Raw genomic sequence first — 71,257 nt, 5'->3', positions numbered from 1 at the left:
GCAGAGCAAGGGCTGGGTCCATTGCTAGGTCCAAGTCCGCTATAGCGCTCAATTCAGCGAAGACGCTGGCCCAATACCCCTGGACTCCCGGGCAGCCCCAGGCCATGTGCAGGAAGTCCGCAACCCGGGCCCGGCACCTCTCGCAGTGTGGGGTGTCACGGAGACCGTACCTGTGGAGCCTCTCCGGTGTGTGGTATACCCTCTGTAAGAACTTAAAGTGGACCAACCGGTGCCTCCCGTTCAGGGAAATGCGCCTGGTGGCCGCACAGCAGTAGGCCCACATGCCGTCGTCGACGTGTGTACCCAGGTCAGTCTGCCAGGCCAGTCGCGCCCTCGTGTAGAGCAGGGCCGTGTGCTCGTGCCCTATCCTGTATAATCTAGTAATCAGCTTCTTCGGAGATACGGTGTCAATGACATACACCAGTTCCGGGACCGCAGGGGGTTCCTCCATGTCGGGGCCCAGCAGCTCCAGCAGGGCGCTACGGACCCGATGGTACTGAAAGCGTTGGAGCAGTGTGGGGCTCTCCCTCCGATGTGAGATCTGTGCCCACGTCTTCACCTGTCCATGCTCGAATAGGTCCCCCAAAGTAAGAGCACCCAATTCGTGAAGGGCCCTGTGGACACCCGGTTCCGCTAAGGTTGGTAGCCAGAGCGCCCATTGTAGAGGCATGTTGGGAGCGTACATCAGCTCTTTGTTTTGCCTCTGCAGAATGGAGTGCCTGCATGGTTGGTAGACAGGAGGGAGTCTAGTACGCCAACTCTGCGGTCTTGTGGGCCACAAACGGTAGCCGGAAGCGGAGTAGGGTCCGCGAACAGCCGCTCCAGTATCACGTGTGGAACATCTCGGCTGCCATGTATCCAGGTGTGGAGGTGGGAGGCCTGCGCTATCCTGTAGTAGCGTTCCAGGTCCGGGGCAGCTAAGCCCCCCTGCTCATACGGTAATTGCAGGACCTTCCACTGCACCCTAGGTTGTTTCCCGGCCCACGCTAGTCGCACCAAGAGTTTGTTCAGGGTTGCAAAGAAGGCTTTCGAGAGGACAATCGGTAGATTATTGAACAGGAACAGAAACCTCGGGAGAATGACCATTTTCATTAAGGCGATCCTCCCCATCAGAGATATCGGGAGTTTAATCCAGAGCTCTACATCATCCGCAAGTTTGCTGTAAGCGACCCCGTAGTTTTCCCTCAGCATAACGTCAGGGTCCGTGTGGAGCATGATGCCCAGATACCTTATCGGTTCAGTGGACCATTGGAGCGGGTAGTCCATCTCGAAGGGGACAGTGATTGGGGTTAGTGGGAAGGCAACTGATTTCGCCCAGTTAACCTTCAGTCCGGAGAGCGCGCCGAACCTCACAACTTCCCTCAGCACCGACGCCAGGTTATTGGCCGGGTCCCTGACATAAAGCAGGGTGTCGTCCGCATATGTGGAAATGCCCAATTTGTAGGTGGGGTAGTTGACGGCTTCATACGAGTGGTATTCCCGAATCGCACACGCCAGTGGCTCTGCCACAAGGGCGTAGAGTAGCGGGGAAAGGGGGCATCCCTGTCTCGTGCCCCTGGTGATGGAGATCGGCTCCGAGACTGCATCCCCCAATCTGACTCTGGCCGTGGGCTCGTGATAGAGGGCGCCCAGCAGTTGGAGGAAAAGTTCTCCTAGCCCCAACTTTTGCAGCACCTTGCGCATGAAGGGCCACTCCACAGAGTCAAAGGCCTTCTCCATGTCTAGAAAGACCGCAATGGCTTTAGTGTCATGCCTGGTATGCTGCATGGCCCCCATGACCGTGCGGATATTGTAAGTGAGGTTCCTGGCCGGGATAAACCCAGCCTGCTCCGGGGCTACCAGCCCCGGCGCCACTAGTGCCAGCCTGGTAGCCAGCACTTTTGCGTAGAGCTTAGCGTCCACATTAAGAAGGGACAGTGGGCGGTACGAGCCTGGCAGGTCGCTGGGCTTACCAGGTTTGAGTATGGTGACAATCAGCGCCTCTCGCATGGAGAGTGGCATAGCGCCGTTCTCGCAGATTTCGTCAAAGAGGGTGGAGAGGTGGGGTAGCAACTTATCCTTATACGCCTTGTAAAAGGCCACCGTTAGACCATCTATCCCGGGGGCACTGTCCGCCCTCATGGTGGCCAGCGCATCGGATATCTCCTCACGGTGTATGGGGGACATCAGGAATTCCCTCTGCCAATTCTCAAGGAATGGCATCCTGATATAGGCGAGATAGTTGTCAATTTGGTCCTCAACCCCCGAGATTTTAGTGGTGTAGAGCTCCTCGTAGAATCTCCTGAATTCCGCCAGAATGTGTGTCTCCTCCGTGAGCGTCTCCCCCCCTGAGTCACGCATTTCCGCGATGGTCTGTTTGCGCCTGGTGCCTTTCATGATCCTGGCAAGCAGTGCACCCGGGCGGTCCCCCTCGCCATACGCGCGCGCTGTCGCGTATTTACCTAAATGTCGCACTTCCCTGTCAGCTTCCTCGTGGAACTCACTCAGAAGGTCTTGCAGGGTCCCATCCCCAGGCAGGTTCGGGTCAAGCAGCTGGCGGCGCTCGTAGTCCGCTATCTGCCCCTCCAGATATTTCAGCCTGCTTCTAATTGCCTTTAGTATCCCTGAGTGTTTCGCCATGACCACCCCCGCACGTACACCTTAAATGTCTCCCAAACCGTCCCAAAGCTGTCCACTGATCCCAGATTGGTGTCGAAGAAGGTATCTATGTCCTCCCCCAGGTCAGCCCTGAAAGCCTCATCCAGCAGCGAGTAGGGTGGAAAGCGCCACGTGAATGGCGGGATTCTCTGCTGGGGAGTACGCAGCGCCAACAGCACCGGGGAGTGGTCCGACAGAGTGCGGGGAAGCACACTGCAGCCCCTGACCATGGAGAGCAGGAAGTGTGAAGCCAACCAGTAGTCAATCCTGGTATGGATGTTGTGGTACGCTGAGTAATGCGTGTACCCCCCCTTGGCGCTATTTCTTTCCCTCCACACATCTACCAGACCCAGTTTCAACATTTCTGCCTGCATGCACTGCGCCGCCGCCGCCGGGCGCCTGGCAGGGCCCGCAGACCTATCTAGCTCAGGGCTAAAGGTGAAATTGAAGTCCCCACCCCAGATCATATTACCAGCGGCCCATCCAGTACAATGTTCCGCAACCGTTGTATAAAAATCAGGGGAGTCATAGTTCGGGCCATAGACATTCATGACCAGCAGACTGTGGCCCTTGCCCGTGCACTTGCTTAACAAAAACCTCCCCTCCGGGTCCGCCTTTACCAGGGCGAGGGATAACTTGGATTTCGGATTGACCCAGGTGAGGACCCCTCTGGCATGGGTGGTGAAGCCTGCGTAAGTGGAGTGACCCTGGATCCCCCTGTGCATTAGCATCTTACTGTTGTTGGGCAGATGCGTTTCCTGCAGCAGCGCCAAGTCTATGCGGTGTCTCTGTAGATAGTGTAGCACCTTACGGAGTTTCCGATAATCATTCAAACCCCTCACATTCCAGGTAAGAGCCCTGAGGGACTCTGTATCGCTCGGTGAGTCTGCCTGTGGTGTGTTAGCCATTAACAGTGAAGGAGGACAACAATTGTAGTGCAGCGTCGAGGACCCCCTCCCGCCAGTGGCAGCAGCCGCCCACCCATCCTATAGAACATAACATTTTAGAGCACATGTCGGACCTTTCCCCAAACATCCCAAACTTCCCCGAACTCAGAACCCCCATTGCCCCCCACCGCCCACAGTCAACCAACCCCAACCTGGTGTGACCGAAATCCCTACATTCACCCCCCCCACCCATCTTCAAACTCCCCCAAGCAGTCTCAAGAAGAGCCGCAAGCACTATGAGCGCCAGGGCAGAGGTAGCACGCTCAATGTCTCAATCGACCAACGTCCGGTCGTCGCTTCTGCGCAATGTCTTTTGGCCGCCCCCACGCCAGCGCCCCCATTTGCCAGTGCGGCTTTAAAGTAACAAGAACAATATCGTACCCGCCGTACCACCCCCCCCCCCCCCCCCCCAGACCCCATCGACCTCTCCCTGTCGTAGGACGTTATCAACACCACCCCCGGGCAGGCTAGTAGAGTCATGGAGAGTGCCGCCCACCACCCCAACCCGTGTGGCCCGTACAGATCTCACCCGTGATACCATGTCCAGAAGTCCGCTCACTGCAGTGGAGAGCCCAGACTGGGCATCCTCCGAGCCAAGAGGCTTGGATCATGGCACGGCCTCAAGTGGCCAGGTCCTCGGGAGAGACCACTGCGCCCCTCCGTCACACTAGTCTTGCTCATCTAGATCCTCGTTGCCAGCGCCCTCTTCCGCAGGCGCCGTCCGGCTCCCTTTATGCTCCTTGATCCACTGCTTCAGGGATTTTTGCAGCTCCTTCGGGTCGGTGAAAAAGTGTGAGTGGCCCTGCCTATTGATGCGCAGCCGTGCCGGATACAACATGGCATAGTCCAAGCCCAGGTCTCTGAGCTGCTGCTTATAGGGGACGAATCGCCGTCCCTCCTCCTGTACCTTGGAGGTGAAGTCAGGGTATAGCGAAATGTTCATTCCCTCGTACTGCAACTCCCCCTTCTCTCGAGCAGCACGGAGGGCAGCATCCCTGTCCCTGTAGTTGAGGAGTTTCGCTATTATCGGCCTAGGGTTTGCCCCTGGAGCGGGCCTCGGGCCCAGGGTGCGGTGGGCTCGCTCCACTATGAACATGGGAGAGAAGGTGTCGTCTCCCAATAGAGTTTTAAGGAGTTTCTCAACAAATAGCTCCATTTTCCCTGTCTGGGTCGACTCCGTGACGCGTATGTTGGACCGCCTGGAGCGAGCCTCTAAGTCCTCCGATTTTTCTTGTATCACCTGTAGCAGCCTCCCAAACTGCTTGCGGTCAGCGTCCCACGTTGTCTGCGCCTCCTCCGCCTCCGTCAGCCTGCGCTCTGCCATGTCCAGCCTCTCCGCATGCTTATCCACCCTCTCCGTCATGCGATCCATTCGATACGCCAGGGCGTCAATCTTGGTGCCGATGGCCGTCATGCCCTCCTGTAGGCCTTTCTCCATCGTGTTGAGCATGCCTCTAATTTCTGTGCACAGCGCGGTGTTCGGGTCCGCAGTTGCTCCCGGGGACTGGGCCGCCGGCGGCTCCGGTGCCTTCTGTCTCCTCTGGTCAAACGAAAGTTTCGTTTGCGTCCTATCGGGCTTGCCCATCGCCGCTGCTGATAGGGAGGCCAGTGTCCACAGACCTTATAATGTCAATGGTGCCCCAATGGGACGATGCGGGAGCTGACCCCGTGCACAGGCCGGCACCGGAGGCCGCGCGTTCAGGCCGCTGTCGCGTTTAGGCCTGCGTGCCCAGTGACGCCTCAGGTCAGGGTAGGCACTCGCCTTTTACTTTCCCCCTCCGGGTGCCTCAGTGTCAGGACACCCCCAGTCAGCTCGGGGGTGCAGTGCTCGAGGGTGCAAGGCTCGTGTTGGGTGGCCTCCGTCCCAGAGCTGCCCGTTGCTCCGTAAGGCTCCTTCCGAGTGGTCAGGCCGTCAGGCGGGTTCCCTCCGCAGCATGCAATGGCGCCCGTGAGAGCGCCACGTGTGTGTTCCCAGCGGGGCCGTTTCGCCGCCGGCTCTCACTCGAGTCCTCCGCGCCCCTCCAGGGGTGTAGGCGTCACAGCAGGGGTCCGCAGTGCAGTCGCGGGACGCTGGATGGGTAGCAGCTCCCGCCGGCCACGCCGCTCGCACCACAGCGGGGCTTCCTCTCGCCGGGGCCGCACGTCGGGTGACGCAGCGCGGCCTCGGCGTCCAGGGCAGAGCGGGGATCCCGGCCTGGTCCGCGGCTCTTCGGTCGGCGACGGCGCCGGGGGAACTCGTGCACGCAGCCCCTCAAAAGTCGCGCCGGAGGTCCGCAGGGGGTAGGGGAGGCAGCCCCCGCCGGAATTTCACAGGTTTTGCCGCTTTTGAAGGATATTGGACGGATATTCGGCAGCGCTAGCGCAGAGCTCCGCTCCTAAGCGTCCACCATGAACGCCGGCTAGCTCCGCCCCCCCATTTGTTGTATGTCTATTTGTACTCTGTAACATGTAAATACCAATACAAATATTTTTTTTAAAACAAAATAAAACAGAATCAGTACCAAAGCCCACAACAGCAAAGAACTCTTCACCATTGTCAAGGAGTTGCCAGGCCCAGCCGCAAGACCACAGACATCCCACCCTCCCAAGTCCTCTACAACAAACTCGGCACCTTCTTCCACCACAAGAACAGGCAGATATATGACAGCTTCAACACCCAAGACCCTGCCACAACACCCCCCACCACAGCACTCAACCACGCCGCACCCCAACAGATTGTGCTCAACTGTACTATGCTCACCACAGACAACACTCTCAAGACCATGAAGAGCCCTATCGCCTCCCAGCCAAGGTCATCGAGTAGACCATCAAGGCCCAACTCTCCGAGTTCATCAAAGAGGACCACGACCGAGGCACCTCCCAATCTGGCTTCTGAAGCAACCACAGCACAGAGTCGCACTTCTTGCTGCCACTGACAACATCCATTTCCACCGCGACCGGGGCGAAAATGCAGCTCGCATCCCACTGGACCTCTTGGCCACCTTCAACACCGTCTCCCACCACACCCTAATCACGAGACTCCACAACGCCGGCCTACGCGACAAGGCACTAGACAGGATACACTCCTTCCTTATCGGCCAAACACAGCGAGTCTCACTAACCCCGTCCCTCTCAGAGCCTACGGAGATCAGCTGCAGGGTGCCCCAATGCTCCTCCCTGAGCCCCACCCTCTTAAGCATCTACATGGCCCCCCCTCACTGCCATCATCAGAAGCCACGGACTCAACACCATCTCCTATGCCGATGACACCCAGCTGATCCGCTCCCTCACCAACAAACCCAGAGCCGCCAGAATCTACTTTCACAGCGGAGTGAAGGCCATTGCTACCTGGATGAAAGACAGGTGCCTCAAGTTCAACTCGGACAAGACCAAAGCACTCATCCTGGGACCCAACCCCTCAGCCTGGCATGACTCCTGGTGGCCCGCCACACAAGGAACCCCTACGGATCACGCATGCAACCTCAGCAACATACTGGACTCCTCACTCACAACGAACCACCAAATCAACGCAGTATCCTCATCCTGCTTCCACACGCTCCGCCTGCTTCAAAAGACATTCAGATGGATCCCCACAGAATCCAGAAAGGCAGTCACCCTCACACTCATATCCAGCAGACTTGACTACGGCAAAGCACTCTATGCCGGAGTCACCCAGAAACAACTCAAGAAACTACAGAACGTACAAAATGCCACTGTCAGACTGGTCCTCGACATCTCCCGCCGCAGCCACATAACACAACAACTTCACTGGCTCCCAATCGACAAGAGAATCACCTTCAAGCTCCTCACACATGTCTACAAAGCTCTCCATGACGCAGGACCAGAATATCTGAACCACTGCCTCGCATTCCGCACACCCATCAGACAACGCCCTCCGCCCAACCTGCCCTGGGCTCTGTTCCATGGATACACAAGACCAGAACCGAAGGAAGATCCTTCTCCTTCCTTGCCACCAGGGCCTGGAAGACCCTGCCCTTCTGCATCAGGCAATCCACGTTTGTTGACCCAATTCAGTCAGGAAGGACCTCAAGGCCTAGCTCTTCGACTGAACCTCCACACCCAGATGAATCAGCAGCCCCCCTCTCAGAACCTCGAGACCCTCACAGGTGAACAGTCACGCTATATAAACCCCTCATTGATTGATTGATGGATGACAGAACCATAATTAGTAAACTAAAACAGAAAATTAAATAGAATCCTTACCTAATGTCCTGTTTTTCTTTTTTATTCATAGCTGGTCACACCTGCCCCCCCATCCTCAGTAGTCGCTGGGCAGGGCCCGCGCAGGTGTGTACCTGGGTCACGCCGACCTGGCTGCCAGGTGTATTTACTGGAGCTCTATTTTAAGTCCTGCCCCAGGCACTTTGCTGTTGCCTGCAAAGAAGCACAGCTCTTATCAGATTAAATAAATTATGTGGCATTGACCTGCCTCTGCAGGATTTTTACTTAGACAAGCCTGTACGGTGCAGGCGGAGAGGGGGCTGCTCAGGTGTCAGCTCAGTCCATAACAAATGGGATGTTAAGGGTCCATCACGCCACCTTTGGTTGGAGTATCCTGGCTGGGAGTCATGGGGGTGGGAGGCGGAGGGAGAGACACACACTTTGACTTTGTTCAGACCCTGTGTATAAGAGATATGCATGCACTGTAGGAACATTGTTTACACAAACAGCAATTTAAATTCCACTATTTTTTTTATTTCTTTTATAGCGCTATAGTGCTACTCCTCCCAATGCATGGTGCCAGAGCGCTTTACATCAGGCGTACACATTATAAATTGACAATAAATCATATGTGTGTAATGAATCTGCAGGATGAGTCACATAAGACAGTGAGGGTTACAAGGTGTAGGAGTCAATTTATGAACTGCACGTAACAGAAGGATTTCCTTGATTAAAGTAGTAACCCATTTACCCACCTATATTTAATCTATCTGAACCTATAACAACCAAGGGTGAATTGTTTATTCAAAAAAATTTGATAAAATACTAGCTGCAGCGTCTTTTTTTGCTTGTGACAATAATAAATGTGGATGAATACAGATAAAATGACCAAACGATATATATGGATAAATACAATGGAAATATTAAGAAAAAATACCATAAAACTGGAAGCCCTATTTATAACATAAATAAATAAACACAATAAGAGCACCTTAAATCATCCTGAATCGAATGGCATTTTGGAGAGACTCATTTGAACATTAAAGGAGGACATACAATTGGCAAGAGTAAATGTGTTAAAATAGAAGGAGGAATTGAAAGAACACTTGGGTACATTTAGGTGGTCTCCACATCAAGTCATGGGTAAGACCCCATTTGAATTTCCAAGAGGAAGGAAACCTGACTCTAGACATGTGCCCGGGTGGCTGAGATGGCAGAAAGGTTGGGTGAGAGTGGATGTGGAAGATGGTTGGAGGGCAAAGGAATTGCCACTGCAAAACTATCAAAAGTTGTAGCATGATGGAAGGTATAACATTAAGAATGTGGGGATTGGCGCCAGTCAAGCTCGCGACCGTGATGGCCGCAATGTAGCTCGGCTCCGCCAGCCTTCCTGCCCAACACACATATCCTGACACGCATCCTGCCCCGAGATGACATACTCGGGAAGATTCGGAAAGACGAAGGAAGGCTTGCACTCACCATTTGTCACGGGGGCTCCTGCGAGCGGCGGATCCGAAGTTACACCCCTGATTGATCTGGGGCCTCCGCGGCGTAGAGACTGGGGACTTGCCTGTGGAGGTCAGCCGGCGAGATGGTGTCGACGGCGGCCCCTGGTGGAGAGGAGAGGTCGGCTGGGTGAGGCCGTGGTGCGGTTATGCCGATGGCAACGGATCGGGCCCGGTCCAGCGGCTGGAGGGCCCCGTGGTGAGGTGCGGTGCGCCGTGGATGGGGGAAGACCGTGTAGTAGGCTCCCCCCTTTGTTGCCTTGTCCGGCCATCTTGAAGCCCTGCGCCCGGGGTTGGCGTGCCACGCCCGCGGGGCGGTGGCGCTGGCGGTCCCCCCTTTGGTGGCTCTCCTTTCTGCACCCAGATTGCCATTCCTGGGGCTCGAGGGGCTCCCGCGGTGGCCTTGCTTGCGAGCCCGCTCCAGAAGTTGAGGCGCACGGGGACGCGGCTGGATCCGCAAGATGGCGGCCGGTGCCCTGAGTCACGGACTGAACCAGGGCGGCGAATTCGTGTCGCTGAAGTGTACGGGGGTCTGGTCGTGTGAGCGGGAGCCCACGCTTGGAGATGTTCTTGACGCCTTAAAGACTTTGCGCGCGACCCTGGCCTTCGACGCCCTTGTGCTGGAGAGAAGGACGGCCGCCATTGCTGTCGGGCCGTCCCTCATGGACGCGGCTCGACTCCGAGTGTGTGCTGTTTCGTCCCCCTCTGTCGCCGTGAGGAGTGTTGTCACTGTGAATCGGCAAGACTTTACATTAGCGGCCCCGAATCCCGGAGTCGCCTTGATCGGGGCGGGCGCGGGCGCCGCGTCAGAGCCCGTTCCTGCTCGACTGATCGGGGTACAACGTAGATTGCTGATTCGAACTGCCCCGGCGAGACCTCAGTGCTGTCCTGCGGGGACGACTCTATTTTCCTGGGCGGTGAGACTGTACCCACACTGTTTGTTGTTCCCGTTGTCGTTGCTGAAATGTCTAGACTGACGCAAAAAGTTCTTGCTTGGCCGCAGGTTGCTGGAGTCCTCTGGTTCGCTCCCATGGTCTGTCCTGCTTCGACCATATGGCCTCTCCACTTTGATTTGTTTGCTGCCCACTACTCTACCACGCGCGGTAGCGATGGCTAGGAAAGGACAGGGGTGAGCCCGTTCTGGACCCGGAGGACTGATGGTTGGTGGATGAAAATGAGGAGTGCCCTCGACTATGACACTATGGACGATTCCTTCGAAGGTTTATGATACCCGAGACTATGTCGATTTCGTTTTTATGTTGCATTAACGTGTGTGATGGCGGGGGGTAGGGGCCAAATTGTTTGATTGATGGCTCTCCTCTCCCCTGGTTCTTTTTCCTTTTTGTCTCTTTGGTTTCCGTTTCCCTCTCTCTAACTTTTCCTATATTTCGGGTTTCCTATTTAGGGCGACAGGCACGCTGCTGGGGGGGTAGGCCGTAGCCTTCTGCAGGGGTGCAGGGTGGGGTGGGTGGGTTGGAGTCTTTTTCTGACCGTTTTTAGTTTCTACGGCTCTTTTGTGTCCTTTCCTTAGGACGCCGTGGCTGTGCGTGTTTCCCGCGGTGTGATTGCTTGTGGGGGGGTGGGGGGGTGATGTATTCTACTTTATACGATATTGATTGTACGGATGTCCTGACTTGAACGCCCCACCCCCAATAACATGGTCCCCAGTCACTTTGCTCGCCCTTATCGCTGTGGGGGCGCGTACAGGAGCACGGCGTTCCTTCTTTTCTTTCTTTTTTAGCGTTCCCCCTTTTTCTTATCTTCTGGGTCAGTATAGAGAATGACTGTAACTCCTTTTGCCGTTCTGGTTACTCAGTTATGTATAAGTACAATAATTTTGTGGTCTGGGTGCACGTGGCGGGCTACGATGGGTACTGATTGGAAATAAGGCATCTATATTCTGATTGCTGTAGACTATTGCTGATAACCGTTTTTATTGATGCCTTAATGTTTTGCTGCTTGATTCGTGGCCCGCTATGGGCACTCAGATGATTAAACTGTAACTGCTCCTGCTATAATTTCTATTATAAAATTAACCTTCTTTGATCCTGTATCCGGCGGTCCCACTCAGCTCCTCTACGATTGAACTACTTGTTCGCAATACACTGGGTGACTGCTGTGAAACCTCTTTATTGATTTACGTGCTTTTCAGATTGTTTTGTGGCCAGCCTAATTGGTTGTAGGCCCGTATTTGTATGCTACTATCTGCACAATAAAGGTTTTCAAAAATGTAAAAAAAACAAAAAAAGAATGTGGGGATTAAAGTGGGTAACTGGGTGGAAGCTAAAGATCCTATGGATACAGGGATTTGGTTCAAATTAATTGGACCAATGATGGTGGTTGAACGTTTCTATAATGCAGAAAAGACCGATGAAAGGTGTATTTGGAACATGGGTGTCTTTCTGGAAGTCGGTGGGCAGGAAAGGTCAAGGGGTTTGGAAGGATCATCCTTAGGGTTAGGTTAAGCTAAGTGGGAATAAAAGAGACATCGCTTTGGGAAGAGTTAGTAACCAGGTTCCTTGTACAGCAGCATATTTGAAAGATTATGTTATTTCTTAATTGTAACGTCTGGGCACAACCAGTAGTAATAGTGGCTGGGCAATCTTGTCGGAGCGAGACGTGAATACCAGAAGCTGATTCCCTACACCACCTAGAGCCCTGTAACCAACTGATATGTGGATAGAATTCCAGTCAATAACAGCACCCACGGGAAAGGGAAAGTGGAGAAAAAAACAAAAGATGGCATCCTAGGGCCCCTTCAAAGTGACTACATCAATTCTCAGCACTGCCGGTCCCTTCAGTGTTCTAGTATCGTCGTGCATCTACAAGAATATTGTGAGGATTAGGGTGTGTTATATGGTATGCCTGTGCGACCTTACTGTGTAATACTCTTGCAAACACTGCCTTAGGTCCAGTCAGGCTCAAGAAAGCTGTCTGGTGGCCAGCAACCGTGTGAAGCCACTGGACAAGCTGGGCTACAGAGTGGCAATTTTCTAGAAGTGGCATTTCCATAAAAGTGACATTAAATTCAACTTGGGCATTAAGTCAGGTTTAATGCCATGAATATTTTGATAACTTGAAGTACCTATTTTAGAAGTCCCATTCAGTTAGCCAGGATGAGTGGTCGGCCCGTTAACTCTTTTAGCCAATGGGGTTACTAACTTTTCCACTGCAAAAACGACAATTTAGAAGTTTTGCTGTTAGGACATGTAAAAAGTAAAAGTCGTAATTAATAATGCATAGTTCCCTGCCGTGGGGGTCCTTAGGCCTTCTTAGGGGATACTTACATATATTGTTTAGGAAAGTGGGGGCTTTGCCATTGGTTTAAATGGCACAGTTGAACTAGCAGTTTAAACTGCTCTTCCAGTCTGCAAAGGCAGACAGGGAGCCATTTTGTACATTGGTCCCACATAGGGTGGCACAACCAGTGCTGCATCCCTGGTGGGAAGGGGCAGGGTCACTCCATCTTACCTGCCCTTGGTATCCTTAATACCATATACTAAGGCCTTAAAAGTAAGTCAGCTTGTGGCAATTAGCGATCGCCAATTCAACATGACTTCGGAACCCAGAAAGGATTATTGTTGAATTAGTATTGTTGAATTAGTAGAGTGAAAATATGAAAGTAATTTGAGTGGTGGACATTATGGCGACCACTTTGCAAAATCCTCAGGTTTTTGCTGTGAGCAGATGCATGGAAGGTGTAAGTATGAATCCGAGCTCGCCTTCCTGAAAAAGTGGTATTACATCCTGAAGGAAGGGGAGCTCAGATTCATACTTACACATTCTCATTCACTAATCAAATTACTTTCATATGTTCACTCTACTAATTCACCACTAATCCACACAAGACAAACACCGGGCATCGTCGTCAGTACAAGGACATAGCCAAATGCAGAGGAGCACTATAAAAGGAGACCCAAAACAAGGCCAACTGGCCTTTGAAATGAAAAAAAACACTCATGCCCATAAACTGTGATATGTTTTTAAAGAACAAGGGAACCCAATAGGTAATTAAGGACCCTGGGTATCAATTTTAAATTATCACAATGGTCCTTAAAGAAGCATTTATAACAAATAAATAAATATAGACCAAGATAAGTGCTATATTCGACGGTATCCAGCCGGACACACAATTTAATCAATTAAATAAATGTTTCATCATTTCAAAGAGCAACCAACAATAGAGTGGGACGCAGTCCTGCATCCAGTACATGGAAACAAGAAGACAAATATAAATAAACAAAAAGATTTTTCAGGCAAAAGACAAGGGAGGCTTTGAGTCAATTGGAATACATGACAAACTATCCATAATAGTTTTCACACTAATGTAACACAATGGTTTTACGTGAATATAACAGAGCTGTTTAGAGCGGATTATGGCTCTAATGCTCCGGTTCCGGTTTGGTGATTTAAAATTCATCAAGGACACAAGTGATTCCTTTGCTCTCAAGGAGCCTGTTAGAAGGGGCGATCCCAGGGGGGTCAGAATGTATTCTCCCGACCTTCCCGTGATCCACCTCGCCCTGAAATACTGCTGAATCTTAACGTGAGGTCCTCGCCGGGGAGGACGCCGGTTCTAAGATCGTACACACTGAGCTCACACCACACTTATGAACGGACACCATACCATGGATTTCAGAAAACAGGTTCTTTATCAACAGTAGAATTTTAGGCCAAATGAATACGTATTTACAAGCGATCGAGGGATCGTAAAGTCTCGGTTATGGGGAGCAAGGAAACGGGACAGTCTCAGTATCAGGCCAGTACGAAGCGTACCCTGCGCACAGCTCTCAATCCTCGAGCCGGGGGATACGGGCGATGGTGGTCGTACCAGCTGCTGTACTCACTCCTCTCGCTTCAGGTCGTGTTGGTAGCGTCTATGGTCCAGTCAGACCAGGGTTCTCCTTGAGCCGCAACGAGGTCAGCAGGGCTCGATCCGGAGTGAACAGAGTGTCTGTCAGTTCTTGAGGAGCCGCAACCACGTCAGCAGGGCTCAGGATGTTCAGCGAATGTCCTTCGAGTTGCAAGGATGAGCCGCAATGAGGTCAGCAGGGCTCCGAGGTTCCAGTTCCGTCTTCACGAGAATGAGCCGCGACAGCGTCAGCAGGGCTCTCTTGTCCAGGATACAGCTGCCCGCTAGTTCTTGGGCGACCCTTGATATAGCGCAGTGGCCCTTTTATGTCCGGACCCTCGCAGGCGGAGATCTCATGCCCTGGGGCTGGTCGTCGGGCAGTTCCGTCGGCTGGCCCTTTGATCCTCTTGAACATGCGCCCGGGGATTCCCAGAAGCCCAGCAGGGTCTGGAGCCAGCTCTCGGGGAGGCCAGAGGTGCGATCGAAACCAGCCCACAGGGGAAGGCCTGAGGTGTGAGCAAAACCAGTCCAACAGGGAGGCCGGAGGTGCAATCGAAACTCTTTGGTCTTATCTCACTCAGGAAGTCCTCTACCCCCCAGCCGTGCATGGCGCGTCTGCTGCCTAAGTTTTGCTGGGACCGGGGTCAGGCAAGGCTATGGGGTCAGGGACCTCGGGAAGGGTAATGGCGGCCGGTGGCCCTGTGGGGGGATGCAGGTTCAGGGTGCCCGGTACCGGGAGGAGCATGCAGGGATGGTCGTCCATTGGTAGGGTCGGGTAGGGAGCGGGGCTAGCGGGACACTGAAGAACAGGGGGGAACCACGCCACGAGGCCAGGTCCAACAGAGCTACTAGCAAGGCGTGTAAGCAGCGTGGTCGATACCACAATGCGGTTACCCGCGGGGCAAATCCTAAAATAGCGCCGGTTTGTTGGTCCATGTAGCTGTACCAGAAGTGCAGGCGTCGGTGGCCAAATTACGGGTTCTCAGTGCGCGATGGCAGAAATTCTAACCAATTTGCCCCGCAGGTAACCGCATTGTGGTATCGCCCACGCTGCTTACACGCCTTGGTAGCGGCTCCTTGAGAGCAAAGGAATCACTTGTGTCCTTGACACATTGGAGCCTTAATCCGCTCTAAGGCAGCTCTGTTATATTCAGGCATGTAAATCACAGCATCCTGATGATGATCCCATTATCCTTTTAAAAGGGATAGATACGTCGTCCACCTATGGAATAGTTTCACACGTAAAACCATTGTGTTACATTAGTGTGAAAACTATTATTGATAGTTTGTCATGTATTCTTATTGACTCAAAGCCTCCCTTGTCTTTTGCCTGAAAAATCTTTTTGTTTATTTATATTTGTCTTCTTGTTTCCATGTACTGGATGCAGGACTGCGTCCCACTCTATTGTTGGTTGCTCTTTGAAATGATGAAACAGTTTTTTAATTGATTAAATTGTGTGTCCGGCTGGATACCGTTGAATATAGCACTTATCTTGGTCTATATTTATTTATTTGTTATAAATGCATCTTTAAGGACCATTGTCATAATTTTTAAAAAATAAATAAATAAATAACATAAACTTTGATATGGCATCTGATCTACCCAGGGGCGCAACCAGACCCGAACTTCAGGGTAGGGACTAACACTCCCAACCAGGACTGGCCCTAGCACTGGTTGCATACGGTGCAACAGTCTTTTTTGGCGCCCCTCCCCCGCTTACTCCTTCTCCATAAATTCCCTTACTACCAGGGCACAAGTCCTAAAAAAAGAAGTGGGGGGACTAACCTAGATAATCAGTATGCAAGTGGCATTGCGGCGCGTGACATCGTGGCACGTGACATCACAGCACGTGACATCACAGCATGTGACATCACAGGAACTGGCATCACAAGAAGTGGCATCAGCTCATAAGCCCTCACGTGTATGTTTAGCAGGTGTATCATGAGTACATTTGAGCACATTTCGAGTATACTTGCAGACCCTCCTGATTTAGGCAGAAGATTCACACTTTTGTAGCTACACTTAAAACAATGTTACCTTTTGTCAGCATTAAGCTCTCTATAGCCATAGCGCTTTCAAAGAAATAGTGATATTTAAATTATTTCAACGCCTCCTCAGGGGTAGTAAGTGTATTTAAATGCTATTTATTTTGTGCAAATACAGGGAAAGACCAATGCATCTCACATTCTTATGTGTATCTCCTAAACAGGGCCTCAACAAAGTGAAAAGCTGCCTCTCTTAAGTATGTGTGAAGTGCAATCGAGGTGCGAGCCTTTGTTCCCTCTCTGCTACATTTGCTTCTGGGTGTGAGGCTCCTGACTGCTCCCAGCCAGGAGACTCCAACAAAAGGAGGCCTGGTGACCCCTCAGACTCGGCCTTTGTTAAGGGCCCAGCAGGAGTCAGACATAGGAGAGCCCCGTCCCCGCCTGCACGTTGTTGGGATCGAAAGCAGACAACAACGTGCAGGCGCTGCTGAAAGTGTCCCGGTGTTTGGAAATTACACCGGGACGATTTAGCATCTTTTTTAGTGGGGCCCACTTTCTTGGCAGGGTGGACAGCGTTCACCCTGTGAAAGAAGTGGGTGGACGCCGTCCACCCGCATGTACCCGACTCGTGCCCTGCACACTACCACTCGCCAACAATGCACGTCATCTTTCTATAGCCCCTTTCTGACAAACATTTCATATTTGTTTCTAGGGCTACTCATAGTTTTACTCACACTCAGTTCTGTGATCTGCATGGTACGCTTCTTTTTAACAGGCACATTAACCCTCTGTGCAGTGTGCGTGGCAGGAGTGCCCATGTGCGTGCACGGTGAACGATACAACAATGTGAAAGTAGGGTGAGAGGAGTGACTGCAGGGTGAGTGAGGTGACCATATGAATTTGGGTGCGGATGTAAGTGCAGAGTGGGGCGAATGAATGTATGGTTAGTGATGGGCTTGTTGTAGCCTCATAGGCGTTGCGCGCCTGCATCTACCCACGGACTCCGTGTTGACGAAAAAACTAAACACAGCTTTTGACAATGCCAGGCAGCTCCACAGAAATGGATAACAAGATAGAGCCTTAATAAAAAATACTGAGCTCCATTCATGAGAAGCTGGAAAAGGGTGAACATTGGCAGCTGCTGACATCAGGAGATACTTGGAAAGCGGGGACCAGCACAGAACAATGTGAAGCCTGAACTTGAAGGGGGTAAAGAGAAAGGTGGAGACAGGAAGCGAGGTCCCTTCGATGCGGCAAGAGACTGACCGCTCTCTTCGAATCGACGGCCGTGGGGTCGGTGAGGACGTCTCCGATATATGCGCCTTGACATGTTTGGAAGAGAAACACTGTCTGCCCCCAATGTTGTGGTCACGGGGCTCATCGCACGTGAGGCCCGGATGGTGCCTGGCCCCTGTCTGCGCCAAACTTCTCAATTATCGATACACGATTATGATTTTGGAGTCGGCAGGAAATCCTCTAGGAAAGGGTTAAAATAGCTCTGTTTGGAGTGGAGCTCACACAATAGCAGCACCGGAAGCTCGATGTATGTTTCTTCCAGCAAAAAGAAACTTCAAGAACTGAGCGTTCAATATGCAAAGCTCTCCCCGCGAGCCTGCGGGTCCGGCTGGAGGGAACCCCCACTTCTTCATGGCCCATGAGGAGGCTCCAGCAACAGGAAGACAAAAGTAACAGGAATAGAAATGACAGTGGCGACGAGCCTCGACGCAGCAGCGATGACGTCACAGAACACTGGCTCACTCCCTCCGGACACGAGGGTTCGTGACTCTGCTCCGAGTGAAACCACTAACGGCAACGATTGCATAGGACTAAGAAAACTTAAGTGAAGACTGTGATATGAGTCCACACAGGGCTCGCCCACTAAGTAAACATTTTTTCCTGCAGGTCGTGCTGTAAGCCATATTTAACGATCCAAGTTTCCAATTCCAGTGTATACATTAATGTGCCAATGACGTAAGCCGAGCAGACATACCAGCATCATGGCTGGCTTTTCTAGGCCGCCCAGGTGGATAAGCCGGGGAGCATGTTATAGGTAGAAGTTGAGGTTTGGGTTGGGAGGGGGAGGGGTAAGTGTTCTGTTGAAAGTTCATGGGCCCTTATTTATGAGGCCTTGCATCAGTTTTGCGCCGCCGGTTCGTCACTTTTTGTGACGCACCAGCGGCGTAAAATATGAGCCTTGTTGCGCCATATTTAAAAAGTGACGCATCTAGGTAGATGCGTCCCTTTTTAAACCCCTGCGCCACATTATACCTGCGTCAGGTATAATGTATGCAGAGGGGGCGTTCCCCCGCAAAAAGCCTCGTAATAGTGACGCAGTGAAATCTATGAGATTTCACTGCGTCACTTTTAGGATGCTGTTGCGTCAAAATCTTGCGCCTGCCTCACAGCAGGCGTAAGACTGACACAGTCCCTTTCACATGGGGCTTTCCCCATGTGAAAGGACGCATTGCTGGAGTTGCGTCACTTTTGTGACACACTCCAGCAATGCGTCACTTTTGCGCTTACAGATACGTCAGAAATACTGACGTATCTGTAAGTCCTTGCGACATGATGCGTCATACATTAAATATGACGCATCATTGGTGTCGCAAGGAATGCGCAGTGAAAAGTGACGCATCGCTGTTTTCACTCAACGATGCGTCACTTTTCATAAATGAGGCCCATGGTTCGGCGTTGGGTGATGAGGGGCAAAGAAGCTAAAAGATTCTGATTGACAGTCACTTCGATAACAGAAGTAACACCCAGCAGGATGCACACGACATGCGGGTGACTGGCTACGAGTAATGATAATAAACCCCTACTGGTCAAGTTCATGGAATGGAATGTGAGAGGTCTGAATGACCCACGACATGCTATAGACATACTACTGCTGCAGGAGACACACCTCGCTGGCGCAGTCAGTGGCGGCAGGGCTTGCAATGTCGCTAAAACTGGGGACCACGCAGAGTTTTTGATAACTACTCCAATTATTGTCACAACACTTCTTCGAAGAGCTCTACATATAGAGACAGACCCAGAAGGAAGATATGGAATCTTTCAGGACCCCTCACAACCTCGTCACCATAGTAAACGCGTATGGTCCCAACTATGACGAGACTCAGGGGCAGATTTACAATAAGTGGCGCATCCCTGCATATCAGCAGGGATGCGCCACTTATTGTGCGCCGTGCCTCCGCCACCATTGATGCGCGCATTGCCATGGGGCAAAGACAGCACAGATGTGTCACGCATCTCTGCCGTAAAGGCGGCGCATTGCTGGAGTTGTGTCACAAGCGCGACGCAGCTCCAGCAATGCTCTGGGGGGGCCTATCTTGTCAATGCTGCGTCAATCCTTACGCCTGCTTCAAGCAGGTGCAGGGTTTTGACGCAGTATGGGCCCCAAAGTGACTGAGTGAAATCTTGTAGATTTCACTCAGCCACTTTTAGGAGGCGTTCCTGCGCCGGAATGCCCCCCCTGCGCCGGAACGCCTCCTTCTGGCGCAGGCCTTTCGTCACGTTGTAAATACCCCGCACCATGGCGCATCTTTTGCACCACTGCTGCGTCACAAAAGTGACGCAATGGCGGCGTAAAAGAGGCGCAAGGGGCTTGTAAATCTGCCCCTCAATATTTCCAACACGTCGTAGCAGAATGCAACAAATTACAGCCGAGTGCACTGATCTGATGGGAGGGAAAATAAAACAGCGTTACACTGTACCCGAGATAGTACCGCTGCCAGAGAATAACAACATGGTAGGGCACAGCCGCCCTATCACATGTACTTCAACAGCAGGACTTGGTGGTCTTCTGCAGGGCATGAGAAGGCTCGAAGCGAGAAGACGCTACATTCGGTGGTGCATGGGTCAGCGTCTAGATTGGGCTTTCAGCTGGGAACTAGAGATATAACTGAAACATTGGGCATCTGTTTACACCCTATCAGACCACTCACCGGTGGTACGGGTGGTCAATCAAGTCATACTTGCATAGCGCAGCTAATCACCCCAGAGGGTATCCGGGTGCTGGGTGGGCGGAGGGTGGGTTGCCAGGACCTGAAGGCGCACATCAACTGTGTAGATTTCAGTCCACCGTGTTGTTAGATACAGTGTTCCATGAGGAAATGAAGCAAACCATCACAACTTATTTTGAGATGCATAAAGGTTCAGAATCCGAGCACAGTACAGTATAGGAGGTCTTTAAAGCAGTAATCGGGGGCATGGAACACGGAAATCTTTCAGCGGTAGACTTAATGCGTTAGAGCGACAATTAAAAGAGCTTGAAGTACAGCACACTAGACCACAAAAACATACAAATCCAACATAAATGATGTGACTTTGTGATGAAGCACAAAGGGAGGTGAATTTTTAGGGGAAGTTTGCCAAAGCTAGAACATATGGGGAAGGAGAGAGACTGGGCCACACTCTAGCTGGAATGATAAAACCCAAATGGGCAACTGATCAAGTCATTCATCGCAATAATAAAGACAGAAATTCTGACAACAGTATGAGAAAGTTTATGACTCCAAATATGAAGCGAGTGAGGACGAGATACACCAATAGACGTTAGCTTGGTTAGAAACGTCAGGAAGAGAGAAAACCTGCCCTTCCATCACAAGAGAAGACATAAGGTGGGCGGTGACGGACCGGGCAGTGACGGCCACCTGGCCAGTTTCTATAAAGAATTTATAGACCTTTTAGCAACACATCTACTGGAGATGTGTGGAGAAGCGATACAAAGAGGAGCCCTGCCGCGTTGGTGTTAGCTGGGATGGGTTCAGAGCTGTGATGTGAGAGGTCTTTAGAATGTATAAATGTTATGAGAATGTTCAGCGTCATCACTGGCGGAGCCCTGGGAGTCGTCCAGCGTGCCTGCCTGTTGTGAAGATCAATATTGCATAAAAAGAAGAATATTTTACTTCCCTGGGGTGTACGAAGGAGCTTTTCAATAGGGTGGGCGGTAACAGACGGGCAGTGATGGCTACCAGGCGAGTTTTATAAAGAATTCATAGACATTTTATCAACACATCTATTGCATACAAAAGGGCGAACTGCCCCGGCGGTCTGAGAGGCATCAGTGATTGCCTTAAATAAACCTGGGAAGGACCCGCAGACCTGTGCCTCACACAGACCACTATCTATACTACTATTATAAAGGAATAACTTTCAGGCTTTGAGGCGGGTAAACTCGGGAACCACAGCGCCAATCTACACACCCGATACACCGTTGAAATCGTCAGGGTGTGTAGATGGTTATAGGCTATATAAATTTTAAAAATAAACGTTATTTAAAAAGTTATATTTAAAGAAAAAGTAGTCCCTCTAAAGTAGCGCCGGCCGCGACGTGCGTCCTGACATCAGGAGGAGCGGCGTACAGCGCGGGGAGGAGCGGACATGAGCGGCGATCGGAGGGCAGGCAGTGAGGAGCGGCGGCGGGGAGGAGCGCTAGGGTGAAAGCGGAGGCAGAGAGGAGCAGTGAGAGAGCCACAGGAAAAAGAAATGTGTGCAGGTAAGTGGAGCGGGTAGCAAACGACCCATTACAGGAGGAAAAAGCGGCGGCGGGGACGTGGGCAGTGAGGAGCATGCAGGTTAAGAAACGTGTGCAGGGCGCCAGCGGCCGCGGAAAAAGAAACGTGGAGCGGGTAGCTCCATTACAGGAGGAAAAAGTCACAGAAACGTCTGCAGGTGATAAAAAGTGACATGGGCAGTGAGGAGCGTGCAGGTTAACAAACGTGTGCAGGTTACAAAAGCCTCCAAAAGTAAACATACAGCCATAATACTGCACTACGTCAGGGCGGGCGGGGGCCCTAAGCCATGGTTGCTCCCGGACAAGGTCAGGACGGGCTGCTAGTCATTAATAAACACAGACAATAACATGTTGGCAGCAAGGCGTGCAGCCAGATAACAGCCCCTGTCAGAGGAGCTGGTCTTACCAGAACTATCGGCTCTACACCGGGGCGCTGGTAGTGGACCACCGCAGCACCTGATCTGCAGCAATTGATGCTGAGATCAAAGCAGTGGCAGCTTTGTGGCTGTAAATAAAGTCTTCAACTTTATCAAATGGCCCTGTCTGAAGGTCGCCTGGGTAGAGAGGGAATGGGAAGGCCCATGCTAAAATGGGTCAGGGTGCTTTACCCTAAACCAGTGGCGGAGTGAGAGTCAAGAGCCAGATATCAAACACTATTGACATTAAAGGGGAACAAGACAGGGCTGCCCCAAGACAGCGATTGGTGCCAACAGGCGGAGAGAGTTGTGTACCCGAGCAGGGGATACCCCAAAAATGGGAAAAGATATGGGGTGGCTGGAGTGCCTGTCATGAAGTTGGAGGCCCCTGGGGGTAGGTGGGATGGAGATGTCACAATGAGGTTGTGTGGTGTGACGGGGACGAGCGTCTAGGGTGAGCCCTGGTTTATGAAACCTCGGCTCCCTATGCGCTAATAAGCTATATCGATGTATGCTGCGTCAATGGGCCTCACTCTTAAATCTGTCGACTGCACTGTGTTTTGCTACTGTGCTCTAAAAAAAGAATTAAAAGATGTTTTTAAAAAAAAGATAGGCCTGCCCCCTGCCGCCTATAATATTTTTATTGTCTGAGGCGCCACCTGTCAATCTAGTGACAGAAATACATTTGGAGCACATACAATAAGCTGATGATATCTCACTAATAGTTAAGACTCCAGAGAAGAGATTGCTTTGGTAGATGATTTGGACTGACCATCAACTGCTCCAAATGGTTAGTAATGCCACTAACTGACGCCGGCAAGACACTGACGGTGAGGGACCCTTTGTCGTGGCCAGTGGACTGCGGCGGGAGCTCTGGTTTTACGGGACATTAGAGGTGGTTATGAAAGAAAACTATGGCAACCTGTAGAAACACTAACCACAAATCCCGAATAATGGATTAAACGTACCAGAAATGGTGGCAGGTGGAATTTCATTAATCAAAAGAGTAATACTCCCTCAACTACTTTACGTATTCTATTTTTCTCTCCCCCACTCTTCTCCCCGCGTTCCTCCCGGCCCATTTCTAGCCTTCAGCCGTTCAAGGAGCTGGGGCCATATTATCAAGAACGGCGTTACAATTATCGCTGAAACTGCCGCTAAAGCAATCGAAGCCCCTGTTCACACCAGAACCTGGGCTTCTATGGGAATTCTCAAGGGCATATTATCAAGCCCATTATCGCCGCTTTATCGCCAGTTGCCTGCCCTTAAAGCGGCGATAATTTTAACGCCGTTCTTGATAATATTCCCCATAGTATGTTACTAACTTGACATGCCTTGCTGTTTTAAACCTGCCTTTTCCTCTTTAGGCATATTGAGAGACGCATATTTATTTTGGGTGAGCTTACCTACATTTTAACATCTGTACGTGGAAATTTCCGAATGGCCGACGGTAGATTCAAGCTGTTTGTCACTTCTTTCATTTGGTAAGAATTGTATTAATATACCCCTCTTTCTTTACCGAAGTAGGCTGCTCAAACCGGCCACTGGCCTAATTCAGGCTGACGTTTGTCGTTTTTATAGACCTTCCTAGTGCATGTCAATGTCTGCTGAACTGGGGGGACTGACTTATGTATACTTTCTGTTACCAACTGACATTTAAGTACCTTACGTGATGGACATTGTCCTATTCGTATTCGTGGCAACCCATTTTGTTCATGACAATGTGGGTTTGCTCTTTTCATGATTATCTGTAGTGTCCCTCTTATATGTAAGTAATGTGTCTAATTTCGTTGAAATTGTCGGAGTCTTGAGTTGTGTCAATAATAATATTTATATTAATGTTATGTCGATTCTTGCATTTATATGTATATCCTTGTTTAGTCCTGTGTCTAGGCATGTGATTGTAATATTTATGTTATTTGTTACTCTTGCAGCCCTGATGAAGGTCCCAGTGTGGGAATGAAACGCGTTGGCTGGAGTATCTATGTTTGATGTTTTTTAACACGAATCAAAATAAAGAACCTTTATTTTTTCATCGACACTGACTATTGGACTTTGTGAGTTGCGCAACCCCATGACATAAATACTTTACGTATTCCATAACATTCCGATAGCATTGCCACGAGGCTTCGTGGACCACCTTCACTTATTGGGAATTAGAGTGACATGGGCGGCAAACCTTTCCGCCCGAGGTGGAAGACATTGCAAAGACCCTATGATCAAGGAGGCTTCGCATCACCACACTTTGGAGTACACCCCTTGAGAGCACAAGAACTATTAGCTACACTCTGTGTTCACAGTCACGGATGTGTGATCCTCTGAACCTTCCAGAGAGACCATTGATCAGCCTTGGTGACCTACCTAGAAATGGAAGGTTTATCTTGTTAGCTGACCACCTGCACCCCTAGATGCGCGTTATGTGCAATAGCCCAAGGGAGTCTGTTAGGGGGGTTACCCCACTCACCCTCTAGAGGCGGCTGAATGGAGGGTCTGAGTCTGATGGCTGCAGGGCCAGCTCCTAGGAGGATAATCAGATTATTATATAGAAGGATTATGACGGAGCGGCCAGAGGTGCAATGACAGTCACAGGATACACGGTCACGAGATCCGAGAACTGACGACGAACAAGGGGCGGATTGTTGTATCCATAGCAAAGAGGTCTCAATGGACAGGAAACATAGACGTATGCACTAGGAATGTCTGCAGAAGCTACAGTATACATCACAGTTACCATGCACACATGTGGGGGAAGGAAGTGCTAGCTGTGCCAGATGTTCAACCCCTGTATTCAGACTTCCTCCCCCAGCCTGGAGCTGCTGAGCACTGGACCCAGCTGTACCAAACTGTAAACAAGACAACAGGGCCGACGCTACAGGTAGATGCATCAGTGGCTTTGGTGGGATATGTGGGCCAAAGACCACCAGGAAATGTGTGGGCGTTGCATGAATGCATTCATGTTGATTAAAAGGAGAGTGGCCAAGGCCTGGAGAAGGAGGGCAGTGCCCGAAGGGCTTAGCCATTAGTTAAACAAACTCTGAACTAAAGAGTGAACTATTGCCTGTGAAATCTAAGAGCAGAGATATATGGAACCCCCTGCGGAAATACCCCACCGACCGGACGGACGAAAGAAAGAGGTAGCAAAGAGAACTGAACCTAGTTCTGTAGAGAGTTAAAAATACAGAATATGATGTTAGACCGTATGCAGACAAATACACAGACAGACAATGGAGACACAGCTATGAAAGGGTAAAGATGCATGATTTACATATACCTTTTCAGAAACTACTCTGGCAAGAAGCCGGTTGCAAATATTGGAGTGGTTGTAATGCTGATAATCTGTGAGAACAAATAAAGGATTTAATTTAAAAAAGACCCTGATCTGGCTCAGACTCTCTGGTGATACTATGCTATGATGAAATAAATAAATAGCTGCACCTGTGAATCCCTTTTAAATCTCCCAGCCCGAAAAAAAACATGTAACTTAGTCTACGTCATCTATAATGCACTCGTATGCCCTGGGGGTGAGCTCGTGCTACAGAACGCTGCCAAAAACAAATTGCAGACTCTGCCTGTCACCCACACTCTAATCTCACCCTCCAAGAATTTAAGACTGGGGGTTTCATTTACAAGAAAGTGGCGCAGAGCGTGACTGCAAGCCCTTGAACTGCTCCACGCTGCGGCACTTTCAAAGCACAGGGATGCCTCATATTTACAACAATATGACGCATCCCTGTGAGTTCCTCCGCACCGGTGCACAAACTGCTGCGCAGGCACCCTTGCGCCGTGGTGCAAGGGTGCCTGCGTTGCGGGGAGATTGTTTCAGTGCAGGAAGGGGCACCTTCCGGCACAAAAACAATACAAAAATAAAAAAGGAGGTGTTTTCCTTTGCAGAATTCAGCCCTCCTAGAAAGATGAAAGAAAGAGGAGATTTGTAAACATTTCTCCTTGTTGCGCCTCGCGACGCCATCCCGGGAGAGGCGAAGCATTCGGACTCATTTCCAGGTTCACGAATTCTCGTAAATCTGGAAATGCGGCAGAATACATGGATGTTGCATGGGACCATCCACAGCTACACCCATGTCACGGCCCTTTCACGCAAAGTGTTGCATGAGAAGGGGCCATAATTACAAGGACAGGAAAAGCCACACAGGGTGGCTTTACATGTCCTTGTAAATATGGGGCAGGAGGTTGTGCCAGCGGTGCATCATAATAAGTGACGCACAGGTGGCTCAAGGGACTTATAAATAAGCCCCAAAGCATTTACCTTTGATGTGAGAAAGAGATTCCCATCGAGTGGCTGAATAGCAAAGAGTGAAACTAGAAAATATAGGACAAATGCAGCTTCTCTGCTGCACAAAATAAAGCGATCCTAGACAAATATTTTGCAAGCTACATTTCTGTTCACCCTCCTGAGGCGGAAGCCGGGAGGTCCTCCCTTACTTCTCTCGAATCCTTTTTAATATCGCTACTAGTGTATCGCTTGAATAAAAAAGCGTTTTTATTATTTTTACCGTGTACCGACATTGCGCTTGATTAATAAGCGTTTCTCGTGCCAGATTATTGTAGCACCACCTCACTGCTCCCTGGGCCCACTCTCAGCTGAGTACTGACGCTGAGGGTGTGGTCCCGGGAATCGAAGCCTCCACAGCGGCCATCTCGGGGGTGACGAAGCGCTCTGGTGCGCTCTAGTTTCAGATAAAAAGGACGGTCCACTTCCGCGTAGCGGACGCGTTTGCAAACACGCCTGACTCACGCCGGAGTCATGCCAGAGTCCTGCCCGTCTGCACCCGTCGCACCAGGACGTGCCCAGGGCCCAGTCCCCCTGTCCAATGTTCGCCTGGTTCAGCTACATATCCCCGCCTCCACCTTCTGCAATTGAATCATGCTACTACCCCCCCTCCCTGTGCAATCAGTCGTTAGACCCCTCGCTCAATCAACATCGCTGCCGATACTGCTCTTATCAACTGCTCAAATTGCCGGAGATCAGGCAGAAACAATCCCATAAGATCAATATGGCCCTTTTGAACTGTCGCTCCCTGCCTAAACATGCCTCTGAGATCTCATTTCTACTGCAGGACGCAGCACTGGATATATTGTTTCTCACTGAAACATGGCTAGGGCCCAGTTCTGGCCCAGATATTGTCCAGGCCTTGCCCCCGGGCTATTTAATCCAACACCTTGATCGAACAGGGAATATAGGTGGTGGGATTGCTATCCTCTATAAGGACCATTTAGTTTGCCGCCTTCTAGGCAGCCCTTTACTGGACTGTGAAAACGTCCACTTCTCGATTACTCTTTCATCCTCAGCCTCCTTTACGGGGCTTTTAATTTACCGTCCTCCGAGATCCCTAGGACAATTTCACAGGACATTGCTAGAAACGGTCGTAAACCTTGCCAGCTCAGCCTCCAACTTTACCATATTGGGAGATCTGAATCTCCATTTCGATGACCCTCATGACATGATAGCTGCGGATCTGGCTCAAGATCTAGAGACTTGCGAAATGGTTCTAAAAATCCAAAAGCCTGCACATATAAAGGGACATCTGCTTGACCCCATTTTTTCTAATATCACCGATCTCACCACTTTGCACCCGAATCCTATACCATGGTCAGATCACTTCATCATACCTTTTGCATGGAACATCCCTCCCCCAGCCCCGGCCAAAACTTTCAGCACTAAAAAGACAAGACACTGGTCCAAGCTTAAGACTAACGAATGGGCAGAAGCACTAAAGACCACTCTACCGTCCGCTAACCCAGACATCAACATAGCGAACTCAGAGTTTAACCAGTGGATTGAGAACTCACTGGACGCTACCCTACCAAGAAAATCCGTAATCCAAAAAAGGGGATCTATCAACCACCCTTGGTTTAGTCCAGAGCTCCGAAAACTTAAACAGAGCTGCAAAAAAGAGGAGAGACTATGGAGGAAAGACTTCGATACAGAGACAAAAATTAAATATAGAGCCTCCATCAAAGCCTATAAAGCTGCGCTAAAGGCTACTAAAATAGCCTTTTACACCGAGAAAATCATTGCATCCCCCAACTCAGCGAAAGAGATCTTTACAATTGTTAAAAGCCTGTTGAAACCCCCTGATCCCCCCCTGGCCCAACAAGCATCTGGACCTCGCTGCGAAGAATTGGTACTCTTCTTCCACACCAAAATTCAAAACATTCTTCTGGACCTCGCACCTGTCTCTATCCCTGATTCTCCCGCGCCACTCATATACCCCCTTCCAAGTTCCACCCCGAACTCTCTTCTTTCGTTCCGCTCACCAAGGAACTGCTATCCCCCCTCCTTAACTCAATTAAAAGTGGCTCCCCTCTTGACCCTGTCCCTATTAACACCCTGAAGCTAGTCATGCCTATCATGGAGTCTCCAGTTATCAACCTGATTAACATCTCGATTGAAACAGGCACAGTCCCTCTGGACTGGAAAATAGCCATGGTCAAACCACTGTTAAAAAAACCCAACCTTGACCCTGGAGATCTATCCAACTACCGTCCCATTTCTCTCCTCCCGGCCATTAGCAAACTGGCAGAAAAATGTATTAACCAGCAACTGTCCTCATTCCTGGAGACCTCCAACTCACTCCATCCCTCCCAAACAGGCTTCCGCCCTGGTCAAGGGACGGAGATGGCACTCCTCAAGGCGGTGGAAGAGTCTAGGAGGATACTGGACACAGGTGGCAATGTGGCCATCATCCTCCTAGACCTCAGCGCCGCTTTCGATACGGTGAGTCACTGTATCCTTTTAGCCCGCCTTAATGAAATTGGAGTCTCGGGAAAGGCTCTTTCCTGGCTCGAATCCTTCCTCTGTGATAGATATTTCAAAGTATTTGAAGGAGACTGCCACTCTTCACCATTCCCCCTGCAGTGTGGGGTTCCACAGGGCTCCTCCCTTAGCCCCACACTTTTTAATGTGTACATGTCCCCCCTGGCTAAGATAGTGGCCCCTTATGGAATCGAACTGATCAGCTACGCTGATGGTACTCAGCTTGTGGTCTCTCTTAATCAGGCTGATTTGTCTCACCCAAGTCTGAGCAACTGTCTCGAAGAGGTATCAAAGTGGATGGGCCTGTCCCAGTTAAAACTAAATAATCAAAAAACTGAAGTGATGTACTGGTCAGGAAGGCTTCTTTCAATTCCCCTGCGCTATGGCCCCCGTCTATGAGTGCTAGCCCGACCCCCAAAAAAGTGATCAAAAGCCTGGGCTTCTGACTTGATGATAACCTCACATTCAAAGTACAAGCCAGAAAAACCGCGGCCACTTGTTTTGGCCTGCTTAAATCCATTCGTAAAATCCTCCCTCAACTTCCCGATAGAGCCAAAAAAATCCTGGTTAAAGCCATGATCCTGTCGAGGCTGGATTATGGTAACGCGCTCTACCTGGGAGTCCCGATCTCCGTAATCCCAAAACTCCAGGTGGTGCAGAACTCTGCCGCTAGACTGCTGACAAACACTAACCTCCGCTCTTCAGCCAAACCAGCGCTGAGATCACTCCACTGGTTACCCATAAAAAAACGGGTACACTTCAAAGCCCTCTGCATTGCCCATAAAAATCTTCAGGGCAATGGCCCCACCCATCCTGGCCAACTTGATCAAAACACATAAAGCCTCTAGAAACCTTCGTTCTAATGACCAGAACCTGGCACAAGTCAGTAGAATCAATAAGGCCCGCTCGGGTGGTCGCCTCTTCTCTTATAACACCTCAAGGTTGTGGAACTCTCTGCCCCCCTCTCTTCGACAGGAGCCCAATCATCTTACTTTCCGCAAAAAAATAAAAACTTGGCTTTTCCCTACAAATTAACGTCCACTTCTGACTTTACCTGCTGTAGCTGCAAGCGCTGGGATGCCTACGGGTAGCCATGTGCTATAAAAGAGTTATTTTCATTTGATTTCATTTCACCAATCCCCCTTTTTAGTACTTGCCTGAGACAGCACATGTCCTGTTGCTTGCAAGACATTTTGTTAATTAAAAAGGTGTTGGAGCCCACCCATGGCTTACCATTGATTGCTTTCAGTGTCACTCTTATTTGCTGGCTCCTGATTGGTCGTACCAGCCTGTTTCACTTTATTTTCTTCATTTTTCCCTTCCATGAAGCATGGACCAAGTACTTCTTTTTTATTAGAGCCCTTCCGCTGCTCATGCTGAAATTGTGGTACGTTTTTTCCTTCCTCCCCCATTGTCGTCTATTGTTTTTAATATGAACTTAAAAGGAACTTACCTCCCGTCTCCTCTCTTTCCTGGCTTCTTAATGGTTCCTGGGCATGCCACTGACCTTTTCGCCATTTCTATCTGCTGTAGCATATTTTCTTGCATTTACCAATGATTGTTCTTTGCCCCCTTCTCTTATCAGTTTCCTCCAGCTGAAATACTGTTAACATCCACTTGGTTTTTCTTTGTCGAGATGCACCGCTTCATATAATTACACAATAATACTGGATTTCGGCCACTTTTCCTTTTAACGCACAGCTGTTGTCTTTCCAATTCACGTACGTGTTAGAATAGGCGAGTGCACCATTCGGTGTTATGCTTAAAAACCCTGTGGTGAGGGGTTTTGTGGTGTGAGGATCGAGTTGTTGATAATCGAGGGGTTTGATCCCTTGCCCAAAAGTTGGCATGGAAGATATACAGCAACATTTGTTCTTTATGGGTCATTACGTTAGTCTACAGAATAAACACATTGCATTAAATGTATGGTATGTTGACTTGTGGAATGGCATAATAGCAAAATATATAGTTGACACTTATATAGTATATTATTTTGTAGGCTTCTTTTCGTTTACCCATGTCCTGATGAGGCCCGAACCATTGGGCCGAAACGGGTCGACCTTACAGAATGGAGGAGTCTGACTGACCATTATTGCACATATTAGAACTGGATACACACGTTTGGACTTTGTCGATGGCTGAAGTGTTCCTTCCAGTGTGTATTGGAATACCTCTAATGCGGATTGCTTATAAACTGTGACCTCTGCTTGCTTTTGAATATGCATGTCTAAGAGAAATAACTTTTGATACCCTGGCTTGGAGTTGGTTTGTGAACTCACAATTGTACGATTAAAAATAGGTGGGGACTAAGTTACCCAAAGGTAGGGATTCATTATTTTTTTCTCTACAGAAATCCTGTATGATTTGTTCCCCTACATCCATCTGTTGTTTTTGCATGTGTAATTGCCCATGTGCGGTGGTATTATTAGGGCAAACCCTGATATTTTGTGACTAGTGAGCCTGAGGGCACGCTAAGGTTAGTTAGTGTGACCTATACCAGAGACCAACTATTACAATTAGGTTAGACATTTGGCATCCCTATATTGACACTAATGCACCCTAAAACTGAATCTACCTCCCCTTATATCACAAATACAATGGAACCTGGTACATTGAGATGTGGCCCATTAAACGCACAGTCCCTAGTAAAGCATTGTACAGAAATGAATGTACCTTTCCAGGCTAAAGAAAACGGGACTCCTTACTCGTAACAGAAACAAGGACCTCTCCTGCCTGACTCAGCCATTGGTTTAGACTTTTGTGTCCTCGAGATTTAAAACCCTTTACAAACCATGCATCAATACAAGAAGGGGGGTTAGGAATAATCTTTCATGAAAGCTGGAACTTTGTGTCTCTCTTCCTAGATGAATTAGCCAACCTCGAGTTGCCTCTCCAAAAGCTGAAAGAGGCTGTCGTTGTTCTGAAATGTGATGCCATCAACCCCTGGCCCCTTCCAGTTTTTATCTGCTACCACTAATAGAGGTATTTTCTAATACGGCTCTTCCCACTCACTTTTCTTTGTTCAGGGAGATCTTGATATGTGAGCGGACCTCTCTCCCCCACTCAAGGAATTCCAAGGCACCTGCAAAGTTCTAGATCTGAGACAGTTAGTGCATGGTCCCCCCATGAAGGTGGATCATATTTTTGCCTCAGAGGGTCTATTCACTGTGGAATGTTAATGTTAATGTTATCTGGATTGATAGAGCGCTCGTTTACCCGGAGGTGTCTTGGCGCTGTGGACAGTGGGGAAGTGCGCTTGCCTCTAGTTCTGAAACAGCCAGGTTTTCAGGCCCTTCCTGAAGGAAATGAGGGTCGGGCGCTCCTAAGTTCAAGGGCAGGGAGTTCCAGAGCTTAGCAGTGTGATAGTGGAAGCTGCGTCCGCCCCATTGTAAGGTGCGGATTTTTGGAACCTGAAGGAGTTTGGTGCCTGAGGATCGTACATGTCAGATGGGCTCGTACCAGGTGAGCAGATTCTGTAGAAAAACCAGGCCACTTTGGTTCAAGGCGTTATAGGTGAGAGATAGAACCTTAAACTTGATCCGCTGCTCCACCGGTTAGCCAGTGCAGTTTGCGAATTTCTGGAGAAATCGAGTCGTGCCTGGGTCAAGTCAAGTCAAGTCAAGTCAAGAAATTTGTATAGCGCACTACATACCCAGAGGGTTTCAAGGCGCTTCGGAAGGGGAGGAAGATTATTTGTCAAATATCCATGTTTTAAGCTGCTTTCTGAACGCTAGGTGGTTTTGGGTGAGGCGAAGGTAAGCGGGGAGTGAGTTCCATGTTTTAGCAGCCAGGTAAGAAAAGGATCTGCCTCCCATGGTGGTCTTGCTGATGCGGGGTACAGTGGCGAGGGCTTGGCTGGAAGAGCGTAGTTGGCGGGAGGGGGTGTAGAAGGATAGTCGAGAGTTGAGGCAATCTGGTCCGATGTCATAGAGTGATTTGTGTGCGTGGGTAAGCAGTCGGAAAGTGATCCTTTTATTGACGGGTAGCCAGTGGAGGTCTTTAAGGTGACCAGAAATGTGTTCGTTGCGTGGGATGTCTAATATGAGCCTGGCTGAAGCGTTTTGGATTCGTTGGAGTTTCTTCTGGAGTTTGGCGGTGGTACCTGCGTAGAGGGTGTTACCGTAGTCCAGTCGGCTCGTGACCAGGGCGTGGGTGACTGTTTTCCTTGTTTCGGAGGGGATCCAGCGAAATGTTTTTCTGAGCATGCGAAGAATGTTGAAGCAGGAAGAGGATACGGCGCTGACTTGTCTGTTCATTGAGAGTGAAGAGTCCAGGATGACGCCAAGGTTCCGTGCGTGGTCTGTCGGGATGGGTGCTTTTCCGAGGGCTTCCGGCCACCAGGAGTCGTCCCAAGCAGAGGGGGATGTACCTAAGATGAGGACTTCTGTTTTGTCTGAGTTCAGTTTTAGACGGCTTTGTTTCATCCATTCGGCAACTTCTTTTATTCCTTCGTGTAGGTTAGTTTTGGCGGTGCTGGGGTCGTTGGTGAGGGATAGGATCAGTTGAGTGTCGTCCGCGTAGGAGATGATGTTGAGGTTGTGTTGGCGAGCGATGGCCGCGAGGGGGCTCATGTATACGTTGAAGAGGGTGGGGCTGAGTGAGGATCCTTGAGGTACTCCGCATATGAGTTCAGAGGCTTCTGACTTGAATGGAGGAAGGCGGACTCTCTGGGTTCTTCCGGTGAGGAATGAGGTGATCCATTCAAGTGCTTTTCCTTGGATTCCGATGTTATTGAGGCGTTGTAGAAGGGTGCTGTGGCAGACTGTGTCGAATGCTGCAGAGAGGTCGAGGAGGATGAGGGCGACTGTGTCTCCATTGTCCAGTAGAGTTCGAATGTCGTCTGTTGCTGCGATGAGGGCGGTCTCAGTGCTGTGTTTTGCTCGGAAGCCAGATTGTGAGGGGTCGAGGGATTTGTTGGCTTCGAGGAAGGCGGCGAGCTGGTTGTTGACGGCTTTCTCGATGACTTTGGCCGGGAATGGAAGAAGCGAGATGGGGCGGTAATTTTTGAGTTCGGTGGGGTCGGCTGTTGGTTTTTTCAGAAGGGCGGTGAGTTCAGCGTGTTTCCAGCCTTCTGGGAAGGTAGCGGAGTTGAAGGAGGAGTTGATGACGTCTCTGAGGTGCGGTGCTATGACTGAGTCTGCTTTGTTGAAGATGTGGTGGGGGCATGGGTCTGTGGGGGATCCTGAATGGATGGAGTTCATCAGGCGGATGGTGTCCTCAGTGGAGATTGGGTTCCAGGCGTTAAGGGTGTTCGCGGGGGGAAGATGGTCAGCAGATGGTGGGGTGGGTTGGTTTCCGAGTTGGTTGTCAAAGCTGTTGTGGATGTCTGCAATCTTGTTGTGGAAGAATGAGGCTAGGGAGTCGCAGAGGGTTTGAGAAGGGGTGATGTCGTTGGAGTTGGCCGAGGGATTGGAAAATTCCTTGACGATGTTGAAAAGTTCCTTGCTGCTGTGGGCGTTGTTGTCAAGTCGATCCTTGAATGCTGTTTTCTTGGCTTTTCGGATCAGTTGGTGGTGAGTGCGGGTGGCGCTTTTGAAGGCGTCCTTGGTGCAGGTGGTTGGGTCTTTTTTCCAGGCCTTTTCAAGGGAGCGGCAGAGTTTCTTGGACTTCTTGAGATCATCGTTGAACCAAGAGGCTTTCTTGCTGCCAGGTTTGCTTTGACGTTTTTTCAGTGGGGCTAATGTGTCGGCGGTGTTGGATAACCATAGGGAGAAGTTGGCGGCGGCTTCGTTGGCGTTAGAAGAGAAGGCTGGGGAGTTTCGAAGGAGCGATGTGGAGATTTGGTCCGTGGTGATTTTGTTCCAGTTTCTTTGAAGGGTAGGTTGGGAGTGGTTGATGGGTTTCGGCTTGTTGTAGGTGAATTGAACGCAGCTGTGGTCGGTCCAAAGGAGATCCGTAGTGTGGCTGAAAGAGACATGATTGCTGGATGTGAAGATGGGGTCGAGTGTGTGACCTGCGATGTGGGTGGGGGAAGTGACTAGTTGTTTAAGTCCGAGGTTGGCGAGGTTGTCTAAGAGGGTGGCGGTGTTGCGGTCGTTGATCTTTTCGAGGTGGAAGTTGAGGTCCCCCAGGAGGATGTAGTCTTTGGAGGGGAGCGCGTGTGGGGTGATGAAGTCTGTGATGTCTTCACTGAATTTTGCGCGGGGTCCTGGTGGTCTGTAGAGGAGAGTGCTGTTTTGGGGTCGATGTGGATTTGGAAGTGGAGGTGTTCGGAGTTGGCGAGGTTGGCGTCAGAGCTGGTTGAGATGCGGATAGATTTCTTATGAACGATAGCGATTCCTCCTCCTGTGTGGGTGGTACGGTCTTTGCGGGTGATCTTGTAGTCTTCAGGGATGGCAATGGTGATGTCTGGTGCGGAGGAAGCGTTCATCCATGTTTCTGTTAGGAAGGCGACGTCTGGAGAGAAGGAGTCTAGTAAGTTCCAGAGGTCAATGGCGTGCCTGTGCACCGATCGGGTGTTGAGAAGGATGCATTGAAGGTGGTTGGGGTCGGGAATCTGTGGAGTGGTCGTAGCGGAGGTGTTGTTGGTGCCGATGAATTTGCAGGAGTAGCAGGAGAATGGTCCATGGGTGTGTCCGGGAGCGGCTTGGACGCAGTTGGGGGCGCGGCCGGGGTTAAGGGCTAGGAGGGAGGCGGCATCATAGGTAATGCGGGAGGGCTGGGTAGCGCGAGGGGCAGGGGGTCTGGCGCTGGGCGCGGTCCAGGCGCGGACGGGCGTAGACGGGCTGTTAGCTAGTAATCGTGCTGCTGAGTTTTGTACACTTTGTAGTTTTTTAGGTCTCGCCTGTCGATGCGCATGCGCATCGAGCAAGCGAGACTATTGCGAGTTATCCACTCTTTATCCACACTGCAAGGAATCGTGGCGATTCCTTGCAGTGCCCGTGACTTTTAAGGTCAATGCGCATGCGCATTGAGCTTATGCGCATGCGCATTGACCTTAAAAGCGCGTGCGCGTGCACGTCCGTCTCCTAACAACACACACACACACCCTCTCCCCCGCTCCGCCCCCTCCCGCCGTGTCGCATTTCTCTTTCTCCTCCCCCTCCCCTCTCTTCCTTCCGTCTAACGCCGTGTCGCACCTCTCCCCTCTCCGCCCCCTCCCCGCTCCGCCCCCTCCCCTTCCCTCCGTGTCGCATTTCTCCTCTCCCCTCTCCGCCCCCTCCCCTGCCCGCCGTGTTACGGTGAAAGGCTTGTTTATATCACCCAGCTTTTTCCTCCGCTGTTCCTTCTCGTGTCATCGTTCTATGTCACACATTTTTTTCTGCTTTTCACACTCCACCGTGCCTTTTCCCCTCTCCCTCTTCTCTTCCCCCTCCCCTTTGCTGTGGCTTCTGTCCTCTACCTGTTCTGTCTCCGTTCTGTGTTCTTTCCTCCGTGACTGCCCCCTCCCCCTTTCTCTCATCTCTCGTCTACTTTCTTCTTCCCAGTATGTTAGAGCGCTCCTAGCTCCCGTCGGATTCCCCTGTGGCACTGTGTATTGTACAGTTCTGCACGTCTCCTACAAGAGCTGCCAAAGCGTGAGGCCGGGAACTTGGAATGTGTGGAAATCCCCACCGGGTCTGCAATAAGTTACTGCACCATTTACTCCTGTGCTCCATAATGCTATTTTCCAACATGTGCCCAAGGGTACATGTTAGACGGACCGGGAGGGTCGGCCGAGATTACGGGGAGAGGTCTCCAGGGAGAGCCGTCTCCAACGACTGTACAGGTAAGTAACTTCCCCCCCACAGACGGACACCACACAAGATTGAAGGTTAACGAGACTTTATATGCAATTCTTAGGTTACGTCGCTATGATACAAGGAGGTCTGGACTCAGGGGTCCCCTCGGTTCTGATCTCTGGTTGAGGAGAAAGGGTAGCGGGACAGTCTTAGTTACCAATGAGTTAAATAGCTCTCAATCCTCGAGCTCGGCGTGGTTGCTGATCGGGCCGTGGAGGAGCCAAGCAGGTCCCGAGATGGATGAAGGATGGTCGACGGGCCGTGGAGAAGCCAAGCAGGTCCCGATGAAGATGATGGTTACAACGGTCCGCGGCCTCGCCAGCAGATCCGGACGACGGTGAAGAATGAAGGTTACGACGGCTGTGGCAGCGCCAACAGGCAGGACGATGGTGCACAGGACAGAGCTACGGCAGCGCCAGTAGTCCGTCCAGGATGAGTTCCTCTTACGTCTCTCGACTCCAAGATACAACTGACTTCCTGCTCTGGAGCTGCCCCAGTTATAGGGCTGGCGTGCTTTGATGTCCGGACCCTCGCACTTGGAGGTCGGGAGGTCCGGGATGAGGGAGTCCAGACACCCAGCAGGGGGGTGGAGCCAGCGCCCGGGGAGGCGATGGGCGAGCGGCACTGGGCGGGGGGAGAGCCATCGGCACCTCTTTCTCCCATTGACTTGCCAAGTAGCCCGCTCACCTCCTGGGTGGAGGGTGGTGCCGGATTGTCTGAGGCTGGGCTAGGCCCAGGGTTGAGGTCGATCGGGGGCCAGGCGGCCTCGTGGCGAGGTGTCCAAGATGGCGGCCCGGGCTGGGTGCATGGGCCGGCAGTGGATCGGACCCACGAGGTTATCATGTTCGAGGGCAGGGGTCCCTGAGGGGACGTAGGGCGTGCAATGGTGGTGTGTGGTGCTTGCGTGACTGGGCTCGGGCCTGGTCGAGCCGGGGGAGAGCGGCCCGTCATGTGGCCTGTCCAACATGCGTCCCCCCCAGCTGAAGGCGGGGAGAGTTACCCATCCTCTTGGGGACTCTCTTCGTCGAGGCGGAAAAACCGGGACAGGCCATCGGCGTTGGCGTGGTCGGACCCAGGCCGGTGTTCGACTGTGAAGTCCATACCTTGTAAGGAGATGGACCAGCGTAGCAATTTTGGGTTTTCCCCCCGCATATGCATCAACCACTGCAGGGGTCGGTGGTCAGTCTGCACCCGAAAGTGGGTGCCAAAAAGGTAGGGCCGGAGCTTCTTGAGGGCCCATACCACAGCGAAGGCTTCCCTCTCTATGGTGCTCCAGCGTTGTTCCCGGGGTAGGAGTCTCCGGCTGATGAAGGCCACCGGTTGATCGAGGCCTTCGGTGTTCACTTGGGACAGGACCGCCCCAATGCCCTGGTCGGAGGCGTCCGTCTGGACGACGAACTCCCGGCTGTAGTCTGGGGCCTGGAGCACAGGAGCGGAACACATGGCGGCCTTTAACTGTTCGAATGCCGCTTGACACTCTGGGGTCCAGTTCACCTTCTTGGGCTGATTTTTTGACGTGAGTTCGGTGAGAGGCCCCACGATGGTACCATAGTCTTTCACGAACCTTCGGTAGTAGCCCGTGAGGCCCAGGAAGGCTCGCACCTCAGTTTGAGTGATAGGGGGTTGCCAGTTCTGGATGGCGGCAATTTTCAGCTGTAGGGGGGCCACTAGGCCGCTTCCCACCTGGTGTCCGAGGTAGGTCACCGACCCTTGTCCAATTTGGCATTTGCTGGCCTTGATCGTGAGGCCAGCTCGCTGAAGGGCTTGCAGCACTGCTTGGAGGTGGTGGAGGTGCTCGGTCCAATGGTGGCTGTACACAGCGATGTCGTCCAGGTAGGCGGCGCTGAACTCTTCGAGCCCCGCCAGGACCTGATTGACGAGCCGTTGGAACGTCGCTGGGGCATTCTTCATGCCGAAGGGCATGACCGTAAAGTGATAGTGGCCATCGGGGGTGGAGAAGGCAGAGCGTTCTTGTGCTCGGGGTGTGAGGCCGATCTGCCAATAACCTGCCGTCAGGTCGAAGATGCTGAGGTAGCGGGCAGCGCCCATTCGGTCGACCAGTTCATCTGCCCGGGGGATGGGGTGTGCGTCCGTTCTGGTGACTTTATTCAGGCCCCGGTAGTCGACACAGAACCGGAGTTCTGGTGTGGTCCCGGGGGCGGCTGCTTTGGGGACCAGTACGACCGGGCTGGCCCATGGACTGTCTGAGGGCTCGATGACCCCGAGCGTGAGCATCTTAGCTACTTCCGCCTGGATGCAGGCCCGTACCCGATCAGGTACGCGGTAGGCCCGGTGGCGGATAGGAGGGCTGTCTCCGGTGTCCACATCGTGCACACACCAGGAAGTGACACCCGGGGTGAGGGAGAACAGACTGGCGAACCGTGATAGGAGGGCTTGGCACTCTTGCCGTTGTTCTCTGGTGAGGGTCTCCGAGAGTCGGACCCCATCCACGGAGCCGTCTTGCTCCTGGGTCCGCAAGAGGTCAGGGAGAGGCTCGGAGTCGTCTTCAACCCCAGTGTCTGTGGCCATCAAGAGGCTGAGTTCTGTTCGTGCAAAGTGGGGTTTCAGTCTGTTGGTGTGGAGGACTCGGAGCGGATTCCGGGCGGACTCCATATCGATCAGATAGGTGGCAGGACCCTTGCGCTCGATTACCTTGAAGGGCCCCGTCCATTTGTCTTGGAGAGCGCACGGTTCTGTGGGGGACATTACCCAGACCTGTTGCCCCGGCTCGAATTCAATGGATGAGGCGTTCTGGTCATACCATTTCTTCATGTCCTCTTGACTGGCCTCTAGGTTGGCTTTTGCTAGGTCTCTGAACCGCCGGGACTGGTTGCGGAGGGTGAGGAGGTACCGGAAGACATCTGGAGGACTCTTGGCCGGAGGCATCTCCCAGCCTTCTTTGATCAGGCTGAGTGGCCCCCGTACTGGGTGCCCATAGAGCAGCTCGAAGGGGCTGAAGCCTAGGGACTTCTGTGGGACCTCCCGGTAGGCGAAGAGGAGGCACGGCAGCAGCACGTCCCACTGGCGACGGAGGGGCTCTTCCAATCCCCCGATCATCCCTTTTAGCGTGCGATTGAACCGCTCAACAAGTCCGTTTCCTTGGGGGTGATAGGGGGTCGTGAAGCGGTAGGTGACCCCACACTGTTGCCAGAGGGACTTCATATATTTAGAAATAAAGTTCGTGCCTCTGTCACTGACGACTTCTCGGGGGAACCCCACACGGGAGAAGATCCCCATCAGGGCCCGGCCGACCACTGGGGCTGTCACGGTCCGGAGAGGAATAGCCTCAGGGTAGCGGGTGGCGTGGTCCACTAGTACCAGGATGAAGCGATGGCCTTGTCTTGTACGCGGGTCCAGGGGTCCCACAATGTCTATCCCGACCCTCTCAAATGGGGTTGTGACTACTGGAAAGGGTTGCAGGGGAGCCTTTAATTTGCGGCCGCTCTTCCCACTGGCTTGGCACGTGGGGCAAGATCGGCAATGCTGGTGCACATCGTTTCTCATTTTGGGCCAGAAGAAGTGGGTCACTAGGCGGCTGTAGGTTTTATCCTGTCCCAGGTGTCCTGCCAGGGGGGCATCGTGGGCCAGGTTTAGCAGGAAGTCTCTAAAGCGGAGGGGCACCACTAGTACTCGGTTGGCCCCCAGCTCGGCGATTCGTTGCTCGCTGTACAATAGATCATTGTCCCAGTAGACCCAATGAGTTCCGGAGGTATCCCCGGCGCTTTGGGCGAGCGCTTGTTGTCGGAGTCCCTCAAGGGAGGGACAGGTCTTCTGTTCCTGACGAAATTGTTCTTGTGTGGGTCCCCCTTCTTGAGCCCACTGATCAAGATTAGCGAGGTCGGAAGGTTGAGCAAGTTCGAGGGGGATGCCATGGTCGGGGGTCTCGGCGGGGGCGACCGGAGGTGGTGGCGCCGGCCATTCTGGTTCTTCCGGGCGATGGTTGGCACGGGCGGCCATGGACCGGGTGGTGACGCACGCCCAGTCTGGGACGCCCAACATCCCCAAGTGTTCTTTTCGCTCCACGGCTGCCCACGGGGAGCTTTCCAGGTCATTTCCGAGGAGGCATTCCACGGGGGCGTCGTCTCGGACCGTTACCTTCAACATGCCGGAGACCCCTCCCCACTCAAAGGGGACGCAGGCCATCCGACACAGACTTTCCGAGTTGTCGGCTGATCGCACAGGGCAGAGAACGTTCGGTAGATATTGTTCTGGGGTCACCAGATGACAGCGGACGGCTGTCACACTGGCCCCGGTGTCTCGAAGGGCTTCGGCCCGTTGTCCATTGATGCTCACCCATTGGCTGTACTTCTGGGTGTTAGCGGGTAGGGGGACCCGCGGGACCATGTCTCTTCCCCCTAAGCACGCGAGAGTCATGGCGGCTGGCTCCCACTCTTGATACTCTTGCTCGCCTGTTTCTTGTTCCTCGGAGATCTGTTCTTCCCCTAGTGCCGCGGCGGCCACCTGGCGGGGTCTTGGACTCTGATACTGCGGGCAGCTTGGGTCGTTTGCATAGTGGCCGACTCGTTGGCATCGGTGACATGTAACATTGGCTCTGTATCCCGGTCGCGCCGGGGTGCTGCCCCGGTTGGCCGGGGGGGTGGTGCTGGTAGCGGGGGCGGCCGGGGTATTGTCTCTTCCTCGCCCTTGGCCCCCTCCTCCTCCTCTGGGTCGGTAGTGACCATTGTTGTTCCTGTTCTGCTCGTAGGACCCATTCCGGCCCACTCTGGTGATCTCCCACCGGTCAGCTTCGGCTGCGAGCTGCCGGGGATCGGTTAACTTGCTGTCGAGGAGGTGTTGGCGTAGTTCAATGAAGCAATTGTTGGACAGATGCTCCCATACCATCAGATTGAACAGCTGCTCGTAGGTCGTGACGTTGTTCCCTCTGATCCAGCCTTCGAAGGCTCGGCTAAAGTACGTTACATAGTCCACCCAAGTTGTACCTGGAATGCGTGTGCAGTCTCGGAACCTCTGACGGTACATCTCGGGCGTGAGGCCATAGCGGGTGAGGAGGGCCGCTTTCATATGGTCGTAGGAGGTCATCTGGTGGTCTGGGAGCTGTAACAGAGTATCGCGGCCCTCATTGAGGAATTTGCCCCATAGGCCGGCTCCCCAGTCGGCTCTATCGATCCGGTGCGCAGTCATCGCGATTTCATAGGCCTTAAACCATTGCTGGATGTCGTCTTCTCGAAAATATTCTCGGACCACATCCTTGGGGATGTGCACTTTTTTCTCCGCGGTCCCTGGGGTGGACGGTCTGTCGGGCACCCCTAACTCTTTATTTTGTTTGCGCAGGTTGATCTCGGCTAGGTTCCGTTCGTGCTCGTACGTTAGTCTTTTTTCCTCGAGCTCCCTTTGCCTCTGTTTCTCCTCTCTTTCTTCTCGGAGGCGAAGGTGCTCTAAGTTTATTTTTTGCTCGGCCAATTTGAGTTCTATGTCCATCTTGAGTCGGGCCATTTCGAGTTCGTGTAGTCGGGCTTTTTCTCTTTCTTGGATCTCGTCTTGCGAGAGACTGGTTCTTTGCCCCTCAGGGGCCGTGTTGGTATTTTTCGCGGTGCTTTGCTCAGGGGCTTCGACATCCCCGGTCTCTGCCCAAGATTCTAGGGCATGCTTAAAATCGTCCTTGGTACTTAGTCCGGTGGTAGCGATACCTAGTTCGATGCAGAACTGCTTTAGTTCACGATGGCTGTATTCCTCTAGTTTTTCCATTTGGAACTTCTCAGTTGATCCGCTCTCTTTAGTCGACATTGTTGTTCGTTGTGGGGTGAGCTACTCTCTGTACGTTATGCGGTGATTCGGATCGCGCCGCTGGCCACCAATGTTAGACGGACCGGGAGGGTCGGCCGAGATTACGGGGAGAGGTCTCCAGGGAGAGCCGTCTCCAACGACTGTACAGGTAAGTAACTTCCCCCCCACAGACGGACACCACACAAGATTGAAGGTTAACGAGACTTTATATGCAATTCTTAGGTTACGTCGCTATGATACAAGGAGGTCTGGACTCAGGGGTCCCCTCGGTTCTGATCTCTGGTTGAGGAGAAAGGGTAGCGGGACAGTCTTAGTTACCAATGAGTTAAATAGCTCTCAATCCTCGAGCTCGGCGTGGTTGCTGATCGGGCCGTGGAGGAGCCAAGCAGGTCCCGAGATGGATGAAGGATGGTCGACGGGCCGTGGAGAAGCCAAGCAGGTCCCGATGAAGATGATGGTTACAACGGTCCGCGGCCTCGCCAGCAGATCCGGACGACGGTGAAGAATGAAGGTTACGACGGCTGTGGCAGCGCCAACAGGCAGGACGATGGTGCACAGGACAGAGCTACGGCAGCGCCAGTAGTCCGTCCAGGATGAGTTCCTCTTACGTCTCTCGACTCCAAGATACAACTGACTTCCTGCTCTGGAGCTGCCCCAGTTATAGGGCTGGCGTGCTTTGATGTCCGGACCCTCGCACTTGGAGGTCGGGAGGTCCGGGATGAGGGAGTCCAGACACCCAGCAGGGGGGTGGAGCCAGCGCCCGGGGAGGCGATGGGCGAGCGGCACTGGGCGGGGGGAGAGCCATCGGCACCTCTTTCTCCCATTGACTTGCCAAGTAGCCCGCTCACCTCCTGGGTGGAGGGTGGTGCCGGATTGTCTGAGGCTGGGCTAGGCCCAGGGTTGAGGTCGATCGGGGGCCAGGCGGCCTCGTGGCGAGGTGTCCAAGATGGCGGCCCGGGCTGGGTGCATGGGCCGGCAGTGGATCGGACCCACGAGGTTATCATGTTCGAGGGCAGGGGTCCCTGAGGGGACGTAGGGCGTGCAATGGTGGTGTGTGGTGCTTGCGTGACTGGGCTCGGGCCTGGTCGAGCCGGGGGAGAGCGGCCCGTCATGTGGCCTGTCCAACAGTACACAATTTGTTTCGCGAGCCGAGCCCAAAAATATCTTTTGCATTCTTTGTTGCAGAGCAGCTCATTAAACCAAATAGTACTTGTGAGACTGAAAAGCATGTCAGCAATTTGTAAATAATATCTATTGGAAGACAATGTTATGGTTGTTCTCTCTGCTCCCTCAGGCTTGCTTTTGGTGATTAAATGTAAAATATGTGGCACAAGGTCGTGCCTCCCCTACTCTCCTCCCCCCTCCTCCTGCCTGCCGTGTCGCACCTCTCCCCTCTCCGCCCCCTCCCCCGTTCCGCCCCCTCCCCTTCCCGCCGTGTCGCATTTCTCCTCCCCCCTCCCCTCTCTTCCCTCCGGCTTGTTTTACTTTAAGGTAGCTCGAGTTTGCCAATGCTTGTTTAGAACTACACTCTCATCCCACTTCGTGCCTCCCCACTTCTCCACTTATCTCTACTTTGCGTGCAGGTGGGTGTCTGAACACATAATTGCTTTCAGTATTTAAAGGTCAACCTATTGGTTTTATCAATGCATGTTTGATGTTGTGTTGTCTACGAAATTGCACTATTTCTGATGAGCGCGTGTATATTACCAGTCGGTAACTATAGCTGAGAAATATCCCACGCTCTTTTATTTTACTGTGCTTGTCAAAACCTCCTTTTCACTTTTTAACAAAAACATTTTATAGTCAATTTCCGATAAAAGGGTTATTTTGACAAAATAAGCGAAATATAATGAACGGGGGCATCTCTGTTGTGCTGCTGTTGTTTTGCTACTTGCACGACTATTAAAAACAACCTTCAAGCGAGGTCAGGCGCGACTGTGTGCTTCGGTTCTCATAAAGGGAAATTAATAGTGCTGCCATGAGTTGGCATGGGTAAGCGAGACCTCTTCCCTACATAGCCATGTTAGAGCGCTCCTAGCTCCCGTCGGATTCCCCTGTGGCACTGTGTATTGTACAGTTCTGCACGTCTCCTACAAGAGCTGCCAAAGCGTGAGGCCGGGAACTTGGAATGTGTGGAAATCCCCACCGGGTCTGCAATAAGTTACTGCACCATTTACTCCTGTGCTCCATAATGCTATTTTCCAACATGTGCCCAAGGGTACACAATTTGTTTCGCGAGCCGAGCCCAAACATATCTTTTGCATTCTTTGTTGCAGAGCAGCTCATTAAACCAAATAGTACTTGTGAGACTGAAAAGCATGTCAGCAATTTGTAAATAATATCTATTGGAAGACAATGTTATGGTTGTTCTCTCTGCTCCCTCAGGCTCACCCTCAACCCCTCACCCTCAACCCCTCACTCACCCTCACTCAACCACCCTCAACCTCCCTCACCCTCACTCACCCTCACTCACCCTCACCCACCCTCACCCACCCTCACCCTCACTCACCCTCACTCACCCTCACTCACCCTCACCCTCACTCACCCTCAACCCCTCACCCTCAACCCCTCACCCTCAACCCCTCACCCTCAACCCCTCACCCTCAACCCCTCACCCTCACTCACCCTCACTCACTCACCCTCAACACCTCACCCTCACTCACCCTCACTCACCCTCACTCACCCTCAACCCCTCACCCTCACTCACCCTCAACCCCTCACCCTCACTCACCCTCAATCCCTCACCCTCACTCACCCTCAATCCCTCACCCTCACTCACCCTCAACCCCTCACCCTCACTCACCCTCAACCCCTCACCCACACTCACCCACACTCACCCCCACTCACCCTCACTCACACTCACCCACACTCACCCACACTCACCCTCACTCACCCTCACTCACCCTCACTCACCCTCACTCACCCTCACTCACCCTCACTCACCCTCCCTCACCCTCACTCACCCTCACTCACCCTCACTCACCCTCACTCACCCTCACTCACTCACCCTCACTCACCCTCACTCACCCTCACTCACCCTCACTCACCCTCACTCACCCTCACCCTCACTCACCCTCACTCACCCTCAACCCCTCACTCACCCTCAACCCCTCACTCACCCTCAACCCCTCACTCACCCTCAACCCCTCACTCACCCTCAACCCCTCACCCTCACTCACCCTCAACCCCTCACCCTCACTCACCCTCAACCCCTCACTCACCCTCACTCACCCTCACCCTCAACCCCTCAGCCTCACCCTCACCCTCACTCACCCTCAACCCCTCACCCTCACTCACCCTCACTCACCCTCAACCTCATGCTAAAGATTTACAAAAAAAACCATTAACAATTCTAAAAGCACTAACTCTAATGCTGCGAGACCTATTGCATTTCTAATGCTTGTTTAGACATTGTTTCTGTACATTACCCAGAAGACCATTGCAATAGTCTAGTTTAGACTGTATTAGGGATGTTACTACCGTTTTTTTGTGTCTGCCGGGAGGTAAGGGAGAATCTTCCTTATTTTCTTTATGAGGAAGTGACTGGCTAAAACCGTGGCGTTCGTATTCTGGATAAAGGAGAGTTTATGGTCCAACCAGACCCCCCAGGTTCTTAGCTTTTAACACAGGATTGGGGGGCTCGCTTAATTCTGCGGGCCACCACAGGTTTCCCCAGCTGGGTAGTAGGTTGCCAAAAATCAGAATTGAGTTTTTTTCCGAGTTTAATTTGAGGCACTGTGTGTTCATCAATTGGTTGATGGAGTGTAAGCAATTCGAAAATTGTAGAGTGGGGGGGGGCTCATTTCTGTAAGCTGTTACTACTATCTGGGTGTCGTCAGCGTAGGATATAAGGTTGAAACCGAAACTTTGAATTAGAAGGGGCCAGCTCCGAAACATACACATTAAAACATGAAGGGCTCAACAAAGAGCCTTGCGGCACACCACAAGGAAGGGAGTAGGGGTCCGAGAGGAATGTGTCGACCGAGACTGTAAGCCACCTGTCTTTCAAAGAGGAGGACAGCAGGGCTAGTGCTGGACCCCCTACTCCTAGCTTCTCCAGCCGTTCTTGTAGGAGAGAGTGGTCCACCGTATCAAAGGTGGCTGACAGATCGAGGAGTATTAGCACCGCTGTGCCGCCTCGATCCATCACCGCCCTGATTTCTTCAGTGGCCTTGATAAGTGCAGTCTCGGTACTGTGTTCCCGGCGAAAGCCGAACTGGGAGGCCTCAAGCAAGCTGTTTTTGTTAATGAACTTGGTCAATTGGGAGTTCATAATTTCATCAATGATTTTTGCCGGTAATGGTAGCCGAGCTATGGGCCGGTAGGTGTTGGGGTCAGAAGCATCCAAAGACGTTTTTTTTAAAAGGGGTAAGAGGGAGGTGTCTTTCCAGATGGAGGGAAAGGAACCAGAAGTAAACATAGAGTTAAATATTTCAGTAAGACTTGGACTGATCAGAAGAAATCCTACCTCTGCGTTGGATGGATCATGCATTAGTAACTTTTTCTCTCCATACAAGGGAACTTGCCACCCCTACGCTGGCCACAGCCAGACTGCAATTAAGCAGGGCCTGGCATAAACCCAACAAGCCAATGCAAGGTAACTTATTTAATCTGTCTACATTATTTGATACGCAGGTAATAGTAGAAAATAACTACTTAGCATTGGAGGGAAAAATTCTAAAAACCCTAGAAGTAGAAATTCTGTTAAAAACCTTAAAACCTGTAGACAGCGTCTGCTCATGGTACAATGTATTGTTTAAAAAGTTTTTAAAACTTGCAAGGAACTGGAGAGAAAATGGCGTAGTTCCTATTTTGAGATGAACAAAAAAATCTTTTAAAAAAGTCCCTAAATGAAAATAAAAGAGAGATAGCTAAGATGAAAGCATACTATTATGTCAATGCTATTCTTGCTGCTCCGAATAATGTCAAAAAGGTATTTGATATCATGTGAGACGTATCAAACCCTGAGTGCACGAGACCGAAAATGAAGCACTCTGAGATAATATTGATGAGCTTTATTAGGAAATAATCAACAAGATTCTGTAGGACATCAGAGACAGACACCCCGCAGCAGAGGGATCCAGCCCCGCCGCCACACATCCTGAAGGAAGTGTGGTATCAGAGATGCCTACCCATCTCACCCACAAAGCTGCTGCATTTGCAATCTCCCCTGATAGTTAGAGAAGCAAGTTTGAATATTTTGAACCCATAAGTGAGGACCATTTTCAAATGTTACCTAAGCCTACCTCCTCAGCCTCACCTCTTGATCCCCTGCCTTATAGGGTCTGGGAAGTCGTGGCAGACAAACGATGCCCGCCAGTGCTACAGACATGGACTCAGCCTTTGGCTTCTGGCTTTGCCCCACAGGCCTGGAAAGAGGCCCAGCCACTCCTATTTTGAAAAATTCTTCCTTGGACCCATTGGTCCTTAGTAACCGTAGGCCGATCTCACTGCTGCCCTTCCCAGGAAAACCTCTGGAATGTTTTGTTAGTAAAAAACTGTCCCAATTCTTGGAAGATCATGGCCTGTTAGAGAGTGAGCAGTTTGGTTTTGGACCAGGCCACTGAGTCTACCTTAATCTTAGCCATTGACACTGGCGTAACGAAGCTTGAGGGGGCCTCCCTGCACAGTAGGAAGAGAGGCCCCCTCCAGACTCAATCAGGAGCTCTCCGGCCAGAGTGCAGTGCCAAGAGGGCCCCCTGGAGATTGGGGCCCACCCGCACCGCAGGGGCTGCGGGGGCCCGTGTTACGCCCCTGGCCATTGATGAACTCAGGATGTTGGTAGAAGCGGCCAGTCAGCGGTCCTGATATTATTGATCTTTCGGCTGCATTTGATGGCCGCCATTCCCTAAGGGTCGCAAAATGCGACCTGCCTCATGAACATTATGAAATGCAGTAACCGCAAACAGTATCTCAGGCACTGTTGTACATCAGTGTTTGCGACTTGCCATTGGCGTAGCTGGGGGTGGGGGACGGCCGTCCCAGGCGGCACGAGTTTTGGGGGCGGTGGCTGGTCCCCCCTTCGCCCATTTATACAAGCAGCCGTAGCCGCTCCCCCCGCTTTCGATCGAGTTAGGGGGAGGCAAACGCAAGGGCCTAGTGTTGCACCTTGGCAAACTCTTTTCTTTGCCTTCCTTAGTGACAGAAACAAATGAGGCGGACCCAGACGGTGATGACGTCAGTGCTGATGTCAGCAAGCGACGTAGACATTCTTTTGTTCTTCAAGTTCTCCGCAGCAGACACACTCGCTCATCAATCATGGGTTTCCCTCGCTTGTCAGAAAGATGGTGTTTGGCAACTTAAGCCCAGCAGAGCTCCTGTCACTGAAGCCAATCAGAAAGAACCAAAGAATGCAGCGTTCGGACAGAACTGAGCCTGCACAATGCGTTATTCATTCATCTGGAATGAACTGCAAAAATATTTACATGTAGGAACGTTAATGTGTAATTTGAAGATATTTTCAGCCGAGCGATCTTAAACAGATCACACGCTGAGGGGTCACGGGTGCGGCTTGAAGCCCCGACAGCCGCCGGAAGAGGCGCTGCTGAGCACAGCTCCTGTGAGCAGAGGCCGAGACACACAGGCCTCGGGGACAGACAGGCCCAGGAGCACAGCTCCTGCGAGCAGAGGCCTCGGGGACAAACAGGCCTCGGGACAGACAGGCCCAGGAGCACAGCCCCTGTGAGCAGAGTCCTCGGGGACAGACAGGCCCAGGAGCACAGATCCTGTGAACAGAGGCCTCGGGGACAGGCCTCGGGACAGACAGGCCCAGGAGCACAGCCCCTGTGAGCAGAGGCCTCGGGGACAGACAGGCTCAGGAGCACAGCCCCTGTGAGCAGAGGCCTCGGGGACAGACAGACCCAGGAGCACAGCCCCTGTGAGCAGAGGCCTCGGGGACAGACAGACCCAGGAGCACAGATCCTGTGAGCAGAGGCCTCAGGGACAGACAGGCCCAGGAGCACAGCCCCTGTGAGCAGAGGCCTCGGGGACAGACAGACCCAGGAGCACAGATCCTGTGAGCAGAGGCCTCAGGGACAGACAGGCCCAGGAGCACAGATCCTGTGAACAGAGGCCTCGGGGACAGGCAGGCCTCGGGGACAGACAGGCCCAGGAGCACAGCCCCTGTGAGCAGAGGCCTCGAGACAGACAGGCCCAGGAGCACAGCTCCTGTCAGCAGAGGCCTCAGGGACAGACAGGCCCAGGAGCACAGATCCTGTGAACAGAGGCCTCGGGGACAGGCAGGCCTCAGGGACAGACAGGCCCAGGAGCACAGCTCCTGTGAGCAGAGGCCTCGGGGACAGACAGGCCTCGGGGACAGACAGGCCCAGGAGCACAGCCCCTGTGAGCAGAGGCCTCGAGACAGACAGGCCCAGGAGCACAGCTCCTGTCAGCAGAGGCCTCGAGACAGACAGGCCCAGGAGCACAGCTCCTGTGAGCAGAGGCCTCGGGGACAGACAGACCCAGGAGCACAGCTCCTGTCAGCAGAGGCCTCGGGGACAGACAGGCCCAGGAGCACAGCTCCTGTGAGCAGAGGCCTTGGGACAGACAGGCCTCGGGGACAGACAGGCCCAGGAGCACAGCTCCTGTGAGCAGAGGCCTCGGGGACAGACAGGCCCAGGAGCACAGCTCCTGCGAGCAGAGGCCTCGGGGACAGACAGGCACAGGAGCACAGCTCCTGTGAGCAGAGGCCTCGGGGACAGACAGGCCTCGGGGTCAGACAGGCCCAGGAGCTGTCAGCAGAGGCCTCGGGGACAGACAGGCCCAGGAGCACAGCTCACGCGAGCAGAGGCCTCGGGGACAGACAGGCCCAGGAGCACAGCTCCTGCGAGCAGAGGCCTCGGGGACAGACAGGCCCAGGAGCACAGCTCCTGCGAGCAGAGGCCTCGGGGACAGACAGGCCTCGGGGACAGACAGGCCCAGGAGCACAGCTCCAGTGAGCAGAGGCCTCGGGGACAGACAGGCCCAGGAGCACAGCTCCTGTCTGCAGAGGCCTCGGGGACAGACAGGCCCAGGAGCACAGCTCACGCGAGCAGAGGCCTCGGGGACAGACAGGCCCAGGAGCACAGCTCCTGTGAGCAGAGGCCTCGGGGACAGACAAGCCCACGAGCACAGCTCCTGTGAGCAGAGGCCTCGGGGACAGACAGGCCCAGGAGCACAGCTCCTGTGAGCAGAGGCCTCGGGGACAGACAGGCCCAGGAGCACAGCTCCTGTGAGCAGAGGCCTCGGGGACAGACAGGCCCAGGAGCACAGCTCCTGTGAGCAGAGGCCACGGGGACAGACAGGCCCAGGAGCACAGCTCCTGTCAGCAGAGGCCTCGGGGACAGACAGGCCCAGGAGCACAGCTCCTGTCAGCAGAGGCCTCGGGGGACAGACAGGCCCGGGAGCACAGCTCCTGCGAGCAGAGGCCTCGGGGACAGACAGGCCCGGGAGCACAGCTCCTGTGAGCAGAGGCCTCGGGGACAGACAGGCCCGGGAGCACAGCTCCTGCGAGCAGAGGCCTCGGGGACAGACAGGCCCAGGAGCACAGCTCCTGTGAGCAGAGGCCTCGGGGACAGACAGGCCTGGGAGCACAGCTTCTGTGAGCAGAGGCCTCGGGGACAGACAGGACCGGGAGCAGGAGGGCCCGGGAGCACAGCTCCTGTGAGCAGAGGCCTCGGGGACAGACAGGCCCAGGAGCACAGCTCCTGCGAGCAGAGGCCTCGGGGACAGACAGGCCTCGGGGACCGACAGGCCCAGGAGCACAGCTCCTGTGAGCAGAGGCCTCGGGGACAGACAGGCACAGGAGCACAGCTCACGTGAGCAGAGGCCTCGGGGACAGACAGGCCCAGGAGCACAGCTCCTGTGAGCAGAGGCCTCGGGGACAGACAGGCCCAGGAGCACAGCTCCTGTGAGCAGAGGCCTCGGGGACAGACAGGCCCAGGAGCACAGCTCCTGTGAGCAGAGGCCTCGGGGACACACAGGCCCAGGAGCACAGATCCTGTGAGCAGAGGCCTCGGGGACAGACAGGCCCAGGAGCACAGCTCCAGTGAGCAGAGGCCTCGGGGACAGACAGGCCCAGGAGCACAGCTCCAGTGAGCAGAGGCCTCGGGGACAGACAGGCCCAGGAGCACAGCTCCAGTGAGCAGAGGCCTCGGGGACAGACAGGCCCAGGAGCACAGCTCCTGTGAGCAGAGGCCTCGGGGACAGACAGGCCCAGGAGCACAGCTCCTGCGAGCAGAGGCCTCGGGGACAGACAGGCCCAGGAGCACAGCTCCTGTCAGCAGAGGCCTCGGGGACAGACAGGCCCAGGAGCACAGCTCCTGCGAGCAGAGGCCTCGAGGACAGACAGGCCCAGGAGCACAGCTCCTGCGAGCAGAGGCCTCGGGGACAGACAGGCCCAGGAGCACAGCTCCTGCGAGCAGAGGCCTTGGGGACAGACAGGCCCAGGAGCACAGCTCCTGCGAGCAGAGGCCTCGAGAACAGACAGGCCCAGGAGCACAGCTCCTGTCAGCAGAGGCCTCGGGGACAGACAGGCCCAGGAGCACAGCTCCTGTCAGCAGAGGCCTCGGGGACAGACAGGCCCAGGAGCACAGCTCCTGTCAGCAGAGGCCTCGGGGACAGACAGGCCCAGGAGCTCAGCTCCTGCGAGCAGAGGCCTCGGGGACAGACAGGCTCAGGAGCACAGCTCCTGCGAGCAGAGGCCTCGGGGACAGACAGGCCCAGGAGCACAGCTCCTGTGAGCAGAGGCCTCGGGGACAGACAGGCCCAGGAGCACAGCTCCTGTGAGCAGAGGCCTCGGGGACAGACAGGCCCAGGAGCACAGCTCCTGTGAGCAGAGGCCTCCCTCGGGGACAGACAGGCCCAGGAGCACAGCTCCTGTGAGCAGAGGCCTCGGGGACAGACAGGCCCAGGAGCACAGCTCCTGCGAGCAGAGGCCTCGGGGACAGGCAGGCCCAGGAGCACAGCTCCTGTGAGCAGAGGCCTCGGGGACAGACAGGCCCAGGAGCACAGCTCCTGTCAGCAAAGGCCTCGGGGACAGACAGGCCCAGGAGCACAGCTCCTGCGAGCAGAAGCCTCGGGGACAGACAGGCCCAGGAGCACAGCTCCTGTGAGCATAGGCCTCGAGACAGACAGGCCCAGGAGCACAGTCCTGTCAGCAGAGGCCTCGGGGACAGACAGGCCTCGGGGACAGACAGGCCCAGGAGCACAGCTCCTGTCAGCAGAGGCCTCGGGGACAGACAGGCCCAGGAGCACAGCTCCTGTCAGCAGAGGCCTCGGGGACACACAGGCCCAGGAGCACAGCTCCTGTCAGCAGAGGCCTCGGGGACAGACAGGCCGCGGGGACAGACAGGCCCAGGAGCACAGATCCTGTGAGCAGAGGCCTCAGGGCAGACAGGCCCAGGAGCACAGCTCCTGTGAGCAGAGGCCTCGGGGACAGACAGGCCCAGGAGCACAGCTCCAGTGAGCAGAGGCCTCGGGGACAGACAGGCCCAGGAGCACAGCTCCTGTGAGCAGAGGCCTCGGGGACAGACAGGCCCAGGAGCACAGCTCCTTCAGCAGAGGCCTCGGGGACAGACAGGCCCAGGAGCACAGCTCCTGTGAGCAGAGGCCTCGGGGACAGACATGCCCAGGAGCACAGCTCCTGTCTGCAGAGGCCTCGGGGACAGACAGGCCCAGGAGCACAGCTCCTGCGAGCAGAGGCCTCGGGGACAGACAGGCCCAGGAGCACAGCTCCTGCGAGCAGAGGCCTCGGGGACAGACAGGCCCAGGAGCACAGCTCCTGCGAGCAGAGGCCTCGGGGACAGACAGGCCCAGGAGCACAGCTCCAGTGAGCAGAGGCCTCGGGGACAGACAGGCCCAGGAGCACAGCTCCTGTGAGCAGAGGCCTCGGGGACAGACAGGCCCAAGAGCTCAGCTCCTGTGAGCAGAGGCCTCGGGGACAGACAGGCCCAGGAGCACAGCTCCAGTGAGCAGAGGCCTCGGGAACAGACAGGCCTCGGGGACAGACAGGCCCAGGAGCACAGCTTCTGTCTGCAGAGGCCTCGGGGACAGACAGGCCCAGGAGCACAGCTCCTGCGAGCAGAGGCCTCGGGGACAGACAGGCCCAGGAGCACAGCTCCTGTCAGCAGAGGCCTCGGGGACAGACACGCCCAGGAGCACAGCTCCTGTCAGCAGAGGCCTCGGGGACAGGCAGGCCCAGGAGCACAGCTCCTGTCAGCAGAGGCCTCGGGGACAGACAGGCCAAGGAGCACAGATCCTGTGAGCAGAGGCCTCGGGGGCAGACAGGCCCAGGAGCACAGATCCTGTGAGCAGAGGCCTCGGGGGCAGACAGGCCCAGGAGCACAGCCCCTGTGAGCTGAGGCCTCGGGGACAGACAGGCCCAGGAGCAGAGCTCCTGTCAGCAGAGGCCTCGGGGACAGACAGGCCTCGGGGACAGACAGGCCCAGGAGCACAGCTCCTGCGAGCGGAGGCCTCGGGGACAGACAGGCCCAGGAGCACAGCTCCTGTCAGAGGAGGCCTCGGGGACAGACAGGCCCAGGAGCACAGCTCCTGTGAGCAGAGGCCTCGGGGACAGGCAGGCCCAGGAGCACAGCTCCTGTCAGCAGAGGCCTCGGGGACAGACAGGCCTAGGAGCACAGATCCTGTGAGCAGAGGCCTCGGGGCAGACAGGCCCTGGAGCACAGCTCCTGTGAGCAGAGGCCTCGGGGACAGACAGGCCCGGCACAGCTCCTGTCAGCAGAGGCCTCGGGGACAGACAGGCCCAGGAGCACAGCTCCTGTCAGCAGAGGCCTCGGGGACAGACAGGCCTCGGGGACAGACAGGCCCAGGAGCACAGCTCCTGTCAGCAGAGGCCTCCTGGACAGACAGGCCCAGGAACACAGCTCCTGTGAGCAGAGGCCTCGGGGACAGACAGGCCCAGGAGCACAGCTCCTGCGAGCAGAGGCCTCGGGGATAGACAGGCCCAGGAGCACAGATCCTGTGAGCAGAGGCCTCGGGGACAGACAGGCCCAGGAGCACAGCTCCTGTGAGCAGAGGCCTCGGGGACAGACAGGCCCAGGAGCACAGCTCCTGCGAGCAGAGGCCTCGGGGACAGACAGGCCCAGGAGTACAGCTCCTGTCAGCAGAGGCCTCGGGGACAGACAGGCCCAGGAGCACAGCTCCTGCGAGCAGAGGCCTCGAGGACAGACAGGCCCAGGAGCACAGCTCCTGTGAGCAGAGGCCTCAGGGACAGACAGGCCCAGGAGCACAGCTCCTGTGAGCAGAGGCCGCGAGATAGACAGGCCCAGGAGCACAGCTCCTGTCAGCAGAGGCCTCGGGGACAGACAGACCCAGGAGCACAGCTCCTGTCAGCAGAGGCCTCGGGGACAGATAGGCCCAGGAGCACAGCTCCTGTCAGCAGAGGCCTCGGGGACAGACAGGCCCAGGAGCACAGCTCCTGTGAGCAGAGGCCTCGGGGACAGACAGGCCCAGGAGCACAGCTCCTGCGAGCAGAGGCCTCGAGGACAGACAGGCCCAGGAGCACAGCTCCTGTCAGCAGAGGCCTCGGGGACAGACAGGCCCAGGAGCACAGCTCCTGTGAGCAGAGGCCTCGGGGACAGACAGGCCCAGGAGCACAGCTCCTGCGAGCAGAGGCCTCGGGGACAGACAGGCTCAGGAGCACAGCTCCTGCGAGCAGAGGCCTCGGGGACAGACAGGCCCAGGAGCACAGCTCCTGCGAGCAGAGGCCTCGGGGACAGACAGGCCCAGGAGCACAGCTCCTGTGAGCAGAGGCCTCGGGGACAGACAGGCCCAGGAGCACAGCTCCTGTGAGCAGAGGCCTCGGGGACATACAGGCCCAGGAGCACAGATCCTGTCAGAAGAGGCCTCGGGGACAGACAGGCCCAGGAGCACAGCTCCTGTGAGCAGAGGCCTCGGGGACAGACAGGCCCAGGAGCACAGCTCCTGTGAGCAGAGGCCTCGGGGACAGACAGGCCCAGGAGCACAGCTCCTGCGAGCAGAAGCCTCGGGGACAGACAGGCCCAGGAGCACAGCTCCTGTGAGCAGAGGCCTCGAGACAGACAGGCCCAGGAGCACAGTCCTGTCAGCAGAGGCCTCGGGGACAGACAGGCCTCGAGGACAGACAGGCCCAGGAGCACAGCTCCTGTCAGCAGAGGCCTCGGGGACAGACAGGCCCAGGAGCACAGCTCCTGTCAGCAGAGGCCTCGGGGACAGACAGGCCGCGGGGACAGACAGGCCCAGGAGCACAGATCCTGTGAGCAGAGGCCTCAGGGCAGACAGGCCCAGGAGCACAGCTCCTGTGAGCAGAGGCCTCAAGGACAGACAGGCCCAGGAGCACAGCTCCAGTGAGCAGAGGCCTCGGGGACAGACAGGCCCAGGAGCACAGCTCCTGTGAGCAGAGGCCTCGGGGACAGACAGGCCCAGGAGCACAGCTCCTGTCAGCAGAGGCCTCGGGGACAGACAGGCCCAGGAGCACAGCTCCTGCGAGCAGAGGCCTCGGGGACAGACAGGCCCAGGAGCACAGCTCCTGCGAGCAGAGGCCTCGGAGACAGACAGGCCCAGGAGCACAGCTCCAGTGAGCAGAGGCCTCGGGGACAGACAGGCCCAGGAGCACAGCTCCTGTGAGCAGAGGCCTCGGGGACAGACAGGCCCAGGAGCACAGCTCCAGTGAGCAGAGGCCTCGGGGACAGACAGGCCTCGGGGACAGACAGGCCCAGGAGCACAGCTCCTGTCTGCAGAGGCCTCGGGGACAGACAGGCCCAGGAGCACAGCTCCTGCGAGCAGAGGCCTCGGGGACAGACAGGCCCAGGAGCACAGCTCCTGTCAGCAGAGGCCTCGGGGACAGACAGGCCCAGGAGTACAGCTCCTGTGAGCAGAGGCCTCGAGGACAGGCAGGCCCAGGACCACAGCTCCTGTCAGCAGAGGCCTCAGGGACAGACAGGCCCAGGAGCACAGATCCTGTGAGCAGAGGCCTCGGGGACAGACAGGCCCAGGAGCACAGATCCTGTGAGCAGAGGCCTCGGGGGCAGACAGGCCCAGGAGCACAGCCCCTGTGAGCTGAGGCCTCGGGGACAGACAGGCCCAGGAGCACAGCTCCTGTCAGCAGAGGCCTCGGGGACAGACAGGCCTCGGGGACAGACAGGCCCAGGAGCAGAGCTCCTGTCAGCAGAGGCCTCGGGGACAGACAGGCCTCGGGGACAGACAGGCCCAGGAGCACAGCTCCTGCGAGCAGAGGCCTCGGGGACACACAGGCCCAGGAGCACAGCTCCTGTCAGCAGAGGCCTCGGGGACAGACAGGCCCAGGAGCACAGCTCCTGTGAGCAGAGGCCTCGGGGACAGTCAGGCCCAGGAGCACAGCTCCTGTCAGCAGAGGCCTCGGGGACAGACAGGCCTAGGAGCACAGATCCTGTGAGCAGAGGCCTCGGGGCAGACAGGCCCAGGAGCACAGCTCCTGTGAGCAGAGGCCTCGGGGACAGACAGGCCCAGGAGCACAGCTCCTGTCAGCAGAGGCCTCGGGGACAGACAGGCCCAGGAGCTGTAGCTCCTGTCAGCAGAGGCCTCGGGGACAGACAGGCCCAGGAGCACAGCTCCTGTCAGCAGAGGCCTCGGGGACAGACAGGCCCAGGAGCACAGCTCCTGTGAGCAGAGGCCTCGAGATAGACAGGCCCAGGAGCACAGCTCCTGTCAGCAGAGGCCTCGGGGACAGACAGACCCAGGAGCACAGCTCCTGTCAGCAGAGGCCTCGGGGACAGATAGGCCCAGGAGCACAGCTCCTGTCAGCAGAGGCCTCGGGGACAGACAGGCCCAGGAGCACAGCTCCTGTGAGCAGAGGCCTCGGGGACAGACAGGCCCAGGAGCACAGCTCCTGCGAGCAGAGGCCTCGAGGACAGACAGGCCCAGGAGCACAGCTCCTGTCAGCAGAGGCCTCGGGGACAGACAGGCCCAGGAGCACAGCTCCTGTGAGCAGAGGCCTCGGGGACAGACAGGCCCAGGAGCACAGCTCCTGCGAGCACAGGCCTCGGGGACAGACAGGCCCAGGAGCACAGCTCCTGCGAGCAGAGGCCTCGGGGACAGACAGGCCCAGGAGCACAGCTCCTGCGAGCAGAGGCCTCGGGGACAGACAGGCCCAGGAGCACAGCTCCTGCGAGCAGAGGCCTCGGGGACAGACAGGCCCAGGAGCACAGCTCCTGCGAGCAGAGGCCTCGGGGACAGACAGGCCCAGGAGCACAGCTCCTGTCAGCAGAGGCCTCGGGGACAGACAGGCCCAGGAGCACAGCTCCTGTGAGCAGAGGCCTCGGGGACAGACAGGCCCAGGAGCACAGCCTGTGCTCCTGTGAGCAGAGGCCTCGGGGACAGACAGGCCCAGGAGCACAGCTCCTGTGAGCAGAGGCCTTGGGGACAGACAGGCCCAGGAGCACAGCTCCTGCGAGCAGAGGCCTCGGGGACAGGCAGGCCCAGGAGCACAGCTCCTGTGAGCAGAGGCCTCGGGGACAGACAGGCCCAGGAGCACAGCTCCTGTCAGCAAAGGCCTCGGGGACAGACAGGCCCAGGAGCACAGCTCCTGCGAGCAGAAGCCTCGGGGACGGACAGGCCCAGGAGCACAGCTCCTGTGAGCAGAGGCCTCGAGACAGACAGGCCCAGGAGCACAGTCCTGTCAGCAGAGGCCTCGGGGACAGACAGGCCTCGGGGACAGACAGGCCCAGGAGCACAGCTCCTGTCAGCAGAGGCCTCGGGGACAGACAGGCCCAGGAGCACAGCTCCTGTGAGCAGAGGCCTCGGGGACACACAGGCCCAGGAGCACAGCTCCTGTCAGCAGAGGCCTCGGGGACAGACAGGCCCAGGAGCACAGCTCCTGTCAGCAGAGGCCTCGGGGACAGACAGGCCGCGGGGACAGAGAGGCCCAGGAGCACAGATCCTGTGAGCAGAGGCCTCAGGGCAGACAGGCCCAGGAGCACAGCTCCTGCGAGCAGAGGCCTCGGGGACAGACAGGCCCAGGAGCACAGCTCCTGCGAGCAGAGGCCTCGGGGACAGACAGGCCCAGGAGCACAGCTCCTGTGAGCAGAGGCCTCGGGGACAGACAGGCCCAGGAGCACAGCTCCAGTGAGCAGAGGCCTCGGGGACAGACAGGCCCAGGAGCACAGCTCCTATGAGCAGAGGCCTCGGGGACAGACAGGCCCAGGAGCTCAGCTCCTGTGAGCAGAGGCCTCAGGGACAGACAGGCCCAGGAGCACAGCTCCAGTGAGCAGAGGCCTCGGGGACAGACAGGCCTCGGGGACAGACAGGCCCAGGAGCACAGCTTCTGTCTGCAGAGGCCTCGGGGACAGACAGGCCCAGGAGCACAGCTCCTGCGAGCAGAGGCCTCGGGGACAGACAGGCCCAGGAGCACAGCTCCTGTCAGCAGAGGCCTCGGGGATAGACAGGCCCAGGAGCACAGCTCCTGTGAGCAGAGGCCTCGAGGACAGGCAGGCCCAGGACCACAGCTCCTGTCAGCAGAGGCCTCAGGGACAGACAGGCCCAGGAGCACAGATCCTGTGAGCAGAGGCCTCGGGGGCAGACAGGCCCAGGAGCACAGCCCCTGTGAGCTGAGGCCTCGGGGACAGACAGGCCCAGGAGCACAGCTCCTGTCAGCAGAGGCCTCGGGGACAGACAGGCCTCGGGGACAGACAGGCCCAGGAGCACAGCTCCTGCGAGCAGAGGCCTCGGGGACACACAGGCCCAGGAGCACAGCTCCTGTCAGCAGAGGCCTCGGGGACAGACAGGCCCAGGAGCACAGCTCCTGTGAGCAGAGGCCTCGGGGACAGGCAGGCCCAGGAGCACAGCTCCTGTCAGCAGAGGCCTCGGGGACAGACAGGCCTAGGAGCACAGATCCTGTGAGCAGAGGCCTCGGGGCAGACAGGCCCAGGAGCACAGCTCCTGTGAGCAGAGGCCTCGGGGACAGACAGGCCCAGGAGCACAGCTCCTGTCAGCAGAGGCCTCGGGGACAGACAGGCCCAGGAGCACAGCTCCTGTCAGCAGAGGCCTCGGGGACAGACAGGCCCAGGAGCACAGCTCCTGTGAGCAGAGGCCTCGAGATAGACAGGCCCAGGAGCACAGCTCCTGTCAGCAGAGGCCTCGGGACAGACAGACCCAGGAGCACAGCTCCTGTCAGCAGAGGCCTCGGGGACAGATAGGCCCAGGAGCACAGCTCCTGCGAGCAGAGGCCTCGGGGACAGACAGGCCCAGGAGCACAGCTCCTGCGAGCAGAGGCCTCGGAGACAGACAGGCCCAGGAGCACAGCTCCAGTGAGCAGAGGCCTCGGGGACAGACAGGCCCAGGAGCACAGCTCCTGTGAGCAGAGGCCTCGGGGACAGACAGGCCCAGGAGCACAGCTCCAGTGAGCAGAGGCCTCGGGGACAGACAGGCCTCGGGGACAGACAGGCCCAGGAGCACAGCTCCTGTCTGCAGAGGCCTCGGGGACAGACAGGCCCAGGAGCACAGCTCCTGCGAGCAGAGGCCTCGGGGACAGACAGGCCCAGGAGCACAGCTCCTGTCAGCAGAGGCCTCGGGGACAGACAGGCCCAGGAGCACAGCTCCTGTGAGCAGAGGCCTCGAGGACAGGCAGGCCCAGGACCACAGCTCCTGTCAGCAGAGGCCTCAGGGACAGACAGGCCCAGGAGCACAGATCCTGTGAGCAGAGGCCTCGGGGACAGACAGGCCCAGGAGCACAGATCCTGTGAGCAGAGGCCTCGGGGGCAGACAGGCCCAGGAGCACAGCCCCTGTGAGCTGAGGCCTCGGGGACAGACAGGCCCAGGAGCACAGCTCCTGTCAGCAGAGGCCTCGGGGACAGACAGGCCTCGGGGACAGACAGGCCCAGGAGCAGAGCTCCTGTCAGCAGAGGCCTCGGGGACAGACAGGCCTCGGGGACAGACAGGCCCAGGAGCACAGCTCCTGCGAGCAGAGGCCTCGGGGACACACAGGCCCAGGAGCACAGCTCCTGTCAGCAGAGGCCTCGGGGACAGACAGGCCCAGGAGCACAGCTCCTGTGAGCAGAGGCCTCGGGGACAGGCAGGCCCAGGAGCACAGCTCCTGTCAGCAGAGGCCTCGGGGACAGACAGGCCTAGGAGCACAGATCCTGTGAGCAGAGGCCTCGGGGCAGACAGGCCCAGGAGCACAGCTCCTGTGAGCAGAGGCCTCGGGGACAGACAGGCCCAGGAGCACAGCTCCTGTCAGCAGAGGCCTCGGGGACAGACAGGCCCAGGAGCACAGCTCCTGTCAGCAGAGGCCTCGGGGACAGACAGGCCCAGGAGCACAGCTCCTGTGAGCAGAGGCCTCGAGATAGACAGGCCCAGGAGCACAGCTCCTGTCAGCAGAGGCCTCGGGGACAGACAGACCCAGGAGCACAGCTCCTGTCAGCAGAGGCCTCGGGGACAGATAGGCCCAGGAGCACAGCTCCTGTCAGCAGAGGCCTCGGGGACAGACAGGCCCAGGAGCACAGCTCCTGTGAGCAGAGGCCTCGGGGACAGACAGGCCCAGGAGCACAGCTCCTGCGAGCAGAGGCCTCGAGGACAGACAGGCCCAGGAGCACAGCTCCTGTCAGCAGAGGCCTCGGGGACAGACAGGCCCAGGAGCACAGCTCCTGTGAGCAGAGGCCTCGGGGACAGACAGGCCCAGGAGCACAGCTCCTGCGAGCAGAGGCCTCGGGGACAGACAGGCTCAGGAGCACAGCTCCTGCGAGCAGAGGCCTCGGGGACAGACAGGCCCAGGAGCACAGCTCCTGCGAGCAGAGGCCTCGGGGACAGACAGGCCCAGGAGCACAGCTCCTGCGAGCAGAGGCCTCAGGGACAGACAGGCCCAGGAGCACAGCTCCTGCGAGCAGAGGCCTCGGGGACAGACAGGCCCAGGAGCACAGCTCCTGTGAGCAGAGGCCTCGGGGACAGACAGGCCCAGGAGCACAGCTCCTGTCAGCAGAGGCCTCGGGGACAGACAGGCCCAGGAGCACAGCTCCTGTGAGCAGAGGCCTCGGGGACAGACAGGCCCAGGAGCACAGCTCCTGTGAGCAGAGGCCTCGGGGACAGACAGGCCCAGGAGCACAGCTCCTGCGAGCAGAGGCCTCGGGGACAGGCAGGCCCAGGAGCACAGCTCCTGTGAGCAGAGGCCTCGGGGACAGACAGGCCCAGGAGCACAGCTCCTGTCAGCAAAGGCCTCGGGGACAGACAGGCCCAGGAGCACAGCTCCTGCGAGCAGAAGCCTCGGGGACGGACAGGCCCAGGAGCACAGCTCCTGTGAGCAGAGGCCTCGAGACAGACAGGCCCAGGAGCACAGTCCTGTCAGCAGAGGCCTCGGGGACAGACAGGCCTCGGGGACAGACAGGCCCAGGAGCACAGCTCCTGTCAGCAGAGGCCTCGGGGACAGACAGGCCCAGGAGCACAGCTCCTGTGAGCAGAGGCCTCGGGGACACACAGGCCCAGGAGCACAGCTCCTGTCAGCAGAGGCCTCGGGGACAGACAGGCCCAGGAGCACAGCTCCTGTCAGCAGAGGCCTCGGGGACAGACAGGCCGCGGGGACAGAGAGGCCCAGGAGCACAGATCCTGTGAGCAGAGGCCTCAGGGCAGACAGGCCCAGGAGCACAGCTCCTGCGAGCAGAGGCCTCGGGGACAGACAGGCCCAGGAGCACAGCTCCTGCGAGCAGAGGCCTCGGGGACAGACAGGCCCAGGAGCACAGCTCCTGTGAGCAGAGGCCTCGGGGACAGACAGGCCCAGGAGCACAGCTCCAGTGAGCAGAGGCCTCGGGGACAGACAGGCCCAGGAGCACAGCTCCTATGAGCAGAGGCCTCGGGGACAGACAGGCCCAGGAGCTCAGCTCCTGTGAGCAGAGGCCTCGGGGACAGACAGGCCCAGGAGCACAGCTCCAGTGAGCAGAGGCCTCGGGGACAGACAGGCCTCGGGGACAGACAGGCCCAGGAGCACAGCTTCTGTCTGCAGAGGCCTCGGGGACAGACAGGCCCAGGAGCACAGCTCCTGCGAGCAGAGGCCTCGGGGACAGACAGGCCCAGGAGCACAGCTCCTGTCAGCAGAGGCCTCGGGGATAGACAGGCCCAGGAGCACAGCTCCTGTGAGCAGAGGCCTCGAGGACAGGCAGGCCCAGGACCACAGCTCCTGTCAGCAGAGGCCTCAGGGACAGACAGGCCCAGGAGCACAGATCCTGTGAGCAGAGGCCTCGGGGACAGACAGGCCCAGGAGCACAGATCCTGTGAGCAGAGGCCTCGGGGGCAGACAGGCCCAGGAGCACAGCCCCTGTGAGCTGAGGCCTCGGGGACAGACAGGCCCAGGAGCACAGCTCCTGTCAGCAGAGGCCTCGGGGACAGACAGGCCCAGGAGCACAGCTCCTGCGAGCAGAGGCCTCGGGGACACACAGGCCCAGGAGCACAGCTCCTGTCAGCAGAGGCCTCGGGGACAGACAGGCCCAGGAGCACAGCTCCTGTGAGCAGAGGCCTCGGGGACAGGCAGGCCCAGGAGCACAGCTCCTGTCAGCAGAGGCCTCGGGGACAGACAGGCCTAGGAGCACAGATCCTGTGAGCAGAGGCCTCGGGGCAGACAGGCCCAGGAGCACAGCTCCTGTGAGCAGAGGCCTCGGGGACAGACAGGCCCAGGAGCACAGCTCCTGTCAGCAGAGGCCTCGGGGACAGACAGGCCCAGGAGCACAGCTCCTGTCAGCAGAGGCCTCGGGGACAGACAGGCCCAGGAGCACAGCTCCTGTGAGCAGAGGCCTCGAGATAGACAGGCCCAGGAGCACAGCTCCTGTCAGCAGAGGCCTCGGGACAGACAGACCCAGGAGCACAGCTCCTGTCAGCAGAGGCCTCGGGGACAGATAGGCCCAGGAGCACAGCTCCTGTCAGCAGAGGCCTCGGGGACAGACAGGCCCAGGAGCACAGCTCCTGTGAGCAGAGGCCTCGGGGACAGACAGGCCCAGGAGCACAGCTCCTGCGAGCAGAGGCCTCGAGGACAGACAGGCCCAGGAGCACAGCTCCTGTCAGCAGAGGCCTCGGGGACAGACAGGCCCAGGAGCACAGCTCCTGTGAGCAGAGGCCTCGGGGACAGACAGGCCCAGGAGCACAGCTCCTGCGAGCAGAGGCCTCGGGGACAGACAGGCTCAGGAGCACAGCTCCTGCGAGCAGAGGCCTCGGGGACAGACAGGCCCAGGAGCACAGCTCCTGCGAGCAGAGGCCTCAGGGACAGACAGGCCCAGGAGCACAGCTCCTGCGAGCAGAGGCCTCGGGGACAGACAGGCCCAGGAGCACAGCTCCTGTGAGCAGAGGCCTCGGGGACAGACAGGCCCAGGAGCACAGCTCCTGTCAGCAGAGGCCTCGGGGACAGACAGGCCCAGGAGCACAGCTCCTGTGAGCAGAGGCCTCGGGGACAGACAGGCCCAGGAGCACAGCTCCTGTGAGCAGAGGCCTCGGGGACAGACAGGCCCAGGAGCACAGCTCCTGCGAGCAGAGGCCTCGGGGACAGGCAGGCCCAGGAGCACAGCTCCTGTGAGCAGAGGCCTCGGGGACAGACAGGCCCAGGAGCACAGCTCCTGTCAGCAAAGGCCTCGGGGACAGACAGGCCCAGGAGCACAGCTCCTGCGAGCAGAAGCCTCGGGGACGGACAGGCCCAGGAGCACAGCTCCTGTGAGCAGAGGCCTCGAGACAGACAGGCCCAGGAGCACAGTCCTGTCAGCAGAGGCCTCGGGGACAGACAGGCCTCGGGGACAGACAGGCCCAGGAGCACAGCTCCTGTCAGCAGAGGCCTCGGGGACAGACAGGCCCAGGAGCACAGCTCCTGTGAGCAGAGGCCTCGGGGACACACAGGCCCAGGAGCACAGCTCCTGTCAGCAGAGGCCTCGGGGACAGACAGGCCCAGGAGCACAGCTCCTGTCAGCAGAGGCCTCGGGGACAGACAGGCCGCGGGGACAGACAGGCCCAGGAGCACAGATCCTGTGAGCAGAGGCCTCAGGTCAGACAGGCCCAGGAGCACAGCTCCTGCGAGCAGAGGCCTCGGGGACAGACAGGCCCAGGAGCACAGCTCCTGCGAGCAGAGGCCTCGGGGACAGACAGGCCCAGGAGCACAGCTCCTGTGAGCAGAGGCCTCGGGGACAGACAGGCCCAGGAGCACAGCTCCAGTGAGCAGAGGCCTCGGGGACAGACAGGCCCAGGAGCACAGCTCCTATGAGCAGAGGCCTCGGGGACAGACAGGCCCAGGAGCTCAGCTCCTGTGAGCAGAGGCCTCGGGGACAGACAGGCCCAGGAGCACAGCTCCAGTGAGCAGAGGCCTCGGGGACAGACAGGCCTCGGGGACAGACAGGCCCAGGAGCACAGCTTCTGTCTGCAGAGGCCTCGGGGACAGACAGGCCCAGGAGCACAGCTCCTGCGAGCAGAGGCCTCGGGGACAGACAGGCCCAGGAGCACAGCTCCTGTCAGCAGAGGCCTCGGGGACAGACAGGCCCAGGAGCACAGCTCCTGTGAGCAGAGGCCTCGGGGACAGGCAGGCCCAGGAGCACAGCTCCTGTCAGCAGAGGCCTCGGGGACAGACAGGCCCAGGAGCACAGATCCTGTGAGCAGAGGCCTCGGGGACAGACAGGCCCAGGAGCACAGATCCTGTGAGCAGAGGCCTCGGGGGCAGACAGGCCCAGGAGCACAGCCCCTGTGAGCTGAGGCCTCGGGGACAGACAGGCCCAGGAGCACAGCTCCTGTCAGCAGAGGCCTCGGGGACAGACAGGCCCAGGAGCAGAGCTCCTGTCAGCAGAGGCCTCGGGGACAGACAGGCCTCGGGGACAGACAGGCCCAGGAGCACAGCTCCTGCGAGCAGAGGCCTCGGGGACAGACAGGCCCAGGAGCACAGCTCCTGTCAGAGGAGGCCTCGGGGACAGACAGGCCCAGGAGCACAGCTCCTGTGAGCAGAGGCCTCAGGGACAGGCAGGCCCAGGAGCACAGCTCCTGTCAGCAGAGGCCTCGGGGACAGACAGGCCTAGGAGCACAGATCCTGTGAGCAGAGGCCTCGGGGCAGACAGGCCCTGGAGCACAGCTCCTGTGAGCAGAGGCCTCGGGGACAGACAGGCCCAGCACAGCTCCTGTCAGCAGAGGCCTCGGGGACAGACAGGCCCAGGAGCACAGCTCCTGTCAGCAGAGGCCTCGGGGACAGACAGGCCTCGGGGACAGACAGGCCCAGGAGCACAGCTCCTGTCAGCAGAGGACTCCGGGACAGACAGGCCCAGGAACACAGCTCCTGTGAGCAGAGGCCTCGGGGACAGACAGGCCCAGGAGCACAGCTCCTGCGAGCAGAGGCCTCGGGGATAGACAGGCCCAGGAGCACAGATCCTGTGAGCAGAGGCCACGGGGACAGACAGGCCCAGGAGCACATCTCCTGTGAGCAGAGGCCTCGGGGACAGACAGGCCCAGGAGCACAGCTCCTGCGAGCAGAGGCCTCGGGGACAGACAGGCCCAGGAGTACAGCTCCTGTCAGCAGAGGCCTCGGGGACAGACAGGCCCAGGAGCACAGCTCCTGCGAGCAGAGGCCTCGAGGACAGACAGGCCCAGGAGCACAGCTCCTGTGAGCAGAGGCCTCAGGGACAGACAGGCCCAGGAGCACAGCTCCTGTGAGCAGAGGCCTCGAGATAGACAGGCCCAGGAGCACAGCTCCTGTCAGCAGAGGCCTCGGGGACAGACAGACCCAGGAGCACAGCTCCTGTCAACAGAGGCCTCGGGGACAGATAGGCCCAGGAGCACAGCTCCTGTCAGCAGAGGCCTCGGGGACAGACAGGCCCAGGAGCACAGCTCCTGTAAGCAGAGGCCTCGGGGACAGACAGGCCCAGGAGCACAGCTCCTGCGAGCAGAGGCCTCGAGGACAGACAGGCCCAGGAGCACAGCTCCTGTCAGCAGAGGCCTCGGGGACAGACAGGCCCAGGAGCACAGCTCCTGTGAGCAGAGGCCTCGGGGACAGACAGGCCCAGGAGCACAGCTCCTGCGAGCAGAGGCCTTGGGGACAGACAGGCTCAGGAGCACAGCTCCTGCGAGCAGAGGCCTCGGGGACAGACAGGCCCAGGAGCACAGCTCCTGCGAGCAGAGGCCTCGGGGACAGACAGGCCCAGGAGCACAGCTCCTGTGAGCAGAGGCCTCGGGGACAGACAGGCCCAGGAGCACAGCTCCTGTGAGCAGAGGCCTCGGGGACAGACAGGCCCAGGAGCACAGCTCCTGTCAGCAGAGGCCTCGGGGACAGACAGGCCCAGGAGCACAGCTCCTGTCAGCAGAGGCCTCGGGGACAGACAGGCCCAGGAGCACAGCTCCTGCGAGCAAAGGCCTCGGGGACAGGCAGGCCCAGGAGCACAGCTCCTGTGAGCAGAGGCCTCGGGGACAGACAGGCCCAGGAGCACAGCTCCTGTCAGCAAAGGCCTCGGGGACAGACAGGCCCAGGAGCACAGCTCCTGCGAGCAGAAGCCTCGGGGACAGACAGGCCCAGGAGCACAGCTCCTGTGAGCAGAGGCCTCGAGACAGACAGGCCCAGGAGCACAGTCCTGTCAGCAGAGGCCTCGGGGACAGACAGGCCTCGAGGACAGACAGGCCCAGGAGCACAGCTCCTGTCAGCAGAGGCCTCGGGGACAGACAGGCCCAGGAGCACAGCTCCTGTCAGCAGAGGCCTCGGGGACAGACAGGCCGCGGGGACAGACAGGCCCAGGAGCACAGATCCTGTGAGCAGAGGCCTCAGGGCAGACAGGCCCAGGAGCACAGCTCCTGTGAGCAGAGGCCTCGGGGACAGACAGGCCCAGGAGCACAGCTCCAGTGAGCAGAGGCCTCGGGGACAGACAGGCCCAGGAGCACAGCTCCTGTGAGCAGAGGCCTCGGGGACAGACAGGCCCAGGAGCACAGCTCCTGTCAGCAGAGGCCTCGGGGACAGACAGGCCCAGGAGCACAGCTCCTGTGAGCAGAGGCCTCGGGGACAGACAGGCCCAGGAGCACAGCTCCTGTCTGCAGAGGCCTCGGGGACAGACAGGCCCAGGAGCACAGCTCCTGCGAGCAGAGGCCTCGGGGACTAACAGGCCCAGGAGCACAGCTCCTGCGAGCAGAGGCCTCGGGGACAGACAGGCCCAGGAGCACAGCTCCTGTGAGCAGAGACCTCGGGGACAGACAGGCCCAGGAGCACAGCTCCAGTGAGCAGAGGCCTCGGGGACAGACAGGCCCAGGAGCACAGCTCCTGTGAGCAGAGGCCTCGGGGACAGACAGGCCCAGGAGCACAGCTCCAGTGAGCAGAGGCCTCGGGGACAGACAGGCCTCGGGGACAGACAGGCCCAGGAGCACAGCTCCTGTCTGCAGAGGCCTCGGGGACAGACAGGCCCAGGAGCACAGCTCCTGCGAGCAGAGGCCTCGGGGACAGACAGGCCCAGGAGCACAGCTCCTGTCAGCAGAGGCCTCGGGGACAGACAGGCCAAGGAGCACAGCTCCTGTGAGCAGAGGCCTCGAGGACAGGCAGGCCCAGGACCACAGCTCCTGTCAGCAGAGGCCTCAGGGACAGACAGGCCCAGGAGCACAGATCCTGTGAGCAGAGGCCTCGGGGACAGACAGGCCCAGGAGCACAGATCCTGTGAGCAGAGGCCTCGGGGGCAGACAGGCCCAGGAGCACAGCCCCTGTGAGCTGAGGCCTCGGGGACAGACAGGCCCAGGAGCACAGCTCCTGTCAGCAGAGGCCTCGGGGACAGACAGGCCTCGGGGACAGACAGGCCCAGGAGCAGAGCTCCTGTCAGCAGAGGCCTCGGGGACAGACAGGCCTCGGGGACAGACAGGCCCAGGAGCACAGCTCCTGCGAGCAGAGGCCTTGGGGACACACAGGCCCAGGAGCACAGCTCCTGTCAGCAGAGGCCTCGGGGACAGACAGGCCCAGGAGCACAGCTCCTGTGAGCAGAGGCCTCGGGGACAGGCAGGCCCAGGAGCACAGCTCCTGTCAGCAGAGGCCTCGGGGACAGACAGGCCTAGGAGCACAGATCCTGTGAGCAGAGGCCTCGGGGCAGACAGGCCCAGGAGCACAGCTCCTGTGAGCAGAGGCCTCGGGGACAGACAGGCCCAGGAGCACAGCTCCTGTCAGCAGAGGCCTCGGGGACAGACAGGCCCAGGAGCACAGCTCCTGTCAGCAGAGGCCTCGGGGACAGACAGGCCCAGGAGCACAGCTCCTGTGAGCAGAGGCCTCGAGATAGACAGGCCCAGGAGCACAGCTCCTGTCAGCAGAGGCCTCGGGGACAGACAGACCCAGGAGCACAGCTCCTGTCAGCAGAGGCCTCGGGGACAGATAGGCCCAGGAGCACAGCTCCTGTCAGCAGAGGCCTCGGGGACAGACAGGCCCAGGAGCACAGCTCCTGCGAGCAGAGGCCTCGAGGACAGACAGGCCCAGGAGCACAGCTCCTGTCAGCAGAGGCCTCGGGGACAGACAGGCCCAGGAGCACAGCTCCTGTGAGCAGAGGCCTCGGGGACAGACAGGCCCAGGAGCACAGCTCCTGCGAGCAGAGGCCTCGGGGACAGACAGGCTCAGGAGCACAGCTCCTGCGAGCAGGGGCCTCGGGGACAGACAGGCCCAGGAGCACAGCTCCTGCGAGCAGAGGCCTCGGGGACAGACAGGCCCAGGAGCACAGCTCCTGTGAGCAGAGGCCTCGGGGACAGACAGGCCCAGGAGCACAGCTCCTGTGAGCAGAGGCCTCGGGGACAGACAGGCCCAGGAGCACAGCTCCTGTCAGCAGAGGCCTCGGGGACAGACAGGCCCAGGAGCACAGCTCCTGTGAGCAGAGGCCTCGGGGACAGACAGGCCCAGGAGCACAGCTCCTGTGAGCAGAGGCCTCGGGGACAGACAGGCCCAGGAGCACAGCTCCTGCGAGCAGAGGCCTCGGGGACAGGCAGGCCCAGGAGCACAGCTCCTGCGAGCAGAGGCCTCGGGGACAGACAGGCCCAGGAGCACAGCTCCTGTCAGCAAAGGCCTCGGGGACAGACAGGCCCAGGAGCACAGCTCCTGCGAGCAGAAGCCTCGGGGACAGACAGGCCCAGGAGCACAGCTCCTGTGAGCAGAGGCCTGGAGACAGACAGGCCCAGGAGCACAGTCCTGTCAGCAGAGGCCTCGGGGACAGACAGGCCTCGGGGACAGACAGGCCCAGGAGCACAGCTCCTGTCAGCAGAGGCCTCGGGGACAGACAGGCCCAGGAGCACAGCTCCTGTGAGCAGAGGCCTCGGGGACACACAGGCCCAGGAGCACAGCTCCTGTCAGCAGAGGCCTCGGGGACAGACAGGCCCAGGAGCACAGCTCCTGTCAGCAGAGGCCTCGGGGACAGACAGGCCGCGGGGACAGACAGGCCCAGGAGCACAGATCCTGTGAGCAGAGGCCTCAGGGCAGACAGGCCCAGGAGCACAGCTCCTGTGAGCAGAGGCCTCGGGGACAGACAGGCCCAGGAGCACAGCTCCAGTGAGCAGAGGCCTCGGGGACAGACAGGCCCAGGAGCACAGCTCCTGTGAGCAGAGGCCTCGGGGACAGACAGGCCCAGGAGCACAGCTCCTGTCAGCAGAGGCCTCGGGGACAGACAGGCCCAGGAGCACAGCTCCTGTGAGCAGAGGCCTCGGGGACAGACAGGCCCAGGAGCACAGCTCCTGTCTGCAGAGGCCTCGGGGACAGACAGGCCCAGGAGCACAGCTCCTGCGAGCAGAGGCCTCGGGGACAGACAGGCCCAGGAGCACAGCTCCTGCGAGCAGAGGTCTCGGGGACAGACAGGCCCAGGAGCACAGCTCCTGTGAGCAGAGGCCTCGGGGACAGACAGGCCCAGGAGTACAGCTCCAGTGAGCAGAGGCCTCAGGGACAGACAGGCCCAGGAGCACAGCTCCTGTGAGCAGAGGCCTCGGGGACAGACAGGCCCAGGAGCTCAGCTCCTGTGAGCAGAGGCCTCGGGGACAGACAGGCCCAGGAGCACAGCTCCAGTGAGCAGAGGCCTCGGGGACAGACAGGCCTCGGGGACAGACAGGCCCAGGAGCACAGCTCCTGTCTGCAGAGGCCTCGGGGACAGACAGGTCCAGGAGCACAGCTCCTGCGAGCAGAGGCCTCGGGGACAGACAGGCCCAGGAGCACAGCTCCTGTCAGCAGAGGCCTCGGGGACAGACAGGCCCAGGAGCACAGCTCCTGCGAGCAGAGGCCTCGAGGACAGGCAGGCCCAGGACCACAGCTCCTGTCAGCAGAGGCCTCGGGGACAGACAGGCCCAGGAGCACAGATCCTGTGAACAGAGGCCTCGGGGGCAGACAGGCCCAGGAGCACAGCCCCTGTGAGCTGAGGCCTCGGGGACAGACAGGCCCAGGAGCACAGCTCCTGTCAGCAGAGGCCTCGGGGACAGACAGGCCTCGGGGACAGACAGGCCCAGGAGCAGAGCTCCTGTCATCAGAGGCCTCGGGGACAGACAGGCCTCGGGGACAGACAGGCCCAGGAGCACAGCTCCTGCGAGCAGAGGCCTCGGGGACAGACAGGCCCAGGAGCACAGCTCCTGTCAGCAGAGGCCTCGGGGACAGACAGGCCCAGGAGCACAGCTCCTGTGAGCAGAGGCCTCGGGGACAGGCAGGCCCAGGAGCACAGCTCCTGTCAGCAGAGGCCTCGGGGACAGACAGGCCTAGGAGCACAGATCCTGTGAGCAGAGGCCTCGGGGCAGACAGGCCCAGAGCACAGCTCCTGTGAGCAAAGGCCTCGGGGACAGACAGGCCCAGGAGCACAGCTCCTGTCAGCAGAGGCCTCGGGGACAGACAGGCCCAGGAGCACAGCTCCTGTCAGCAGAGGCCTCGGGGACAGACAGGCCTCGGGGACAGACAGGCCCAGGAGCACAGCTCCTGTCAGCAGAGGCCTCCGGGACAGACAGGCCCAGGAGCACAGCTCCTGTGAGCAGAGGCCTCGGGGACAGACAGGCCCAGGAGCACAGCTCCTGCGAGCAGCGGCCTCGGCGATAGACAGGCCCAGGAGCACAGATCCTGTGAGCAGAGGCCTCGGGGACAGACAGGC

Source organism: Lissotriton vulgaris, chromosome 5 (genome assembly GCF_964263255.1).
Source record: "Lissotriton vulgaris chromosome 5, aLisVul1.2, whole genome shotgun sequence".
NCBI classification, from domain to species: Eukaryota; Metazoa; Chordata; class Amphibia; order Caudata; family Salamandridae; genus Lissotriton; species Lissotriton vulgaris.
This window is presented reverse-complemented; position numbering follows the sequence as displayed.